The 72,089-nt window shown below is 42.0% G+C and overlaps 1 protein-coding gene across 1 annotated transcript; it reads left to right on the top strand.

Annotated features, from left to right (window-relative positions):
- Positions 1-14,977: 14,977 nt before the first annotated feature.
- BLMH (bleomycin hydrolase) lies at positions 14,978-61,708 on the top strand. The gene is made up of 12 exons (XM_032428743.1): positions 14,978-15,232; positions 15,551-15,748; positions 19,400-19,509; positions 20,202-20,343; positions 20,943-21,031; positions 22,523-22,615; positions 39,327-39,482; positions 40,385-40,543; positions 40,663-40,730; positions 41,992-42,109; positions 44,748-44,817; positions 60,771-61,708. Exons 1-12 carry the CDS (start codon positions 15,220-15,222, stop codon positions 60,920-60,922), a joined length of 1,368 nt encoding a protein of 455 aa, XP_032284634.1. The 5' UTR covers positions 14,978-15,219; the 3' UTR covers positions 60,923-61,708.
- The last annotated feature ends 10,381 nt before the right edge of the window (positions 61,709-72,089 follow it).

Genomic DNA, 72,089 nt, shown 5'->3' with positions numbered 1-72,089 from the left:
CATACCCATTTTATAGGAGAGGAAGACTAGGACTCAGAGAATTTAAGTCATGTGTGTCCTGAGTCACACAGCTTATTAGGGGCTGAACCAGATTTGGACCCAGGGAGTATGGTTTCTGAGTTTTTAACCACCAGGGAAAATTACATTTACATTAACAACTGACTTACAGGGTACTTCCTACACGGCAGGAACAAACATCTATAGACTGATTTAATCCCTATTAGCGACACACTTAACCTTTGAATTCAAGTTGAAGGTAGATGCAGAGAGCTAGGGAGGGAGGGGAGAATGGGCAAAAAAGGGCAGGGGTGAGGAAGAAGGGAGAGAGGATGGGAGAGAGGGAGAGAGAACAAAGTAAAAGTACTGTGAGAGGACGGCCATTCAACTCAAAGAACACGTGCCCTGATGAGAGCAGAAGATGAGGAGGAGAATCAGCTCGTTCCCTTATGGTTCTTAAAGCATGAGCATCTCATGAGCGGAGGATGAGTCTAGTGTTCAAGGATGTGCACTTATCTTACAATGTGGCTCCTAAATACAAGCCAACTACTTAATTTGGTTCTCAACCAAAGAAACAGCAATCTCTTCCCAATTCTGGAATGAAAACCTGCTCTGCTGTGCTTATTAAGAGGAGCTGTTTGGGTCTCTGAGGCAACACTTCCCCAGCAAATTTCCAAGGATGTTGATTATAGTCAATGTCTGCATGACTTTGGAACTTAATCCGTGAGTCTTAAAGCCACAACCCACTTGTATCATCCAACCTGATTGGTGCTAAAGGAGGTAATTGCATTCCTGTAGTTTGTAAGGCAACTCTGCTGTGTATATTCAGCGTTGCTCATGGGAGAGTTTGAGCCACCAGATGTAGATGAAGCTACACCAGATGTATGAACATTTGCTTCAGAAAACAGGCCTCCCTTCTTGGCTCAGCCGCTAATGAGCTGCTCAGCTCCAGGATGTCCCATAATCTTCCAGAGGTTTCAAACTGAGGTTTTAGACCAAAAGATAATCTTTAAGATCCTGTGAGTCCTCATATTAAAATGACCGATAATGAAACACCTCTTTGGAGGCCTTACTATTGTATGGCCTTGTACGACATTTTGTACGGCATTTTGCAAACTGTATGTTTCTTTTGCAACAGATTCTCAGCCCCAAACAGGTCATTTTTCACTCTAGCTATCACTTGTAGGCTTTATAGGCTGCTCAAGGGCATAATTTAAAACATTCCACCAAAGAGGATATAAACTTTACTTCTGCTAAAGCAACATAGCCTTGAATCCTGAATTTTATAGTTATGGGACTCATAAAAGTGTTTAATAACAAACTTGGCTCACTTGGCAATCACCAGTCTAAAAGACTTTGCCCCGATTTGAGTTGTGTATCATATTTGTTTTTAAGAAAATATTTACTGATTTATTAACAAGTTCGGATTTCAGCTAAAGATTTCTGTACAATCTCTTTTGATTACTCTAAACGCAGGTATAATGCATTTTATGATTCCACAATGCTATTAATCATCTAACTAGGGGCGCCTGGGTGGCTCAGTCGTTAAGCGTCTGCCTTCGGCTCAGGTCTCATGATCCCAGGGTCCTGGGATCGAGCCCCACATCGAGCTCCCTGCTCTGCGGGAAGCCTGCTTCTCCCTCTCCCACTCCCCCTGCTTGTATTCCTTCTCTCGCTGTGTCTCTCTCTGTCAAATAAATAAATAAAATCTTTAAAAAAAAATCATCTAACTAAGGCTTCTGTCATTGATCTTTTTTTGTCTTGTGCGGTCATCATGATTTTCTACCTATAGCAGACAAATTAAAATGGGCCAATGTGAAAACGTAACAGCTGCATATGTTAAGTGCCTAAGACAAACTTCCTGATTATATCCCATTTGTCAAAGCCTAGAATAAAAGCACCCATAAACCTAAACCATCCACAAATGGAATATCCACAATGGTTGCTTTGTTACAAATTGAAAAATGACATACCAACACACAACAATTCATAAATCTGCAAATTTATTGTTTAGGCTGAAATGTCTAAGGTACTTGTGTTTCAAAAAGCTTTCACTTACATTATATCTCTTTTTTTTTAAAGATTTATTTATTTATTTATTTGAGAGAGAGAGAGAGAGCACAAGCAGGAGGCAGAGGGAGAGGCAGAGAGAGAAGCAGGGAGCCTGATGCGGGGCTCCATCCCAGGACCCCGAGATCATGACCTGAGCCGAAGGCAGATGCTTAACTGACTGAGCCACCCAGGGGCCCCTTATATCTTTTGAGTTTACATTCTTCGTCTCTGGAATCAGACTACCTGGGTATATATCCTAACTCTACTACTTCACTAGCTATGTGATGATGTGCAAGTTACCTAACCTCTCAGCTCATTTAATCCTTACCATGACCTTGAGTTAGGGGGTAGCTTCTATCACTATCCCCATTTTATAAATGAGGAAATACAGGAACAAAGGCTTATACATTATAAGACTGTAAGATAGTAAGCACTCACTAAATTTTGGCTATTATAACTGGTACCCCACTTTTCAGAACAGGAAATGGACACTCAGTTTAAATGATTGCTTATGCCTGTAAGTAGTAGTTGGGACCAAAACCAGATTTAATGTACTTCAAACCTTGGCCTCTTAACCCCATGCTGCCTTTCTTATTTAACATAAAAAATCAAGTTTTCTATTTGACAGCTTTTAAGAAATATATATATATATATTTTTAAAGATTTTATTTATTTGACAGAGAGCACAAGCAGAGGGAGAGGGAGAAGCAGGCTCCCCACTGAGCAGAGAGCCCAATGTGGGGCTTGATCCCAGGACCCTGAGATCATGACCTGAGCCGAAGGAAGCCACTTAACCGACTGAGCCACCCAGGCATCCCGAAATATATATATTTTTTAATCTTAAAAAGAGAGACCAATTTTTTTCACCCACTTTCAGGGTGAGAGGCATGTTGTCTTTTTTTAGTTTTTCATTTGCCCTGTGAATGTGTTCAGTTTTATTCTTATCTGATGAATTATTCTTCTTGGATTAAGGAAGAAAGAAAATTAAATGAAAAAAAATAAGATGAAGTGCAAAAATGAAAATTGAATGAAAAAATATTATAAAGGATACACATTGGAAAGGGTGCTTTTGGGTCATCAACTCCTACATGTTAACTTTATTTCTGAGATTTTTAATGCTTTTCATTTGATGCTTTTTATGCATCTCAAGAAAGGCCTCTTAAAAGAGGCCAAAAATGCCATAATTGTTACACTTCAGTATTTCCTTTACAGTGAAGAATGCAGTTCACGAACAAAAGAAGAATTACAGAAAGCTCTGGTTTTTTATTCTTCACAGGTTTAAGAGAAACCAGTCTAACAACATTCTTAAATGGAAACAAGGATCTATGGTCTTCAGTGGTATTTATGTATTTATTATTTTTTTAACATCAATTTTGTTTGTTTCAAGTATTTATTTAAATTCTAGTTAGTTAACATACAGTGTAATATTGGTTTCAGGAGTAGAATTTAGCGATTCATCATGTACTTATAACACCCAGTACCCATCACCACAAGTGCCCTCCTTAATCCCCATTAACATATCCCCACCCCGCCTCTGCACACCTCCCTCAAGCAGCCCTCAGTTTGTTCTCTATAGTTAAGAGTCTGTTTTACAGTTTGCCTCTCTCTCTCTTTCTCCCCCCTTTGTTCATCTGTTTTGCTTCTTTCTTTTTTTTTTTTTTTAAGTTGGCTCCACACCCAACACGGGGCTTGAACTCATAACCCTGAGATCAAGAGCCAGACGCTTAACTGACTGAGCCACCCAAGCGCCCCTGTTTTATTTTTTAAATTCCACATGAGTGAAATCATATGGGGGCAACTGGCTGACTCAGTGGAGTGTGAGACTCTTGATCTCAGGGTCATGAGTTCGAGCCCCACATTGGGTGTGGAGGTCACTTAAAAAAAAAGAAATCATATGGTATTTGTCTTTCTCTGACTGACTTATTTTGCTTAACATAAAACACTCTAGCTCCATCCACATTATTGCAAATTATATATATCTATATATCTATATATATAGATATATATAATCTAGAATAATCTTTTTAAGAAGAAATATTTCATATATACAAAAATATAGCTAATGTATAAACTTAAGTATATCGAATAAAGTGAACAGCCACCAGTTAAGAAATAAAATACTGCCTATACCTTTGAAGCACACTGTGTCTGTTTCCAAAAGGTAAACTCTATCCTGAATATGGTGTTTAATTTTCCCTTGGGGTTTTTACACTTTTTTTTAAAGATTTTATTTTAAGTAATCTCTACACCCAACAAACTCACAACCCCAAGATCAAGAGTCCCATGCTAGGGGCGCCTGGGTGGCTCAGTCGTTAAACGTCTGCCTTCGGCTCAGGTCATGATCCCAGGGTCCTGGGATCGAGCCCCGCATCGGGCTCCCTGCTCAGCGGGGAGCCTGCTTCTCCTTCTCCTGCTCCCCCTGCTTGTGTTCCCTCTCTGGCTGTGTCTCTCTCTCTGTCAAATAGATAAATAAATCTTAAAAAAAAAAAAAGAGTCCCATGCTCTACCAACTGAGCCAGCCAGGCGCCCCTTCCTCTGTTTTGTTTTTTTCTTTAATTTTTTTTACCATGTAGGCATCTCTAAACAATACATTATTTAAATTTGCTTGTTTTTGAATCTTTAGATTTACATGCCATTTGCTTTGCAATTTGCTTTTTGCACTCAACATTATGTTTCTGAAATTCATCCATGTTGATTTTCACTTCTGTGCCACAGTGTTCCATTTTATGAATGTGTCACAATTCGTGCAAACTCCTGTTGATGAACAATTGGAATTCTTCCAGGTGCTATGCAATCACCAACAATGTTCAGATAAATGGTCTTGGCTATGACTTCTAGCGCACGTAGGCGAGAATTTCTCCAGGGCAGGGCTGTCCAATACAACTTACTGTGATGATGAAAATGTCCTGTATCTATACTGTCCAATATGATTGCTTGTGTAGTTACTGACCACTCGGAATGTGACTACTACAATTGAGAAAGTAGATTTTAAATTTTATTTAATTGTAATTAACTTAAAATTAAACAGCCACAGGTGGCTAGTGGCTACCATACTGGATGGAGTAGCATTACAATATACACCCGAGAATAAAGTTGCTGGGTTATAGAGTACGTGTGACTTCAACTTTATAAATATCAACAAATGTCTTCCAAAGTGGCAATATTAGTTTATACTTTCACAAACACTATGTAAGAATTATCAACAGTAATTTTTAATGTCTGCCTTTAAAATTTTTACCTGTCTACATATTAAGTGGCATCTTATCACAATTTTATTTTCCATTTCCATCATGACTGTTTATTTGCTAGTCATGCTTCTTTTTTTGTGAAATGCCTGTTTTGTCTTTTTTTTTTTTTTAAGAGAGGGAAAGAGAGAGGGTGGGGGGAGGAGCAGAGGGAGAGGGAGAGAGAGAATCTTAAGCAGGCTCCACACCCAGCACAGAGCCCCACACGGGGCTCCATTCGAGGCTTGACAGGAGGTTCCACGCAGGGCTTGGGGGGCGGGGAGGGGCTCGATTTCACAACCCTGAGATCATGACCTGAACCGAAATCAAGAGTCAGTCACTTTTTTTTTTTTTTTTTTAAGATTTTATTTATTTATTTGACACAGAGAGACACAGCGAGAGAGGGAACACAAGCAGGGGGAGTGGGAGAGGGAGAAGCAGGCTTCCCGCGGAGCAGGGAGCCCGATGTGGGGCTCGATCCCAGGACCCTGGGACCATGACCTGAGCTGAAAGCAGATGCTTAACGACTGAGCCACCCAGGTGCCCCAAGAGTCAGTCACTTAACCAACTGAGCCACCCAGGCGCCCCCAGCCAAACCAATTTTAAAAAGGTAAATAACCCAATAGAGAAATGGGTAAAGGACATGAGCAGGCATTTCACAGAAAAGAAACATGAACAGCCAATACATTTATGAAAGGGTGGACACCCTCATTCTTAATTTAGAAAATGAAAATAAAATTTCACATCAGGCTGGCAAATTCTTAGAGTTTGAGGATACTCAGTGCTCATGAGGGTGTAGGGAAATAGGCACCCTCGTGCATTGTTGTGGGAGCATAAATAGGGCAATGAGGCAACACCAAGCAAATGTGAAAATGCACACACTCTTTAGTCCCAGGTTTCTTTTTTTATGATTTTATTTATTTATTTGAGAGAGAGACAGAGAAAGAGAGCACAAGCTGGGGGAGCGGCAGGCAGAAGGAGAGGGAGAAGCTGACTCCCCCCACCCCATCAGGGAGCCTGATGCGGGGCTCGATTCCAGGATCCGGGATCATGACCTGAGCCGAAGGCAGGCGCTTAACCAACTGAGCCACCCAGGCGCCCCTAGTCCCAGATTTCAAGTACCACTTAATATAGTGCAGACAACACAGACTAGCAGTTTCTTCCCCCTCACTCACAAATGACATTCCGCACCACCGAGACGGACACCGACTGGTCGCTCTGCGGCTTGCAGGTAAAGGTGACTCCGTTGTCATTTTCACTGATGGAAGAGACACAGACAGAGCTGGAGCTGATTTTGCTTCCAGATTTCAAGTCCACTGTCCCCTCTTCTTGGTACCAGAGAAGTTCTTACTCCCTGGTGTGGTTTTGAACTGCACATTTCAGAGATTCTTGGGAGCCAAGCCAAGTCCAGAATATAGTTCTCAGTTCTATCGTCCACAGTTAAAACAGAACCTGGGAGGGCGGGTTACCATTAAATAAAGTGAATGATCTAAATGGTATAAACAGGGAATAGTTTAAACAAATCACATTACACCAGTGCAATGAAATACTCTGCAATGTTTAAATAATTAAAATAGTCATATTCATCTATATGATTTTACTAGGGAAAATCTCCATAATGTAATATTAACTAAAAGAAGGAAAATGTTTAAATGATGGTTACCAGATTTTGCCGTACATTGGAGCCCGACGTGGGGCTCAATCTCACCACCCTGAGATCATGACCTGAGCCGAAATCAAGAATCAGTCACTTAACCGACTGAGCCACCCAGGCGCCCCTGTCCATTTTTCTATTAAGCTGGTTGTCTTTTTCCTATTTATAATTAGGAATTCTTTGTATATATTTTAATATTTTTTTTAAGATTTTATTTATTCATTTGAGAGAGAGAGAGAGCACAAGCGGGGGGAGAGGGAGAAGCAGGCTTCCCGCTGAGCAGGGAGCCCGATGCAGGGCTCGATCCCAGGACCCTGGGATCATGACCTGACCTGAAGGCAGACACTTAACTGACTGAGCCACCCAGGTGCCCCTTAATATTATTTTTTTAAATTAAATGTGTTACATATATCTTCAGTGTATCCTTAAAAACATAAACCAGAACAGGTCCCTTCACTCCTTTCCATTGCCCTTAGAATAAAATCTAAACCTCTTTCTGGTGTAGTTAGCACTGAAGTTGACGCCCCACAGCCATCCCACCCATCTTGCCTCAGGAGAAGCAATGCAGTTTGGGGAATCGACTATTGCACTAGGGATAGGCCGGATGGATGGATGCAAGGGTAATCCCCTTCCCTTAGCCAATGACCAGTTCAGGAAAGGGCACATGACCTCATTGCAGACAGCACAATTCAGGGTGAAATTTGCCAGATGCTTCTGAGAAAGATGGTCTTAACTCTTAGAAGGAGGTAAGAAAATGCCAGACTTTTTCCCGCTAGACTTGAAAAAGGAAGCATGAGGGGAACAAGGCCAAGAATGGTGCTAACACTGTGGATGGCAGATCCTGGTGCCGGAAGGAAGCTGGGTTCTTTCTGACCTTGTTGGTCGCTGCTTGTTTTACACTGAGGCCCTTGCCCTTCTTTCCCCTTTCCTTGCTACTTTTTCCCAGAGATCCTCCTCACATGGCCAGATCTTTATTGCCATTCAGTCTCAGCCCGAATGGTCACTTTCTCAGAGGGACTATTTATGCTCCCACTATCTCTGACCAGTCACTATCACATCATGTTGTTTTATTTTCTTTATATCGCTATTGAAATTATCTGCATTTGTTTATTATGTCTCCCCCACTAGAATGTAAACACCAGGAGGGCAGGAATCTTGTCTGTCTGTCTTTCCTGTGTATTTCTACATCTAACACAGAGCCTGACACACAGTAAGTACTCACAGAATATTTTTTGCATTAATCAAAAAATAACGATTAATATTATTTTTTATTTTCTCTACTAGATTGAAGCTCCTCGAGGTCAGGGACCAATGTGTTATTCATTTTTGTATTTCAAATGCCTAGTGCAGTTGCTGCCAAATAGTAGATAGTTCAATAAGCTGTTGAATAAATGAGAGAAAGGGAGGAAGGAAGGAAGGAAGGAAGGAAGGAAGGAAGGAAGGAAGGAAGGAAGGGAGGGAGAGAAATGAAATATTTGGGAGAAATATAATACTAACCTATTGTCTTTTTGGGCAATATCACTTGAAGAAAATTTTCTCCCATTCTGCTTGCTACCTATGGGGGAATTTTGTGGATATAGTAATATCCCCATGAATGAAAGATGCATGACCTTCAAAGTGCTTCAAATCTGACTATCAACAATCTTTTCAACCTTATTTCTTACCACCTATATGTCTTCTTGCCCCCTATCATTTGCTCTTGCCACACCAAATTCTAGTGCAGTTGAATTTTACATAAGGGATACATTCCTGAAAACTTTACGCAAAGTTCAAAATATCCATAACTCAAGACTATTTAGCAATAGTATTTAGCAAGACTATTTCGTGATAAATGTAAATTTATTGAAGGGAAGGTACTATTTTACTAGCTAAAATGACTCCCCCATCTGGCAACAGCAAAAGTAGTTTTTCTTTCCTTCCTTTCTTTTCCTTCCTTCCTTCCTTCCTTCCTTCCTTCCTTCCTTCCTCTCTCTCTTTCCTTTTCTTTCTTTCTCTCTTTCTTTCTTTTTGCATAAGTACTTTCTGATTGACTGAGCCACCACCAGCTTTGAAAGTATACCATTTCTGACAAATGTTAAACATTGTGAAGGCTTCACATTGCTTCAAATTTTGTGCACGCAGTAAGATGTTATTGATAGTTTACAATGAGCTATTTCAAATTTGTATAAATAAAATACTCACAAAACTTGACCGGACTTCCTTACTTTTCCTGAATCACACTCAAGCCCATTTGTGCCTCTTTGCCTTTGCATATCCTGTGTCCCCTGCCTGGAATGCTCTGAATGGCTAGCATCCAGAACAGCGACTGAGTGACAGAAACGTCATATCCAGAGGAAGGAATAATATTGCTGATATAACAATGTTGTTCTAGAACATGGACAATGTTTCAAAAAAAAAAAAAAAACCACGGACATGATTTACAACTGATGTCAAATATGTCAAACACTTTGAATCTGAAGGAGGGGTAGCAGAATTGGATTAAGCCTACATGGAGTTTAGGAATGGCGGGGAAGGTAGAAGTCCTGAATTGTCAGTTACCTATACTCAGATGGGTACATCTGGAGGAAAAGCGTAGTGAAGGGATATGGGTTCCTGTGGTCCCCAAGAGTCCCAAGATTCAGTATCTGAAAGCCTTATCCGAGTCAGCTCCTGCTGATTTTACTCATTTGGGGAGGCAGGAATTTGGGGGTTAAGGGTAGAAAGGGGTGTAGAAGGATAGAAGTAGTCCTCCCAAACTGCATCTAGGTCACCCGAAATCAGGGGATGAAAAACTAAAATATAAATAAATGTAATAAATGTAAATGAGTGAAGCAAGCTTGATACAAAGAAAATTATATGGGCTCCCTTCACTTTTTTTGTTTTAAAGATTTTATTTATTTATTTGACAGAGAGAGAGAGAGAGAGACAGCGAGAGAGGGAACACAAGCAGGGGGAGTGGGAGAGGGAGAAGCAGGCTTCCCGCAGAGCAGGGAGCCCGATGGGGGGCTCCATCCCAGGACCCTGGGATCATGACCTGAGCCGAAGGCAGGCGCTTAATGACTGAGCCACCCAGGCGCCCCCCCTTCACTTTTTTTTTTCACTTTTGATAGAGAAATGACTATCGTGGGGAAACAATATTTTCTTTTTTTTTTTAATTTTTTTATTGTTATGTTAATCCCCATACATTACATCATTAGTTTTAGATATAGTGTTCCATGATTCATTGTTTGTGCATAACACCCAGTGCTCCATGCAGAACGTGCCCTCCTCAATACCCATCACCAGGCTAACCCATCCTCCCACCCCCCTCCCCTCTAGAACCCTCAGTTTGTTTTTCAGAGTCCATCGTCTCTCATGGTTCTTCGAAACAATATTTTCAAAAGAAGCCAGTAGCCCAGATTTGTATACAAAACCTCCCAATTCTAAATATTGGCTCAAAAATTTCAAAACATCATGCAGGCCAAGCAATACATCTAAGAGCTGAATTTGGCCCAGCAGAGCACCAATATGTGACTTCAGAAGCTTACTGTCAGGTTTGGTGAACTATCAGAAGGCTTCCTGATCAAAGCAAATCTCAGTGTTAACTAGGGCAACATTTATTTATGATTATTTTTATTTATTTTTAAAATTTCAGTTCAATTAATTAGCATATAATGTATTATTGGTTTCACAGGTACAGGCCTGTGATTCATCAGTCTTATATAATACCCAGTGCTCATTACATCACATGCCCTCCTTAATGTCCCTCACCAGTTACCCCATCCCTCCACCCCCGTCCCCTCTAGCAACCCTCAGTTTGTTTCCTATGATTAAGAGTCTCTTATGGTTTGTCTCCCTCTCTGGTTTTGTCTTGTTTTATTTTTTCCTTTCTTCCCCTATGATCCTCTGTTTTGTTTCTTAAATTCCACATATCAGTGAGATCATATGGTAATTGTCTTTCTCTGAATGACTTATCTCGCTTAGCATAATACCCTCTAGTTCCATCCATGTCATTGCAAATGGCAAGGTTTCATTTTTTGATGGCTGCATAATATTCCATTTTGTGTGTGTGTGTGTGTGTGTGTGTGTGTGTGTGTGTGTGTCACACTTTCTTGATCCATTCTTCTGTCGATGGACATCTGGGCTTTTTCCATAGTTTGGCTATTGTGGACATTGCTCCTATAAACATCTGGGAGCAGGTGCCTCTTAAGATCACTACATTTGTATCTTTGGGGTAAATACCCAGTAGTGCAATTGCTGGGTCATACGGTAGCTCTATTTTCAACTTTTTGAGGAACCTCCATACTGTTTTCCAGAGTGGCTGCACCAGCTGGCATTCCCACCAACAGCGTAGGAGGGTTCAACTAGGGCAACATTTAAAAGTAGAATACTTGAGTTACATCCTAATCCAGAATTCCATCCAACACAAAAATCTGGTCTTTTCCATCAACGTAGAAGCAGGTGACCAACACATGTCAAAGACTGGTGGACAGCACAGAATGGGGAGCCAGGATGCAGATTTCCTTGAGACTGGTCCTGTTTGCCTTAACTGGGGGGAACCCATGGAAGCAACAGGCGGTGAGCACATCTGCAATGGCAGGTGGCACCACTTCACAGGATTTATAAAGATTTCCTTTGCTAATATTGGGGACTTCATACTAGAATTGTTTCTGGTTGCTTTGTTCTATGAGGTGTCACTGGGCCCAACAACATCTCTTCTGGATGGAGTTAGAGGGGTAGGTCCTAAGAATTCTATTCTTGGGGAGATGTCTTTCTGGATGGGTCATTTGGGGTGAGCCCACTGGGAAACCAGTTTTCTTCCACACTTTGTCTCTGTACTCACACGGGGGCTGAACACATGGGTGTGAGTTGCTGGGTGGAAAGCTGGTACTAAGGGTGCCACCCTGACAATGAAGGCCAAGTAGGAGACCTGGTAAAGCGATGATAGGAATCTCTGGACATGGGGTGGGGAAATGTAATCACTGGCATGAAAAGGGTGGCACTGGCTGCAAAACTGGCCCCTCCACCTTCCCCAGTGATTCCATCCCTCCTCTTTTCCTGGGCTCTTATTCTAGCCATTATACCCTCTGGCATCTGGCATCTCTACTGGTTCCTGCCTTTCATCCTCAAAGTAAACATAACTTTTCCTTTCTCCCAAAAGAGCTTCCTTGATAGTTCTTCCCTCTCAGCTTCCTGCAATGTGGCTCCTGCCCACTGCACTCTTCCACTAAAGCTGCTCTCTCTCAGCTCACCTCTGATCCAGCTGGCAAACTTTCCTGAAGCTTTCAGTCTGCTTCACCATCTTCTCCTTGCCTTCCTGGATTCCAAGACATAACACTCCATGTCTTCTCCTACCTCTCTGTCTGCTCTTTCTGTCCTTTCCTGCAGTCTCCTCTGTCTTCACCCGTTCCTTAAATATTGCTTTTTCTAGAGTTAATGGTATCTCCATATGGCTTCCTTGTAATAAACAGTAAAAGATGCACCATACTCTGAGCACAGTCCTGGGCCAGGGGGTGTGGCTTGTCAAGCAGAGCTTGGACTAGGCTTCAGGTCCTATTCACCCCAATCAGCCTGGCACCCTTGTGCCTCGAACACCCTATAAAGCTGCATGCTGCCACCCAGGGTATTACCCTCAGTCCTCATTCCTTTTTTGCTTTACTCTCCTTCCCTCTGCAACCTCATTGACTCTCATGGTTCCAAGACTGGCGTGTCTTACTTAATCTCTGGACATCTTTTCATTTATCTCCTGTACTTTTGTTCTTGGGGGTCCTGTGGGTGCCCCAAACTTGCCAAGGCCCGAACTGAATTCATTATCTGCTTGCTTACATACTCCCAAACATCTATTTTTCTGTATTCCCTCTCTGGGGTAATGACACCACCATCCAGCTTCTCATTCAACTGAAAACTTTCCAGATTATCTGTGTCTTTTCCCTTCCCTTTAAGGATCATCTCCCAAAGGCACTACTGGAACAGCCTCCTAACTAGTTTCTCTATCTCCAGAATCTCTTCCCTCTAAGTCACCCTCCTCATTGAGTTTCTTTCTTTACACAGAGTTGAGCATACTGCTTCTTTGTTTAAAAACTGATTCTTCTGATTAATCATAGGATAAACTACAGATGCTGGGGCATGGCATATAAAACCCTTCATATCCTGACCAAACCTATCTTTCCAGTTCTGTACCTTGCTCCTGATCTCAACACCTTCCTTGCTCTTAACCACATCAGACTATGATGCACAGTTTCTTCAACATGGTTTTGCCATGTGCTTTAATGCTCTGTGCCTTTGCTGGTGTCTTCTGCGCCCTTCCTCTGTTTTTGCTTGTTTGTTTGTTCATTTTTGCCTTATAAAATCCCATCTACTCTAAGATTATGCTCACTTGTCATCTCTTTTTTCGGGCACTTCTGGCCCTAATTAGTGCTTCTCTCCTCACTGGCTCTCCAGTACTACTGGTATGCTAGTATAGATTGTCTAAAAGTTATTTTGCATCCTCCCCACTGCATTGTGAGTTTCTTAAGGGCAAGCTTAAGCTTTGTTGGTCTCTCTATTATCAGCAGCTTGCTCTGTACCTGGTACATGGAAGATATTGGATACAATTTTATAAGTTGAATTGGGCAGGATGCTGAGACATCATTTTGTGAAGGACCAATGATTTTTTTCAGCATAATATCAGCCTGTTCCTTTTCTTCAGACATCAGAAGAACCTCAAAATAGAGGGCACCTGGGTGGCTCAGTCGGTTAAGCATCTGCCTTCGACTCAGGTCATGATCCTGGAGTCCCAGGATGGAGTCCTGCATCCGGCTCCCTGCTCAGCCGGAAGTCTGCTTCTCCCTCTGCCCCTCATCCTGCTCATGGTCTCTCTCACTCTCAAATAAATAAATAAAATGTTAAAAAAAAAAAATCTCAAAATAGGACAGTAGATGAGCCCTGTTGGAGATAGTTATGTCATATCCCCAAACTTTGGCTAGGTCTCTGTAGAGACATAGAGATTGTGCTTTCTCAAATAACTAGTTTCTGAGTGTGGAATTTTCCAGATAATAGGGTACCTTAGAACCAGCGATGATTTTCAGTCTAGGACCTAGGTTCTGGGTTCCACAATAGACTCTCATTGTTCTGAGTTGCAGAAAGGATTTTCAATAAGGCAGATATATTTGTATTTGCTTTATCATCTGTGGGCCCCATCCCAACATCTCATTAAAGGTTGAGATTTCAGAGCACGAAAAACAATATAAGAAAAGGGCTTCGAAATGTCAAAACCTTCTAAAACAACTGACTCATCCTAAAAGCCCGTGGACAGGATAGGGGTGCTCATTTGCAGGCAATACAGTGTTGATGCGAAGGACTGACCTCCGTCATTCCCCTTAGTTAAGCCCATAGTACATGCTGGGCTAAGCAGGAAACGCTCGCTGACTCCGTGAAGCCCAGAAGGGCTAGTTTCCTTGAAATGAGCAGATGTGTATTTGTAGAACCGTGGTAGTAGCTTCTGAGTGGGTGCGAAAGAGCTTGGTTCCAATTCTCCCTCAAATACAGGAACTTGGTTCTGACTGGAATCCAAGCAACAAGTTGCCATCGAAAATGCAGTGAATGGTCAGCAGAGGATGCCCATAGGAAGAGCCTTTGGGAAGTGTGTGTGTGTGTGTGTGTGTGTGTGGATCAACCCGTCCTAAGCGTGTGTGTGTGTGTGTGTGTGTGTGAGACAATCAACCCTTCCTAAGCATGTGTGTGTGTGTGTATCAACCCATCCTAAGCGTGTGTGTGTGTGTGTGTGAGACAATCAACCCTTCCTAAGCATGTGTGTGTGTGTGTGTGCCGATCAACCCATCCTAAGCCTACGCTTAATAATGCACCCCTCAGCTCCGCCCACTGCCTCGAGCGCCCTGTAGGCTCCTGGAAAGGCTTGCTGGGTCCAGTCCCCAAGGCCAGAGTATTCGGGCTCTGGGCCCGGCGCGGAAGCGCTCGGCCACCCCGGCGGCTAGGCAGCGGCAGCCCAGCGGGCCAGGCGGCCGGCGTCGCGTGGGCCCAGCGCGGGCGGCGCGGAGGTGGGGAGGGGGCGCGGGCGGGCGGCGGCGCGTGGTGAGCGCGCCGGGTCGGCCCTCCCCCGGGCGGGGCCAGCCCACACGGCGCTGACTCAGCAACGCGAGGGGGAGTTTTGTCCCTCCGCGGACCCCGTTTCTCCGGGCCTCAGCCCTCCGCCGCCACCGAGCCGGTTCCCCCTTTCCGGCGCTCGGGCTGCGAGCGGCAGGTCCGGCGTCCGAGGCAGCGAGCTGCAGCGTAACCCCGGTGCTCCTCCCTGAGAACCCCGAAACTACCGTGCCCCAGCCGGGCGGTGTGGCCACCATGAACAACGCGGGTGAGGCGCCGCTCTTCCCCGCCGAGGCCCTACCGGGGTCCTCTCTCGGGGGTGCTCGGCTGGGCCCCGGAGGCCCGGCGGCGTGGGGGACCGGGCCTGGGACCGGGGGCGATGGCGGGAATGGAGCTTTCTGGGCGGGCTGGAGCGCTCTTGGAGGGAGACGGCCCTTGCGGGAGGTCGCCGGTGAAGGGCTTCGCCGCCGCAAGGGTCACCTCCGGATGCTCGGTCTTCCGAAGTTAGAGCCAAGCAGTGGGAGTCTCGGATCAGCCCTCTTCAGCCTCCTTTCGGTGTTATAAATACCATTTGGTCTTCCAACAGGACTGAATTCGGAGAAGGTAGCTGCTCTGATTCAGAAACTGAATTCCGACCCTCAGTTCGTACTTGCCCAGAATGTCGGGACCACCCACGACCTGCTGGACATCTGCTTGAAGAGGGCCACGGTGCAGGGTGCTCAGCATGTGTTCCAGCACGCTGTGACTCAGGAAGGCAAGCCAGTCACCAACCAGAAGAGCTCAGGTGAGGTCTTACAACTCCTTGCACACTTCTCTTGACCTTCCTGACAGTGCCCCATTTTGATGTCTTAAGAGTGGTCTTGAGTAGAAGTTTGTGTTGAAGGAACTTGAAGTAAATTTCCAGAGAACAGGCACAGGGAAAGGCAGGTCCAAGGACATTACCTTGTGACTTGTTTTGGTCCTCTGTGCCTTGATAGTGTATCTGCTTTGAGCACCTAAGTGTCAAGTCCATGGTCATCTGTTTGAATGTAATTCACTATATTCTGTCCTGAAGTTAGGTGACTGTAGCCCGGTGTCTTGGAGATATGTGTTCTTGGTCCAAAATGAACCATGCAAAAATGCTCATGCTCTAGAAACTCCCCAAAAAGTTCTTGCCCTGAAGGCCATAACACCTGTGGAAAAGACACAATTTAATTGTATCAAAATATCATCAAATGTTCTTTTTAAGTAGGCTTTTTGGTTGCAGTTTGAGCAGATATGCTAATGGGCTCACTTCCTGCTAATAGACCAGTTTGTAATATAGAAAAATACTCAGTTCTCATGCCTTACTGGTCAAGAGCTCTTGTTTTGGTGTCTAGCACCACTGTCAGAAAAACAGCTACAGTGAAAGATTCCTGGATAACCAATCTTTCACTGTAGCTGTTTTTCTGACAGTGGTGCAAACTGGTTATTCTTATATCAAAATTGTACTAAAAGAACTTTTTAAAGTGTATCCATTTAAAAACTACTCCCAGTCTATTTTTTTTTAAATATTTTATTTATTTGAGAGAGAGAGAGAACACAAGCGGGGGGGAGTGGGAGAGGGGGAAGCAGACTCCCCACTCAGCAGGGCGTGCAATGTGGGGCTCAATCCCAGAACCCTTGGATCATGACCTGAGCTGAAGTGAGACACTTAACCGACTGAGCCACCCAGGTGCCCTACTCCCAGTCTATTTTGACAGAAAGCAGATCAGTCCTTGCTGAGAGCCAGTCAGAATTCAAAGTGTACATTTCATACGGATATATTTTATTGTATGTAAATTATACCTCAATAAAATTGATTTTTAAATGTTAAGGAAAAAAAAGCTATGACTTTGCCATAACTACTGTTTTGCCATAGTAGGAAGTGCTTGGGATAGTGTGGACTGTCAGGCTACAAATGATCCAGTTAGTAATGTCACAGTGGTCCTACACAGTTCAGATTGCAGTGACCTCTTAGGGAAAAACCTGGAAATGTGCCTCTGGAATAGATCAGGTCTTATATATTCTGTAGTATCACTTTTATTTACAACAGATACAAATAGCACATGAGCTATGGAGTTTATTTTGGTGTAGTTTTCACATTAACAGTTCATCCAGATTTTCTTTACCGAGAAATAATTTATATGAGAGAGTGGCATCCAGACAAACCCAAGGTAAAGATGAGCTCAGTCATTAGTGACTTTCAAAAACCACTATAGTTACTTATTTTTAATTGTTTTTTCTTGTTACAAAATTGTTATTTTTTTAAAAAAGATTTATTTATTTCTGGGGGCTCACAGGCAGGGGGAGGGGAGAAGGAGAGAGAATCCTCAAGCAGACTCCCCTTTGAGTGTGGAGCCTACCGTGGGCTCGATCCCAGGACCCTGAGATCATGACCTGAGTCAAAATCAAGAGGCAGCCACCTAACTGACTGAGCCACCAGGTGCCCCACAAAATTACTGTTCTTCAATGTAGAATATTTGCAAAATACCAACAGTATATATTTTTTCTGTCAGGTCTTTATTCTGTGTGTGTGTGTGTGTGTGTGTTTAATATAGGTGGATACCTTACATATTGTTAGGTAACCTATCTGCCTTTTTCACTTACCCATATAGCATGAACATAAGTTCATAGCAGTAAAGAAGTTATGCCGAAATAAAAGTCAAGGTTTTTCCCTCTGAATTTTCCTTTAGGAAAGAGAGAGTTACCCTTTGAGGCCTACAAAGATCCTCATAATGAGCACTCTTGGTTAATTCATTTTGAAGTAAAATACAATTTGGCAGGCACTTTACTCTGAAATGACCTCAATCTGTGCTAGTTTGGGATGCTTATAGAGATCATTTGATTGAATCAGTTTTTTAAAAAGGTGAAAAATATGAACATAGTATATTCCTAGGACAGGACCTCATTATATTGTTGGGTATCATTATAAATAGGCTAAAGATCACTTCAATGTTGGGTATCATTATAAATAGGCTAAAGATCACTTAAATCATGGAAATGTTGGGTATCATTATAAATAGGCTAAAGATCACTTAAATCAGTATAGGCAATGGTGACATTGTAGAGTTTGTGATTATCTGCTTACTAGACAAGTGAAGAATATGATTGTAAAATTGACACTGGGATACAGTTTTCAGGGACAGCATCAGCATCATGCATGAATTCAAAACATTGCTGTGACTCAAACATACTAGATGGAAGAAAGATGATGTGTTCTGATTGTAAGAGTGGGTCTGATGATGGCAAAAGCACTGATACCAAGATGCAAGTGAAGAGTGAATCAGTGTGAAAATGACATATGTGAAAGTGGCAAAAACAATGCTATATCAATTTATTAATGTTAACATGATTTTAAATATCTATGTATTTAAATTACTAAATGTTGTAGGTGGACGTTTACTATTTAATCTATATTTTTCAATGTCTGTGTGATCCAGTTAGCTAAAAAATTTTTTCTTTTTTTTTCTAACGATTTTATTTTATTTATTTTTGAGAGAGAGAGAGTGCACCTGTGTGTGGGAGAGGGGGGCCATCGGGGGGCAGAGGGGGAGGGAGAGAACCCCAAGCAGGCTCCACACCCAGTGCAGAGCCCAATGCGGGGCTCTGTCTCACAGTGAGATCATGGCCTGAGCCAAAATCAAGAGTCAGATGCCTAAACAACTAAGCCACCCAGGCGCCCCTAAAGATTTAATTTTTTAAGTAATCTCTACACCCAATGTGGGGCTGGAACTTACAACCTTGAGATCAGGAATCTCATTCTCTACTGATTGAGCCAGCGAGGCATCCCAACAACTTTTTCTTTTTAATTCTCTATGGGAGAATGGGGAATGACTTATATTAGGGTCATCTTATATTGAAGCATACACTATATCTTCCAGATTAAAGGGTAGGGTCTTTTTAAAGCTTTTGTCATATATTGCCAAATTGCTCTCAGATCTTTTGTACCTGTTTAGACCTCTATCCAGACTGTATAATAATGCTGTTTCCCAAATCCATCCCAATATTGGGCATAATCAGTTAAAAAATAATGTATCCCCATCTAATAGGTGTCTTATGAGGAACTTCAAAAAATGTTTCTTTGCCATTTGTAACTTTTTTGGCCATTAAATTATCTATTCATGATCTCTGCGCATGTCTTTCTAGCAATATTTCTTTTTCTAATGTGATTTTCTTAGGTGATTTGTATTGGATTCTTTAAATGATATGTAAAAAGTTTTTTTCATATGTTAAGGATATTAAGCCTTTGCATATATATTTCAAATACTAATTCCTACCTTTCTTGTTTGTTGTTGTTTTAATCTTTCTGTTCTTTCTGATTTAGTTTTAAATTGTTCAAGATCTTGTCATGCGTTCAGTTTTGGGAAACAGGGATAGGACAATGTAATCTATGTGAACACTCAGTCTAATTTCTTGGTTTGCTTTCTTGTTTCAGGGCGATGCTGGATCTTTTCTTGTCTGAATGTTATGAGACTTCCATTCATGAAAAAATTAAATATTGAAGAATTTGAGTTTAGTCAATCTTATCTCTTTTTCTGGGACAAGGTAGGGGACTGATCTTGCAAGATTATCGTTTCAGTATCAACCTTGGTAGGGACGATCTCTTCACTTCTTGCTTTTCCAGTTGTAGTTTGCCTTCCATTATAGGCGGGACACCACTTATTCTGATTTCCAAAGTATCAAAGGTTGACTCTTCAAAGGCAGAACTGCTTTTGGTTGGTAGGTGGCTACTTTTTGCAATGGAATAAGTCTACTTACTGACTCACCTACTGCATCTTTGTTTCTTAACTTATTTAAAATTTTTAATTTTGTTTTTAATAATTTCTCCTTTTACCATCTTTATTTAGGTTATTTGGTCTTTCTAGGACCTAATTTCCCATCTCTGGGTAGTACTTGTTTGAAAAACAGTAAATAATTTTATTTCATTTTTTAATTTTTAAAATGTACATCATATAAGTGTTCATTAAATGTTTACTGATTAAGACTCTAAATATCAGATTTTGTTTCAAAATCAGTGCATTGTTTTGGATAAACTATTGGAATGTATCTACAGAAATATAAGAAGAAACTTTAAATATTCTTATGAAGCCAGATACTGATATTTAATTAGCAACTTTAGTTTAAAAATACCTACTATGGTGGGTCTGTGGTAGGCCCAAGACTCCTGTTGTGTTGCTAATGCCAATAAAAGTCTTAGCTCTCTGTCCCTTTAATTTTATTTAACTTCTCTTATCTAGGTTGAACGTTGTTATTTCTTCTTAAATGCTTTTGTGGACACAGCCCAGAAAAAGGAGCCTGAGGATGGTAGGCTGGTGCAGTATTTGCTTATGAATCCTGCAAATGATGGTGGACAATGGGATATGCTTGTCAATATTGTTGGTAAGAGCCTTTCTGTAATGGAACTGGAACTCAGCATGCTCAAGCAAGGCTTTGTAGTTGGGCATGGGCCATTTCTTTGGTGGTTATGTACCGAGTAGAATTAGTCTCCCAGAAGGGTATACAGTTAGCTCTAAGAACCTTTACCTCACACTCTCACCTTTTAAGTACCTTTCTTAAATGAGAGGTAAGGAGATAGATACTGTGAAGAGTTGGTTGGAGAAGAAGCGGTTGTATTAAATAGAACTAACTTTCTATGAAAAAGCTTATCTCTTTTCCATCAATGTAATCAAGACACATATTGAAACTGCAACTGTTTAAAAATATCCTCGTCCAAAAAAGTGTCTTTTGGGAAAACCTCATCATGCTGAGCACTTTACAAAGTATTATAGATAAAAAGAACGGAATTCATTCTTACATATATTGATAAATATACAGATTAAATGACCTGTTTATTAATATGAAGCATAAGGTTGTTAAGTTTTCTGACTTAGACCAGCAAAACACGGCCTGTTCTTTAAAGCAGTAGCTATTTTTGCTACAGTTTCTAGTGCTGGAGTATGCTTTTTCCTTATTGAACACCAAAATGTGTTTTCTTTTAGAAAAATATGGTGTCGTCCCTAAGAAGTGCTTCCCTGAATCTTATACGACAGAGGCAACCAGAAGGATGAATGATATTCTGAATCACAAGGTGCAACATATGGAGCAGGGTGGGATTGAATTTAGTATACTTACCTTAAAACTCTTAACTAATTTTCCAGGGGGATTCCTGGGCATTTCAGTGTACACAGTTTATGTACAAGGTAGCCACTCAGTGTCTATCAAAGGCAATGTAGCTACGTATTAACTTTAAAAATAATTGAGATTAGAGGTTTTTTTTCTTTTTAAAAACCTTCTGCTTTTATTTCTATTGATTTAAATGTTTTCTTACGGGTACTGAGGAAAGAGAGTCCCATGCTTAAAATGGGCTGTAAGCCCATTGGATTCTAGTGGAAGTTGGCTGGGAGAGCTTTATGTTCTAGTAAAACCAGAGAGAACTATTTGTGAGACTTCCTTAAAGAGTATGCAGAGTTCTGAGGCGTCCCCAGACCACATCAGTGTAGTTTATCCACCCACTAAAGATTTGTTGAGGTCACTGAACTGCTTTTTATTGCTTCAGTTATCTTAGTGAATCATTCTCTTTCTCTACATAACCCATTTTCCCAAGGCAGGATATATATATGTGTGTATGTATATATTTTATTTATTTATTTATTTATTTATTTATTTATTTATTTATTTATTTATTTATTTATTTGAGTAAACTCTACACCCAGTGTGGAGCTTGAACTCACAAACCCAAGATCTAGAGTTGCATCCTCTACTGACTAAGCCAGCCAGGCACCCCCAAGGAGGGTTATAAATCTTATAGGGATGCTGCTCTACCAGCCAGACATCTTTTTTGAGTACTGGGAGTTGCCAGAATCTGCTCTCTTGATCTACAAGGCTGAAATTGGATTTGGGAGAAAGATTACATTTTAAAATCAACTATAGATGTGTTTCCCCAATATTAGAAGTAGGTTATTTTTCACCCAGGAAACTCAGAATTCTTATCCACAAGTTAAAAGATCCTTAATAGTATATCTTTGGATTTCATTTTAGAGGAGAGCAAGATCCTTTTTAGAGCACTTGGTTAGATTTAAGACTCTCCTTTATCTTAGGTACTTTCAAAATTGAAAACAACAAAAATGAAAACTATAGGGTTGGCATAGCCATTGTTATAATTATTTGGTAAAGAAGGAGAAGTGAACAACCAGTAAAATTCTAAATAAAAATCTACTCGAGTGACTTAGTGGCATAGTCATCTTAAGTTTCCTGCTTTTCCTAGGGGTGACAGGCGTGACGGAATCAGACGTTTTCCCCATAGCCAGGCACATACTATCCCAGAGGGTATCATCAGTTGCAGAACAGGAACAGTTCCATCTAGAATTCTTTGGGAGTAAGCCATGTTTTTTCCCTTTATGGAAAATTTTTAGCTATGTGTTTAAGTGGACTGGTTGGGGAAAAACATACATGTTTTTATGAACTTTGCCCTGGGTCTTGGCTTAGTTATACTTCAAAAGAACTAGTAGTGGTCTACCAGGCTCGTTTACAGTTGAAGTTGGGTTAACTATTTGGAGTACTGAATAAGTTTCTGTCGTAGATGAGAGAATTCTGTATCCGACTACGGAACCTGGTACACAGTGGGGCGACCAAAGGAGAAATCTCAGCCACACAAGATGTCATGATGGAGGAGGTAATAACAATTATTTGGATTTTTTGTGATGGTTCTAAAGAGCTCTCAAAATATTTCCATCTGTTAAACTGATTAGGAAGCATAGTCATTGCAGTAAATGTAGAATTGAATTGAAAATTACTTACTTTACAGCTGAAAAAACTGAGGTGTAAGCTTTGTATTTTAGTATGGGACTTGCACTTAACATCTTCTGATTCTCAATTTAATGTTCTATATAATTCATTCTTTTATTCATTTCATAAATATTGAATACCTGCTAGGACTTTGGCACTAGGGATACAAAAAAGAGAAAGACATAGTCTCTACAAAGTATTCGATCTCTTTGAAAAAGAAACACATGAATAGTTATGGTAAATCCTATGTCACAGGTTTGTAAAAAAGGATTTTTTAGTCCTCTAGGACTCCCTCCAGAGGAGGGAGTAACTAATTCAGTGAGCTGAAGGTTTTGTAGGGAAGATATTTGAACCAGCTCTTAAAAAGCAATAGGAATTTATCAGATGGATAATTGGGAAGACCATTCCAGACAAAGGGAATTGCATGTACAGTGGCATGAACAAAGGTAGAATCCTTAGAGAATAGTGTAGCTGAAACATAACATCTTGTGTGTGATTGGTAGCAAATAAAGCTAGAAAGGCAGAGCTTGGGTAGTGGCCAGGACTCTTGGCTTTATTTTGTAGGAATAAAGATGGGAAGCTATTGATGGTTATGTCACTTAAAATAATGTATGTAAAAACATTTTGGAAAACAGAAAAAGCATTAAGCAAATGTTAGGTGGTAATAGCTATTATCAAGGCAGTTAATCTTTATTACTTAAGACTATACATAATATAGATGAATATGTATAAAACTATGAATTACTTTGAGAAAAGAAAAAGCATTTCCCTTTTTCATCCTGTGGGCCCATTACTAGGAACCAGTCAACTAACAGTTTCCTTTCGAAACTGTTTGTATGGAATTAAAATGACCTAACTTTTTCACTGCTATGGACAAACCTAATGCTTCACTCGTGTTTTCCTTTGAATTTCAGAGAGCCAATAAAGTGTAGTTGAGAGCATGGTCCCTGGAGTCAGACTGTCTGAGTTCTAGTCTTCTCATTATTTAACAGGTGTGTGACCTGGGACAGGTTCCTTAAGCTCTCAGGTCTGTTCAATTATAATGTGTCTAGCCCAGTGCTTAACACAGTAGCTGTTTCTTTTCTTTTCTTTTTTTTTTTAAGATTTATTTATTTATTTGAGAGAGAATCTCTCCCAACATGGGGCTCAATCTCACAACCCTGACATGGCCTGAGCTAAAACCAAGAGTAGGACACTTTACTGACTGAGCCACCAGGTGACCCTATTTCTTGAATATTCATTGAGTGGATTGAATGCAGTGGTTTCATTTTCCTAATGCATTTAAATTATCTCATATCTGCATCTTTCTTCTAAGGATTCCTATTTAGGAAAGGTATCTGAATGTAGTAGAAAAAAATAGTCTTTGGAGTTAGACATGGATTTCAGTTTTGGCTTTATTACTTACAGCTCTTTGATTTGGGGTAATATGCTTAACCTGTCTGAGATTCAGTTTGGGATTTAAAATATATTCCTCATTGGATTTTTGTGGAGATCAAATAAGGCATTAAATAGAAGAATGCAAGGTATGGTGCCTGGCACATGGCAGTTGTCCAGTAAGTGTTAGTTCTCTTCCTTCCAGCTTGGAATAACCTCTCTTGTTGAGGCCGTATTTCCTGCATAATTTGCCTTCATTTATGATTATAGTAAAATGGTAGGGTGTAGTAAGAATGAAAGTTCTGTAAAGAGTTATGGAAAAGAGCCTAGATAATATTTCTTGCAAATCATAAGCATCCTGTTGGCTTTTGTTGTTTGTTTTAATGATCTTTCAAATGGATCAAATGGATCTAAGATCCATGTCCTGACCCTGGGATTAGCTGATAGAAATTAGGGCAGATATATTTCATATATTTTTCCTTCCCTGCTCCTACCTCGGAAAAACAGTAAAACACCACCTTACTGAGTCCTGAGTATGGATGTTTTATAAGATTATTTACCTAATGATTCTGCCTAAACTGTTGACTACAGAATTCTGTGTGGTAGGTCTTTAGATTTTTACAGTCCCCTAAACCCCTCTTTATTGATCCTGACTCTTTGGTAATGAAGAGTCTAGCTATAGTTTTAAAGCCACAAATTAGTACCTATGATTTGCCTAGCCTTGTAGGCATATCAAAATAATGACTAAATCAACAGCCATGAAGCTCAGATAGCTTTGAATGAAATGTGTTTGTACTAAAGGCATTATTTAGAGAAGTGCAGGTTGCTTGTTGCGATGACAGACCAGACAGATCCATTTTGGAAACATGTAGTAACCTCTATTGCAATGTTTTCTCGGTGCGTCTACTCTTTTTTAGCCTCCAGATCTCCTTGGGATTATTAATGTATTCTCTCAAAACTCTGTTAAAAACAAAACATAAAACAAAGACTAGAAACAATATTTACCAAGGTCGTGAGAAGAGATAGGAAGCCATTGTGATTTGCTTAAGAAATTCTATAGCAGTGGCTCTCAGGAATATAGGCCTAGGCTTGCTCCAGATGTGCAAGATCAGTTTCCCTGAGACCAGAGCCTAATTATCTGTATTTTTATTTTTTATTTTAAAGACATCTTTGAATAAAAAACATTTTCTAAATATCAAAAATATAAGAAGTATACAGTGAAAAGTCTTCTTCCCATTCTGTTCTCCATCCTTCTAGTTCTCATGTATCCCCCAGTTTTATTAGTTTGTTATTATATTAGTTGTTAGTTATCCTTCCAGAAACCTTTTTTTTTTTTACAATCCAATATGAATTTATATTATTTTTCTCCTTTTTCTATAGAGATGTTAGTATATTACTCATATTGTTCTGCACAGTGTTTTTTTCCTAACTTAATATGTCTTGGTAACCTTTCTATATTGATACATAGTTTCTGCATTTTAAAAAATATTTGCGTAGAATTCTGTGTATGAATGTACCATAACTGATTTATTTGGTCCTTAGTAATGGACATTATGATTATTTTCAAGCTTCTATTAAAAATATAGTAAAAAATCTTGTACATACATCATTTTGCATATATGCTTGTATACTTGTAGGTACGTTTCTAGAAGTAGAATTTTTTTTTTTTTTTAAGTAGGCTCCATGGAGCCCAATGCAGGGCTTGAACTCACAACCCTGAGATCAAGACCTGAGCTGAGATCAAGAGTTGGACACTTAACCAACTGAGCCACCTAGGTGCCCCAAAGTAGAATTTTTTTTTAAAGTAAGCTTTACTACACCCAGTGTGGGCTTGAACTCATGACCCCGAGATCAAGAGTTGCATATTTTACCAACTGAGCCAACCAGGTGCCCCAAAGAAGTAGAATTTGTGAGTCAGAGAAAATACTCATTTGTAATTTCAATATGTAATGCCAAATTATCTTCTTTGGGGATTATACCAGTTTATACTCTGATCAGCAACAATATCTGATAGAATCTTCCCTCCCGCCTCCCCCCCCATTAGTTTTATCAAGGCAATATATTTATCAAACAACTGGATACTTACTAATCTGATAGGTAAACAGTTGAAAGATAAACAATCTGATAGGTAAAGTATCTCATTGTAGTTTTAATTTATATTTTCTTACTTTGAGTGGGGCTGAGCATCATTTCTGTGAACTGTCTATTCATATCTTTAACTTGTTTTTCTTTTCTTTTATAATTTCTAGGTACTCCTTACCCCTTAGCCCTTTTTGATATAAATTGCATTTTTTTCCTTAGTCTATTGTTTATCTATGTATGATATGCTTTTTTTTTTTTTTTGCTATGCAGAATTTTTTACTTATATATAGTCAAATTTGAAATCTTTTATAGTTTTTTAATTAGAAAGGCTTTTCTTTTTTTTTTTTTTTTTTTTTTTTAAAGATTTTATTTATTTGACAGAGGGAGACACAGCGAGAGAAGGAACACAAGCAGAGGGAGTGGGAGAGGGAGAAGCAGGCTTCCCACTGAGCAGGGAGCCGATGCGGGGCTCGATCCCAGGACCCCGGGATCATGACCTGAGCCGAAGGCAGACGCTTAACCGACTGAGCCACCCAGGCACCCCAGAAAGGCTTTTCTCTAATTATGAAAGAATTCTTCCATTTTTCTTCTAATACTTGTTGCGTTTTGATTTTTATATTTGAATCTCTAATCCATTTAAAATTTTTCCTGACATAGAGTATGAGGTTTGGATCTAACTTTTTTCCCCCAAAGGCTACCCAGTTTACCCACATTTTTTCCTTTCCATCCTCTCTCTACCCCTTAATTTGATGTCATTTTTATCATTCTAAATCCTCTGGGCTTTCAATTCTGTTCTGTTAGTTTATTCATTTGCCAATAACTCTATTTTAGTTGCTGGAGCTACTTATAGTATTGTAATATTTGTGAGGCTAGTTCTATCTCATTCTTCTCTTATTGTTTTCCTGGCTAATTTTGTTTTAGCATCTGTCCAATTAAGGCATCTGTACTTTTAAAAGCTTCTCAGATGATTCTGGTTAAGATCCACTGCTGTGAAGAAATAACTTTTTCTAGTATGGTCTTCTCTTTTGGATTCTGGAAGAGAAAAGGGAATTATTCTTTTAATAGCCTTGGAGGACATCTCTGACACTGAATAAGGAACTAACCTCAGGTTAGTTCTTCAAGGTTCTTGAAGGAAAGAGATAATGTTCACCTATTATTTTCCCTTTTTACTAAGGAGATATAATCAGGAAAATCAATAAGTACTTAAACCAAAGGCTCTCTTTAATAGTTAAAATTCTGAAGTAATATGAACTAAATATTTAAATTCAGGCAGTCTTGGGGCGCCTGGGTGGCTCAGTCGTTAAGCGTCTGCCTTCAGCTCAGGTCATGATTCCAGGTCCTGGGATCGAGCCCCGCATCGGGCTCCCTGCTCTGCGGGAAGCCTGCTTCTCCCTCTCCCACTCCCCCTGCTTGTGTTCCCTCTCTCTCTGTGTCTCTCTCTGTCAAATAAATAAATAAAATCTTTAAAAAAATAAATAAAAAATAAATAAATTCAGGCAGTCTCCTTTAAGTATTCTGGAGCTGAAAGTTAGTTGAATTCCTTCAGGAATGAAAATTTCATATCTCCAAACAATATAAAATCCTTAGTTAAAATGGAGATAAATTGTGTATCATGTTTGCTTACAACCCTAAATACATTATACATCATTATCTGTCATGAAAACCAAATGTAATGAAGACCTTTATTCCTTAACTTTGTGAACTATCATTTAAATGTCTTCATTGGATCTGAAGTCACATTTTTCTTTTTAGCCCACTGAGGATCAGAATTGTTTTGAAAATAAACCTGCATTTCTTCTATCGTAGTTAGTGGATATTATAAAAAGAAAAACAAAAGCCTGGGAACATATTTTCTTCTTCTTGAAGTAGATGAAAAACTTTTATCCTCCCAACTCTTGACTTGAAAAAATGTTCAAAATTGCTTGCTGAGTCAGACATGGATCCAACCAGCCCAAGGTTCTATTTTGATGGTAGCACCCAGGGGGCATACTGTGTGAAGCATTCTGGACCTCCACAGCATTCATTCAAATATTTCTCAGTGCCTGTTATATGGGAGGAGTTGCAGAGAATACATTTTAAGTAACTTACATTTAGTAGGGGAATAAAATATGTAATACAAAGTGAAGTAAAGTAAATGTCTTAAGAGATATGCAAGCATATCTAACTCCAAAGATGGAATTGGTACGGGGATCAAGAAAGGCTTCCTGGAGAAGGTTGCATTTGAGATGTGCTTTGGAATGAAGTGAGTTTGGAGTGAAAAGCATTCTAGATATGCCCAAGGCAGATTTGATGAGCAGTGAGCAGGCTAGTTTACCTAGAGTCTTAGGGAGGAGCTAGAATGGTATTTCTCAAAAAGTAATCAGAAGTCTATGTGCATTGGAATCATCAAAAGCTTATCAAAAAATACAAATTTCTGGGTCCCACTGAAAATACACTGAATCTGAATCTCTGGGGATGGGCCCTGTAACCTGCATTAAATTAGTGATCCTGAGGCACATTGAAGTTTGAAGCTAGACTAATGTGGAAAGTTGGACATAACATCGTAAGAGTTTTGAACATTAGGATGAGAGTTTAATTCAGTCGGAGATGAGCAGTTAGGAAAATTTTGGAGGCGTAATGTGAAATAAAGCTGCACTTTAGGAGATTAATTAGGTGAAGCTGGAAGGAGAGTTAGGGAGACCAGTTATGATGTTGTAGTTCAGGTGGCACTGATTAGGCCTGAACAAGGGTGGTGACAATAGAAATGGAGAAGAGGGGAGAAGTTGAGAGAGCTCTTAGAGGAAAAACTGTGTGACTTGGCAGCTTATCTGCCAAGAATTCATCATTAAAAATAATGTTAAGGAAGGGGAAGAATGAAGGGGGGGAAATCGGAGGGGGAGACGAACCATGAGAGACGATGGACTCTGAAAAACAAACTGAGGGTTCTAGAAGGGGGGGTGGTGGGAGGATGGGTTAGCCTGGTGATGGGTATTAAAGAGGGCACGCTCTGCGTGGAGCACTGGGTGTTATACACAAACAATGAATCATGGAACACTACATCAAAAACTAATGATGTAGGGCGCCTGGGTGGCTCAGTTGGTTAAGCGACTGCCTTCGGCTCAGGTCATGATCCTGGAGTCCCAGGATCGAGTCCCGCATCGGGCTCCCTGCTCAGCAGGGAGTCTACTTCTCTCTCTGACCCTACCCTCTCTCATGCTCTCTCTCTATCTCATTCTCTCTCTCAAATAAATAAATAAAATCTTTAAAAAAAACCCAAAAAACTAATGATGTAATGTATGGTGATTAACATAACAATACAAAATTAAAAAAATAATGTTAAGGAAATGAATAAACACAAACAAGAAAGAGAATCAGACCTATAAATATAGACAACAAACTAATGTTCACCAGAGGGAGGGGGTTGGGGGGACGGGCAGAATGGGTGAAGGGGAGTGGGAAGTGCAGGCGTCCAGTCATGGAATGAATAAGACGTGGGAATAAAAAGTACAGCGTAGGGAATAGAGTCATTGGTATGGTAATAATGATATGTGGTGACAGGTGGGAGCTACACTTGGCTGAGCATAATAGCCTAATGTACAGAGGTGTTGAATCACTGTATTGTACACATGAAACTAATGTAACATTGCATGTAAAAATTTTTTTCAAATTAAAAGATTTTTTAAAGAGTAAGGTTAAGGGCGCCTGAGTGGCTCAGTTGGTTAAGCGGCTGCCTTCGGCTCAGGTCATGATCCCAGGGTCCTGGGATCGAGTTCCGCATCGGGCTCCTTGCTCAGCGGGGAGCCTGCTTCTCCCTCTGCCTGTCGCTCCCCCTGCTTGTGCTCTATCTCTCTCTCTGACAAATAAATAAATAAAATCTAAAAAAAAAAAAAAAAAAAGAGTAACGTTAAGGTTTTAAGTCTGGTAGCTGGGGGAATGCTGCTGGGGTTCACGCAAGTCAGAGAAACTATTTTCAGAGACCCCTGTGAAGAGGAGAAACATTGGCTTTAAAGTGTCTAGTCCCAAGGCACTGTCTACTGGAAATGGGTTTCAAGCATATGGAAGCAATTCTGGAGCTCAGGAAAGGGAATGATCTAGAAAATTGATAGTGATGATAGTACAAATGGCTGAAGCCTTGGGGATGATTTAAATCCCTGAGGGAGAATAGAAGGTGTTGTGAGCATGTTATGAAGACACACATATGCGTTGTGTCTTTCCACAGTGTCAACTTTATTCAATCATAAAGCAAGATTAAAATAATTGTAAAGTAGGTTCAGGATTCCAAATTCAGTGACGTTTCACTGCATGTTTAATTTGGCTTCATACACATCACACAAGGCAAAGCACAATACAAAGTCTTACAGCAAGCAAGATACAACAAGAGTAAGGAGTAAATAAATGCGAAGTCAGTCGGTGGGCACGCAGTTGAGATGAGGCCTTGGCCTGGTCAGGGTCACCTCTGGGCGTGCTACTCGTTATGTTCAAGCAGTGGAGAATCTGTTATGTTCAGAGAGAAAACAGGCAGAGCCTCAATGGCAGTTGCCTTTTTGATTTGGTCAGATGTGAAAGGGTCAGCATCTGGAGGGTCTGACAGTTTGCTGCAAAAATCCTCCATTTTTAGAGTTAATCAGCCGTGGGCCTTTTGCAGGCTTCCTCTGATTCTGCTATCAGTTCTGTGTGTCAGCCTGTGCTGGGTTTGGCGATCCAGTTATGGAGTGGTTTGGGCTACAACACCCTTGGCTGCTTATGTCACTGCTTGATGTAAGTCACTGCTTGACATGAATGACTCCATCTTGCTCCCTACAGGGGGATAGAACAGATCTGAGTAAAGAATTCTGGAAAATATCCATTTCCGTAAAAGTGAGTGCCAGAACTATGCTGTGATGTAGGCACTGGTCATCAGTGTCAGATGTTGCAGACTGGTCAGAGAATATAAGCACGGAGAAAAGGCTGCTGATTTCCTGAACAGGGGTGTGTAGAATAGTGTCAATAGAAAGGGGAAGGGAAGGAGCTAGATGGAGAGGAGTCAGACCACGGCAAGAAAAGCAAGGCAGTTTCAAGAAGCTTGGCAGTGAAGAGAAGGAAAAAAGTTGATACTCATTAATTCCACAAGTATTATTGGAGTACCTACTAAATATTAAGCATTTCTAAGTGCTAGGAGTACAGTGATGACCAAGACAAGACATGGTCCCTGCTCTCATGGACTTTACATACTAGTGGAGGGAGACAGACAATACACAAGTAAATGAACAAGAAACTATCTAATATGATATGTACTTTGAAGAACAAATAATACGGTGATTGATGAGGTGGTCAGGAAGGGCCTTTCTGAGATCAAATTTGAGCTGAGACATGAGTGACAAGAAGACCAGCCATGCAGAGATGCGGATACAGAGCATACCAGACAGAGCGGACAGTAGGTGCAAAAGCCATAAGATGGGAGAAAGCTTGGTATTTTTGAAGAACAAAGGAAGGCGATGTTGCTTGAGCTTGGAAAGAAGGTGGGGGAGTGGTTGGATGGGTCTCCTAGAGGAAAGGAGAACTGGCTTACATGTGTCCTGCAAGCCAGGGTAATGAGTTTGCATTTTATTCTAAATGAGGTAACCATGGCAGTTAAAAAAAAAAAAAATCCCTTTGAGTGTTTTGAGAATAGATAGTAAAACAAAGAGAGAAAGTAGGGAGACTAGTTAGGAGGCTCTTCTGGTCACGTAAAGGTTATCGTGATTGGGACCAGGGTGGTGAGGGTGAGGATGGAGAGAAGTAAATACATTTTGGAATATATTTCCAAAGTGAAGCTCTCAGAACCCACTGAGGTGAAGGGGACATCAGGTGATGTCATGGTACCTTGAGGTGGAGGACTTGCAGATATGAGAGAAGGTCTTTTGGCAGTTAGCGCAGTGTGAGGGAACCAGTGTGTGGAAAGGGCTAGCAAACGCAAATGAGAAAAATAATAAATAATAAGGTTTTGGAGGAGGGAAAGAATAGATGTGGTCTGAAGTAGTGCTTTCAAACTTTAATGTGCTCACCAGTTCACTAGAGAGCTTGTGAAAATGCAGATTGATTCAGGTCTGGGTGGAGCTGGAAAGTCTGCATTTCTTTGATTCAAACACCACTCTAGAAGTAGCCTCAAAATCATCTTTTGACGGGGCACCTGGGTGGCTCAGATGGTTAAGCGTCTGCCTTCGGCTCAGGTCATGATCCCAGAGTCCTGGGATCGAGCCCCGCATCGGGCTCCTGGCTCAGCGGGGAGCCTGCTTCTGCCTCTCTCCCTGCTCATGCTCTCTCTCTCTCTCTCTCTCTCTCTCTCTCTCTCTGTATCTCTGTGTCTCAAATGAATAAATAAGATCTTTAAAAAAAAATCATCACTTGACTATTAGTTATCAGCTCTCTATATGAGCTCATTTAACATCACAGAAGGGCATATACTTTTTAAGTATACTTTTTAATGTCTTTCCCTGCCTGAAAATAAATTTAATGCCTCCAGAAAGTGTTTCCTCTGCCTGCTTTTGCAGGCACAGGTGGGTGTTCTTTATTTTTTTTAAATTAATTTATTTATTTTAGAGAAAGAGAGGGGGGCCTGGGAGGGGCAGAGGGGGAGGGGGAGAGAGTCTCAAGCAGGCAGAGCCCGATGCGGGGCTTGATCCCAGGATCCTGAGGTCACGACCTGAGCTGAAACCGAGAATTGGATGCTTAACCAACTGCGCCACCCAGATGCCCCTTTTTGTTTTTAACAGATTGTTGCCTTTCTTCCACTCCCCACTAGAAGGCAGTAGAGAGCTGTCTTCTCTTCTCTGCATATGCGCAGTCACCAAGGTCCCTACTCCTTCCCTCTTGAAACTAGCTTATTTACCCACCACATGGAACTTTCTTCAAAGTTCAGCTGTTTTCTTTTACCACTTTTGTATCCTATGGCCTTTCTACTCTGTGATCAATAGGCCATTTTACCTTTGAGCCTAATTCCTCGATCAGTAAGTTGGAGCAGATGATTTCTTAAGGGCACTGTAGCTGTGCATTTTTGTAACAACAGAAGCAACTAATATTTCTGCAGTGCTTTAGACTTTATTGTACACTGTCTCAACAACCCAGTGGTGTAAATACAAATGAAGATTCCAAGATTCTGTCACTTCTGTAGTGGTTCTAAGCACTGAAGTCTTTTGGCTCTGCCAGTTTTGCTCCATCACAAGTAGTTGGGTGGTTACCTTTGAATCACCTTTCCATTCTAAGCCTTCTCGTTACTATGGTTTCCCCCGTTCCGTGTGTGCCTGTAACAGCTTTAAGCTCTCACCCTTGTATGGATTCATGACTGACTGTCAACCATTGCATCCTCCCTTCCGCCTCCCACTTGATGTCTGTCTCCCCTTGAGCCAGGGATATGGGAATTGACTCAGTCCCACATCATTTGTCTTTAAAATTGAGATTCACACATTCCATGCCTCATGTTTTCTGTGTCCTTTTTCCTTTTTCCATTCCCTTTATTGATTATTCACCATGTTAGACTTCAGCAAATCATTGAAAATGAACAGATCTCCCTGGGTACAGTATTTTTAGAGACCAATTATAATGGACCTTTTTTCATAAAATTAGACTTGAGAGGTGGAACCCTTCTTGATAATTTACATTCTGCCTACTTACAGGCCATATAATAGGTAGTAATATAGGCAATAAATACAAAATGGATATAAACTGCAAATAGGACTTGGGCCTTTCTGACCCCAGCTGCAGTTTTTCTGATACATTGCAGGTTGGTCCACAAATCCACATTTTGAGGTTAGTTTAAATGTAATTTTCATTAGCCAAGGATATGATAGTATAGAAGCCAGCTGGCCACAAGAGGCAGGTATAGATCGGACATATGGCAACAGAGCTTCCCTTTACTCCCCAGAGTGTACAAGGGAAGGATCTCAGTGAGTCCTTCACCAAGATCAATTTTTGGCATACCACTGCCCTCTTATATTTGGCTCATGTCACAGTTTTAAGACAACATTCTCTAACAATCTGTATTTAAGGGAATAATTACAAACATTGGATTCTCCTGGATATTTTGTTGTTATCGTTGTTTTTTTAAACGGTATTCAGAATCAGCGGGGTCACATCATTATTGGGTTGGGAGGTTAGAGAAAAGCAGAACAGTTCCCAGGTGTCACTGACAGTAGATCTCTCTCCTTCAGCTTTCTAGCATTTTGGAAAGCCCATATTCCCTGAATCCACTCCCTTGGCTCTGTTTTAACACTTTTTGTCAGGTTGGTTCCGATACTAAGTTTAATATAAAATCACAATTATGAGTCATCTCATTCAGTAAATATTTCTTTAATGCATATACCTGGTACTGTCTAGCTAGGCATTGGGGATTTAGCAGTGAACAATATAGACAGCAATCCTTGCCTTCATATAGTTTACTTTCTAATAGAGAGATGAATAAAATATATAAAAAGTATAATATGTCAGAAGGTAAGTGCTATGGAGAAAAATAAAGGAGAGAAAGATAGAAGTGCTGGGATGGGGAGTGGATAATTTCAATTGAAGTCACAAATATATTTCCCCACGTGGACTAATTGTGGTTTTTCATATGTACTTATATTCTGAGTAATATGGTTATAGCCTTACTTTATTCAGTTGTGTGTAATGACTTGTGTTCAATGTCTGGTATCTTTCTTTTGTCCTGAATGCCAAGTGCATCTTGCGAGAAGCAGGTGACACTCCCAGGTTGACCACCAGAGAGCAGACTTGGCTGTCCAAAGCTCTCTTGTCAATTTTGTACTTTCCAGAATAGAGAATGTTATTTTAGAACAGCAGAGCCTCTTATCAAGAAGATATAGTATCAGGGCTTCTGGAGATTATACTTTGGAAGTTTTTTTTTTGAAGTTGGAGTTCATTTAACTATTGTTAGTTGGCTTGGAACCAAATATTCTTTCCAGAGTGTTACACACTGACCTAAATGTGAATGACTTTGGATAATTTATAATCCCAGTAAACAAGTAATATAAAACAAAGCAACATGTTTCAAATTATAGTTTTACTAAAATTCAAGAGAAAGAGATGTCACTCTTATCCTCATTCATGCCTTATAGGCATCTTTAATAAAAATACAGATTTATAAAACATATGCATTAGGGCATAAGCATTTGTCTTGCAAAAGGATTCACCATAGAATCCATTTAGATAGTAAAAATGAATTTCCACTAATGCATTTTTGGAGAGAAAGGAAGAAATTATTTAACATTTTTTCTTTAGATAGAGCCAAATGGACAATAAGGTACTATGTAAATTATAGTGTAAAACATTTATATTTATATTTATATTTATATTTAAAATGTGTTTAAAAGTAAACAAATTCACCTTGTTGTCATAATCTTCACTGGGCCTGGCCCTAGCCTTTCCCTTTTATTGGCCACTGCCTGGCAGAGCTGGATAAACCACCCTTGGTTGACTGAGAATTGATCAAAATGGTCTCACTGATCAATATGGCCATACACATGTGACAAATACTAGTTGGTAGTACACATCATTTAACAATGTGATGGTTACCAGAAAGGAGGGGGATGGGTGAAATAGGTGATGGGGATTAAGGAGTGCACTTGTCATGATGAGCACAGGATAATGTATGGAAGTGTTGGATCACTATATTGTACACCTGAAACTAATATAACACTGTATATTAACTGGGATTAAAATAAAAATTTAAGGGGCGCATGGGTGGCTCAGCCGTTAAGCGTCTGCCTTCGGCTCAGGTCATGATCCCAGGGTCTTGGGATCGAGCCCCACATCGAGCCCCACATTGAGCCCCACATCGGGCTCCTGGCTCAGCGGGGAGCCTGCTTCTCCCTCTCCCTCTGCCTCTGCCTCTCTCCCTGCTCATGCTCTCTCTCTCTCTATCTCTGTGTTCCAAATGAATAAATAAAATCTAAAAAAATTAAAAAATAAAAAAAAATAAAAACTTAAAAAAAATGCCCATCATTTAAGTTTATAAAACCTTCCTTGTCTAAGCGTGTTCTAAATGTAGACTTTCATTGACATTGTCTTGAGCATAGTTACCAGTGACAGTGTCCTCCTCATGATGACAGATTCCTAAGGTTGCCATTTGTGACCTTGGTGCTGAACAAATACAAATGATTCTCTAATCCATGTGAATCCCAAACAGCTCATTAATCCATGGTTAGAGTAGCTCAGTTACAGTTGCTAATAGGATGCCCTGCCTCTTTGGTGTTAGAAACCAACCTAAGAATGATACAGCATTAAGAGAGTGGTGGTTTAGGGACCAGCTGTTCAGGCCCTTGTAGTAAATACAAGTAAAGGAACATTCTCTCTTGGAAAACAGAACATAACAAAAGGAAAGGCAAGCATTACCTCTTCTGTTGATTAATCTGCTTCTGTTAAGATAGTAGAATCATGCTCTGTTTTCTATAATAACCCATGAATTAAGCTCTTTATCCTGAATTATTGGTGTAATGTCATAGTCAGGTCCTGTTCTTTGCTTTCTAACTTTGGTTCAGAGCATAAGGTTGAACCGTGGTATCAGGTCCCAGTCTGTCCAGGGCTTTTTGAGGCCTGGAATGCAGTGGGGATGATGAAGAGAAGTAAATACATAGCAATTTCAGTTTTTGCTGATGAAATACAAATGCAGACTTAGAATTAGGAGATCTCGCATGTGTGTTCCCTGATGAGTGAGGAAGTCAGATAGGGACTGGGGTAGCTAATAAATTTCCCTCAAGGTTAATCTGGAGAAAGTTCTGGCTTCTGAAATCAACCACTCAGGTACAGCCCAGGAGTACCCAAAACTAAGCTTTTTAAGTGGTCTTTCAGGGTGAAAGTGGTAGATGGGGATGAGAGAAGCATAGATTATCTGGTGATTTCTCTAAAACAAAGGCAGGAGCAGATATTTCTGAAGGGAAAGGACCATAATGTGAGGGAAGAATGTGGGTTCTCTTAGTTTAAGGACAACAGAGTTCTCCAGAGTAGGTGGTCCAAGAAGAGGAGGGGAAAGAGTGGTGTTTCTTATAGGTTGTAGCTTTGTTTTGTCCTCTGAGCTTTCCCTTTTGCCTGCTTTTAGGATTAGTAGGACATTATTTTAAAAATAAAATAGCTTCACTGCTTCCAAGAATGACTGCAGAATTAATGAACAGGCAGAATTAATCAATGGTTATATAAGTCAAAATGGTAATTACTTTGGGGGAGGTGTGGGTTATTGATTGCAGAGGATCCAGGGAACCTCTGGAGCCCTGGAAATATTCTGTATATTAATCTAAATGGTAGTTACATGGGTATGTATGTATGCAAAAAGTTGAGCTGTGTATTTCAGATTAATGCACTTTACATACTTATTGAATATATGTTATGTTTTAGTAAAAAAGTGAGAATAATCAGGTTCTGGAGTTTAGATTTGTTGTGGGAGGTAATAGGGAAGCATTATAGAATCTTGAATAAGGAAGTGACTGAAGAAACGTGCTTCTACAATGATTCATCCTCTAATGATGTGGAGAATGGAACAGTGTTCAGATCAGCTATTATATCTAGATCAGATACAGTGCTGCGTGCTATAGGAGAGACAGAATATCCATGACCCGGTCCTTAGCCTTAAGAAGTTTATGGTCTTAGGTGCCTGAGAGGCTCAGTCGGTTAAGCGTCTGCCTTCAGCTCAGGTCATGATTCCAGGGTCCTGGGATCGAGTCCCACATCGGACTCCCTGCTCAGCAGGGAGTTGGCTTCTCCCTCTGCCCCTCCCCCCTGCTCATTCTCTCTCTCTTTCACAAAAATAAATAAATAAACTGTTAAAAAAAAAAAGGAAGTTTATGGTCTTTTGGAGGAGATAAGTTATATGAAACCCAGAAAGTTACAGTGATAAATGCTTGATTCATGGTGGTATGGAAACAGCCCTGAAATCAGATCTGAGTTCAACTCCTAATTCTGTCATTTATTAATTTTCTGACTTCAGTCAAGTTACTTATTTCCTTAAATGTTGGTTTCCTTATCTATAAAATAGGAATAACATCTACTTTTGCTGAGAAGATTCAGAGACGTGGTATTCAAAGATTATAGTACAACACAGTAGACATTCAGTAAATGTTCCCTTTTCTTAAACCCTGTACCCACCCATAGAGCGGTACTTGTTTTGTTTTTTAAACAATGTATGACCTTACTTCAGATCATGGTTCTGGCACTTATTGGCTATGTGACCTTAGGTAGCTTACTTAATTTCTTTGTCTCACTCTCTTGGGGGGGAGAAAAGGGAAGGGAAATTATACCTTGAGTGAGTGTTACGAGAATGAAGAGAACCTAGCAGACACGTAGTATCCAGCATGAAAGAGGCACACTAAGTAAATGCAAGATCCATTTCTCTTGAATGTGATGGAGTATACAAATGTGTAATACAAATAATGCAGGCAGTAAGTGATGAAATTGGATCAGAGTGGGTACTATGGGGTGGAGAAAGAATAGGCTCATCATGTCATATTTTTAAAAGATATAGCAAATTTGATATAGCAGAGGAAGCTTTTCCATACTGTGACCTTATACAAGGTGTTTCTCTATGCTTCTATTTTTGTCTTTTTATAAGATGAAAACAATACAAAATATATCTTTGGATTGTAATGATGCTAACCTGAAGGTGTGACATTATTAGAAACTGTGGTAGGGTCTCATAACCCAAAAAATGATACCTTCCACTAGAAGTTATTTTTGTTCTAATAATACTTCTAATAGGCATTGTCACCCAAGCTCCAACTGAAAAGTTAATGTCTTTTCTATGAGTGGAGACCCCTGTCACAATCAAAGGAAAACCTAGGTGCCTAAAGGGAAGGAAATCCATTTATAATGCGCGCCATTATTTATCACTTGAAATATAATCAGCAGAGCAGCAGCCCAGGTCTTGTTGGGTATCAGTGGTGAGTGGTTTCTTGGCTAAAGAAGTTTAATTTGCAGGGCAAATACTAAGTACTAAATATTGACATTTCAGAATTGTATTGTTCAGAATGGTCATGAACTCACAAGTCAACTGATCAAATCCTGGACATCAGCCTTCAAATTTTTGGAGCAATGTTAGATTTCCTGTGAAACTTCTGGCCTGAATTAGCTGCTGATTCCTAGTGTTTCCCAAGCTTGAGGAAAACAAAGAGGTAAAAAATAACACTTTTCCCTAGCCATTGCTCATTTGTCCCCCTTCTTTCTTCCAGATATTCCGAGTGGTGTGCATTTGTTTGGGTAATCCACCAGAGACATTCACCTGGGAGTATCGAGACAAAGATAAAAATTATCAGAAGATTGGCCCCATAACACCGTTGGCGTTTTACAGGGAACATGTCAAGCCGCTCTTCAATATGGAGAATAAGGTTGGAGACTGGCACGGGCAGCCACTGGCTATTTACTTTCACATACCTGTTGTCTACAAGGAAGGGGCTAAGATTCTTGAGCTAACATGCATGGTCATCAAACTGGACACTAAACAAACTATTTTCTCCTTTCCTCTTGAAGTATTTTATGTACCTAATGATAGAGTCGGTCATCTGAGGATCGGTCACCTTTCCCCAGTGCTCCTCTTCGGAAACTTCTGACTATAGGCCAGCAGTCAGTTTAATTCCCACACACTCCCCTGATTTGGGCCCAGAATCAGTCTCAGGTGCAAGACAAGAAAAGGAGATTAGGTGTTTCTCACCGTGAGTTCAGAGCATCTCTGTACCATGGGCCTCATTGGGGACTTTCACATGGAAAGGAGCACTGTCCCATCCTAGTTTTTCCTGCTCTCTTCAGGTCTTCTCCACCAATCTAGCAAGATGACCAGAACCACTTACTTCCTTGGCATTTTGACCCTCTTATAAGCAAGTGGCTTTGTTTAAGGAGTGGAATCTCAGCTTGGTTGCTGTGTTGCCAGGAATTGAGCCTGTCTTAGAACTTGAGAACAGGAGTCTTGGAGTGATGGGATCTCCATCTTGCCTTATTCAGTGCATGCAACTAATTCAGAATTAGTTTTGGGGCAGTTCTTGCCAGTAGGAAAAACGAGTAGATGCAGCTCCCAAAGTGTGTTCCTTGCACTAACTAGATTATGCAAGAATCTCTCTTCACATGACTTTGCCACCTTTTGTTTCTTTGTTATTTAGCAAGGTATTTGTAATGTTTTTTTCTTGCAGGCAGAAGTGATGAGTTTAATGCCCACATATGAATTTAGAGGAGAGGTGAAGCCTTGTTTGAGGTTCCTGGTTTTATGTTCTAATCAACATGTTATTAATCTCAATAGATTTGTTTAGTGAATGACCCTCGGCCACAGCACAAGTACAACAGAGTTTACACAGTGGACTACTTAAGCAATATGGTTGGCGGAAGAAAAACTCTATATAACAACCAGCCCATTGACTTCTTGAAAAAGATGGTCGCCGCCTCCATCAAAGATGGAGAGGTTGGTATCATTTCTGTGTCTTCCCCATTGGGGTTAAAAACCTCTTCTCCACTTGTTTGGTGTAAGAGGAAGACAGGATTTATGTTGACTTTCTTTTTTCCTCTTTCCTCTATTTCTAGGCTGTGTGGTTTGGCTGTGATGTTGGAAAACACTTCAGTGGCAAGCTAGGCCTCAGTGACATGAATGTGTGAGTACGAGAAATTTAAAGTAGAAAATCATCTGTGGGCTGTTGTTGTTAGAGTGCACTCTTGGTACGAAATGACTTAGCTGAGGTTCACCCGAAGATTAAGGTTGGCCTGAGGGTGGGTCTCTCTCTTTCCATCTTGTAGAGTTTGAGGACTCATAGCATAAACTCCACATAACGTATATGCTGTAACCTGGGAAGTTAAGATCATACTTCATATTTAAGTTGAAGCTGTTGCATGTTCCTAAAAAGCCATCTTATATGAGAAAAACACTTTAAAAAAAAATTGATTACTGTATAAATCTGCTCAGTACATTTGAGATGTAATGAAAGGTTTTCCAGACTTCTTGTTTGCTATTTCATCCTTCTTAACTACTACTCTTACTTTGATGCCTTATGTATTTTGTCTTTATGACTACTAGGACTAATTTGCATGCATACTTTAAAGCATGCCTCCTGGTTGTTTATGGCAGTGAAGGTTCATTTGCTAACTAAATCATACAAAATTCCTTGACTATTAAAATAAACCCCTTTACGGTTTCTTACCGTTACCTACAAAAAGTTGAGTAAATAATTAATTAAGAACAGAGAAGAGAAATCTGCTGAAAGAGAGAATTCATGAATTTTTTTAACTTTGACAATATTCTCCAATATTTTTGACATTATTTATTTAAATTTCACTATCAGTAGTGGTCTAAATGAGTTCAGAAACTGGGTGTTTCTGAACTGGGTGGTTCAGCTCAGGAGAGACTTTTTTTTTGAGAGGGAGGGATAGGGATGGGCAGAAGGAGAGAAAGAATCTTACGCAGTCTCCATACCGAGCACCAGCCTGATGCAGGGCTCGGGGTTCCATCTCACGACCCTGAGATCATGACCTGAGCCAAAATCAAGGGTTGACGCTTAACCAGCTGAGCCACCCAAGCGCCCCAGAAGAGATCATTTTTTGAAGAACTTACTTCAAAAGATTTTTTTTTAAGGTTTTCTTGCCAAAATAACCAATACAAACTCATCTTGTCAGCCTTTGAGATGGGGAATTTGTTTAATTACTTCATATTTTCCTCAGTACGCTTGTAGCACATAGAGAATGAAATCCCATTGAGAGACCAAATTCTGCATGTGTACCATATTCTCTGAAGAGCTACAGCCCATATTTATTTGGAACTGTGGAGCTCCTTCAGTTTCTTTTATGTTCCTTTTACAACCAGAAGCCAGTTTTCCCCCTTGATTGTACTGTCTTTATTCTTTACTACCATTCTTTTTACAGCTATGATCATGAGTTAGTGTTTGGTGTCTCCTTGAAGAACATGAATAAAGCTGAGAGGTTGACTTTTGGTGAGTCACTTATGACCCACGCCATGACCTTCACTGCTGTCTCAGAGAAGGTATGACCCTCAGCATGCTTACTGCAGTGTTTGCACAGATGGACCTACATTCTCCTGTAGACTGTTATCTAACAGAGCTTCATTCATGTGATTTCTGTTAAAAGTTAGCTTCCAAGCAAGACACTGTACTTGCGTCACTTGGGGTTTGGCTGCATGCTCAGAGGTAATAAAAATAGGAATTTTCCATGAGGAACAGAATTTGGGTTGAAAGGGAGTAAGGAAGTAACAGCTCTGCTGTGACTTTGGAAGTTCTTGATGTGAAGAGAGGTCAGCAAGAGAACCTGGGGGAGAAGATAACTTCTATGTATAAGGAATTAAAATATGCTGTGAAAGTGTTCATATCTTGATGACTTATATTTTCAGACTTACCTTCTTTTCATTTATCATTCAGATTCTTCTGCAGTAAAATGTCAATAACAGTAATCTATGGACTCCTTGCCCATTGCTGGATTTATACAGAGCTATTCAGGAAATTGGATATAAAGTATTTAGAATTTCCTATGAAATACTCTGAATAGTAATATCACTGTTTCTAGAACCTATTGTTGGAAACAATAACTGAAATTTTATCTTTCACAAATAAGCTTCCCCATTTCTAGGCTGTAGAGTATATATTTCACTCCTGTGCTCACGGATCAAAGGAAAAAAAAATTTAAAACTATTCTTTACCACTACCAAAAAAAAAAAATGTTCGTTTTCTAGTCTAATTACTGGAAAGTCACAGAATAACTACCTTGACAAGCAAAGTGTTAGAAGGCATTTTTCATGAAATACTATTAAAAAAAGGAACAAAATACTAAAGTAAATAAAATACTAAAATACTTAGAATAAAATACTAAGTGGTTTATATTTTATATTTTTATATTTATATTTATATGTTTGCACCTGCTGTATTGGATTTTAACAAAAGCTCCTTAAATTAAAGTTAAACTTTTAAATTATTTGGAGAATTATTAAAAAACAAAAATAAATGAAAAACCTGTAATTGCCAGGAGATGTTCAGTTTTTTTTTTATCATTTTCCATCTCTGTTATATTCCTAATTTTCAGAAATAAAAATCATACACACTGTGTCATTTTCTCTGGAACTTCCATTCTTTGACTGGTATGGCTTATAAACATGCCATTTTTTTCCTCAGGGAAATGGAGCTACTTTATATGTTAATAGTATAAAGCAGAATTTATATTATCATAACTGGAATTCTATATTGAAATCTCTCTCTTCCCTCCAGTTTGGGTTTTTGACTACCATACTAATTTTTACTACGTTTGAATGATTATGCAAAGATAAATGCTAGTAGCTCTATTCTGGGATATCCTTTCTTGGTTGCTGATTTCTTGGAATCCCTATGATGGAGGTCCAGGTATTATTCCATATTATAGATGACACAGAGAACAGCTCTGTCTAGGTCATGCAGAAATTCATTGGCCAAGGAGAGGAAACATTTGCAGACTCATTATAGTAAATGACCTTAGGTGGTATAGATTCTAACAGTATATTTAAAAGGAAAGTAAAAATGTACTACAATGGGGGGAGTAGAAAACCAAAACAGACATCTGATAGGCTAACTCCAGAATGTATAGTTTAATTATGTGGTTTTGAAGGTACCTGGGGCCCAAATTAAGAGGTAGTACGGATAAGGGTGTTTGAAACTTGTTGATTTGATTGTTGGCTATTTCTGAGACTGAAAATTACTGAGATCTAAGAAAACTGCCAAGAGAAAAATCAGATCCCATGTAGATGAGACTCATGCAGTTATATGCAAGTAGGAGTTGACAGATGAAATCATTAGGAGCCAGCTCTCTTCTCAAAGATTTGAGTTGTTTTGACATCAGCAAATGCCCTGGGTAAATGTAAAAGATAAAAGTCTTCCCAAATGGAGCCTTCCTCTTGTCCTTCTCTGTGTTACTGTAGTAAAGGTTATGAATGAAGGTTATCATTAAGTGTCATTGTCCCTTTAAGAAGATTATAATTGAGTTCATTTTATTAATGAAGATAAAAGAGGGAGAACAGTAGAACTGTCTGGCTTTTGTTTTACGAAAGTAGTCTTTTTACTTTGGCTTTGCCATTCAGTCTCTATTGTATTAAATTCAGTATTTGTGTAACTGAATCAGTAAAAGCGCACATTTGGAGAGTATCATTACTTGGTTCCACTAAGTAGAAAATTAGGCAGTATGATGAGAATGTGTTTGTTTTCTTTTTAAAACTCTGACTAGGTCTTAGAGTCATTTCTAAAATGAATACAGTGGGAAGCCTTTACAGAGAATGCTGATTGATTAAAAGCAAGGGTCCCTGGTTTCAGATGGTGTTCACCACTTTTAGTAATTTAATATTTCATATTGTCAGCCAAGTAGCAATTTAATACGCTTATTTTTGGTGTAGAATATAATGTAAAGGAGAAAATAGTATTTGTTGTTTTGTTACATGTATTGCATTTTTACTCCCAAGAGAGTTAAACCTCACTTCTACTAGAGTATCCCTTTAGTTATAGTAGAGAATATATGGCCCTGATCATGTATATCATGGCTGTATAGAGAAGACTGTTTCTTCTGAGTGGCTGAAGAAGAGCTAAAATTATATGACACCTCAGCAGGAGGGATCTGTTTCAGACTATACATTGTTATCCACTCTTTTGCAGGATAATCAGGATGGTACATTTGTGAAATGGAGAGTGGAGAATTCATGGGGTGAAGATCACGGCCACAAAGGTGAGCTTAGTCTGGTAATGCTAACTCAGGGTGACTGGAGTCTGCGCTACTCTCTGCCTCCTAAGAGATACGGGTAAAAAGCTGCCCTAGTGTATAGCATTTTTCAGTAATTAGTCCATTAGCTAGACTATTCTACAGAAAATCTGAGAATCTCGTTTGCCTCCATGATCCCTATGGCCAGCATGTTGTGCCTGAACCCACAGTTGATTCTGAGACCAGTATTGAATGCTGGCATTCATTCCAAACCATGTTGACCCTACTAGACCTCTTTGTACCAGAACCACTTGACCAATAAGAAAGTTGAGTTTCCTTTGCCAGGACGCTTGCTCTATAGCATTTGGTGGATTTTCATGTACTGCACTAACTCTCTAGAAAGTCAGAACCTTCCGAGTGGGAGAATGAGATTGGCAAGAAACTTTAGCCATTTATTAGAGTCTCCTTAGAAGTTGTGAAGTCCAAAGAGCAGAGGAATGCTCTGGTTACCGTTTAGAACTGTTCTCTTTTGACATATCAAAACCCAGGCAGAAGTCATAAGGAAATTATAGTAATTGGGCTAAAAGCTAACAGGTAATATATGAGTTATAGAAAAGTAAAAAATATATATATAAGCAAAATGAAGAAAATAAAAATTTAAAGTAATCCTATCACCCAGAGATCACCATCGATTAACAGTTTAGGGTATATTCTTGCAAATTTTTTTAAAAGATTTTATTTATTTGAGGTGGAGAGAGAGAGCACACACGTGCACGCACAGGAGCAGGGGGGAGGAGGCGGAGGAAGCGGGAGAAGCAGGCTCCCCACTGAGCAGGGAACCCAACACGGAGCTCCATCCAAGGACCCTGGGATCATGACCTGAGCTGAAGGCAAATGCTTAACCAACTGAGCCACCCAGGTGCCCCATATTCTTGCAAATTTTTGAGACCATACTTTTTAAAGACAACTTTTCATAGTAGATGAAACCCTTTTAAGGTGTTTTTTAAGATTTTATTTATTTGAGAGAGAGAGAGAAGGAGTTGGGGGGGGAAGAGGGAGAAGCAGGTTCCCCACTGAGCAGGGAACTTGATGTGGGGCTGGATCCCAGGACTCTAGGATAATGACCTGAGCCGAAGATAGACGCTTAACCAACTGAGCCATCCAGGTGCCGCTGAGGTGTTTTAATGCCTTAATTTTTAGGGTTTCTTTTTTTTTTAATATTTTATTTATTTATTTGACAGAGAGAGACACAGCGAGAGAGGGAACACAAGCAGGGGGAGTGGGAGAGGGAGAAGCAGGCTTCCCGTGGAGCCGGGAGCCCGATGCGGGGCTCGATCCCAGGACCCTGGGATCATGACCTGAGCCGAAGGCAGATGCTTAACGACTGAGCCACCCAGGCGCCCCAATTTTTAGGATTTCAAACCCAAAGAGGCAACCACCATAGAGTATTGGGCGAGAGAGCATGTACATGCATGTGTGTTTGTGGTATTTTGTAGTAGCTCCTTACCAGAGTCCATATTCTTAACATTTAGCCAGTGGATTTTGGCTAGGAAAAATGCAATAACCACAGCTTACTAGACTAGCTAGAAGACTGAGAAGAAGTAGGGAGGGAATCCTGTGAGAGATACCCAAACATTTGGAATCAAACTTCAGCACACATCCCACCAACCAAGGATCAGCCAGAAATGTCCTTACTAAATAAGGAAAAGAAAATAGAGATCTTAGCAACTCTTTGCCTGTTGCCCGTTTAGATAGTGATTTCCCAGCTGTGTTTGTCAGCCCTAGGATTTCCAAGGGTAAGAGGTTGTGGGGGGGGGGGTGCAGGTTTGGAGGTGAGCTGATGTCATTTATATTTGAAAACTACTGTCTTAGAAGAGTCTATTAACCTCTGTTTTGAACTTGACTTGAGTATGCTGTGATTCAGCAGCACAGGCCAAAACCTGGAAGCCATTTAATTTGTTGTTCTAAGTCTTTCCATCTCCCCATAATGTGATCCTTGGTGGATTTTGGCTGACCATCCCTGGGATCTGCCATGAAACTCGGCAGCTCATTGTTTCTATGTAAACAAATACAAGCACTGTTAGTGCATTTCTTTCATCATCAGTTGGGTGTGCCCCTTCTGTGATTTCTGCAATTGTTCTGTGGTTATGGGCTGCTTGTTAAATTAACTATTATGAATTAAAGTGCAGTATATCTTGAAATTGGTGATTCCTTATATGATGAATTTTATTTTAAGACAAATATACATTGGGATTAGGTGGAGAAGGGTAGAAACCTTAACAAACTTAGCAGAAAAATCAAGATAACTCATGATTTAGTTACATCTGCAAATTGGTAGTAGTTAAGAAATGGGTGCAAAGGAATAACTTGTCTTGAATTGGAAGGATTTGATATTTGTAACATTTTAAAACCTAAGAGATTGCTTCAGGTGAACCTCTGTACCTTCTGTTTCATTTTTGGTCTAATTTGGTCCCTGTAATTGGGTTTGTTATCATAAAGGTTAGTGTTTAGGAAAAGGACTACAGTTACGGTTTAGATGAGCCTGGATCTGTTGGCTTGCTTCCGTGATATTTTTCCATCTGTAACAGTCACTCGGTTTGTAGATTAGTAGTGTGTTTTTTGTTGTTTTTGTTGGCCTGTCAATAACCAGTGTTGTGGCTTGACCAGCCCTTGTGGTTTTTATTCTGATTGCAAAATGCCCTTCAGCAATAACCAGGAAACTTTGAAAAAATAAAGATTTATTGCTTACAGAATCTGGAAATTACACAGTTCACCTGGGGCCACACATCGAGGTTGCGGGTAGACAGCATGCACGTGCCTGGAGTTCTGCTTTAAAGCGGGTTGAGGGTGGAAGACTAGAGTTTCACAGGCTCACTGTTTATTGGTGAATTTAAAACATAAGAGCAGGAGCTTAAAGTGTGGGAAGAGAAGAAGCAAGTGGCCTAAATGGTCAGTTATCAGAATCAACTAGGATCTCTAAAACAAAGGAGCCTCAGTGGGGGGCTCTTTATCTAGTCCTGGGGCTCTTTATCTAGTCCTGTGGCTGGCGATGTATTTATTTGAGTTAGCCATCTTTGCCCCATGCCTTGGCAATCAAAGCTTAAGTCGGGCACTTGCATTACAAAAAAGAAAGAAAAACAACTATCAGGGTTTACACTATGTGGTGATATCCACTTAACGCATGTTAAGTCTGGCAAATGCTCTGTTTTGTGTAGTGTGAGTTATTGTCTTTATTACTTTGAACCTAAATACCTACTCTTTTTTTTTTTAGATTTATTTATTTGAGAGAGAGAGAGAATGAGAGACCTCGAGAGAGCAGGGAGGAAGGGCAGAGGGAGAGGGAGAGAGAATCCCAAGCAGACTCCATGCCACGCACAGAGCTGACGTGGGGCTCAGTCCCACAACCCCAGCTGAGACCAAGAGTTGGAAGCTTAACCAGCTGCGCCACCAAGGCGCACCCCTAAATACCTACTCTTAAAGAGGATTCTGGGTCACTTTGTTATTTTTTTTCCCATTCAACTGTACCTCTTTAAAAGTTTTGTTTTTGCTGACTTACTAATTCCATTATGCTGAGAGAGCTGAGGTCTTGATTCCTGTGATCTGCCTGTAATCCTTGGTGAAATCTTCAGCTATCTAGTTAAGGTTAAACTAACTTTTTTGTTGTTCTTGAATGACTGAGCAAAGCATTTCAGTAGAGAACTAAAAGATATGAGCTGAGTGGGGGTGGGGAATAGTTCATTTAAAGCCAAAATAAATTATTTTCGTGTATTTCTTAGTAATATTGGGGGGGGGCAAAGGGAGAGGGAGAAAGAATCTTAAGCGGGCTCCACGTCCAGCACGGAGCCCGACGTGGGGCTTGGGGCTCTATCTCACGACCCTGAGATCATGACCTGAGCCAAAATCAAGAGATGTGCGCTTAACTGACTGAGCCACCCAGGCGCCCCTTAGCAATGTTCCTTTTTACTTAACGGGAAAGAAGGAAAGATCTAACTTAATTAGCACACTTGGCCCGACCTGAGTATGTGTAGTATGTTATTATGCTGACGATAGGTCTTCACCCCAGCGAGGCCCTCCTGTCAGCCTGGTGGGCACTGGCCAGCGTGTGTGAGGCCGAACGTGTTTGTGCTCTCTCGGGGGACAAAACAGTCTTAAACAGCAGTGCTAGGGTTTTGTTTCTGTAGATAACATTGTTAACAGTTTGTTACTGTTCTCTTTGGGATTTCTGCCTGTTAAGATTGATGGTTTCTGAAAAAGCGGTGTTGATGATACAAGCTAGATATAAACACAGCAGATACAAACACGCATGCTGCCCTTGCCCTCTGCCCAGGCCTGCCTTTGGTCTTCCCCATTGGTCATGTTCATGGCCTTTCTTACACAGAGATGACTAAGTAAATCGAATAACCTGTTTACCAAAATGGACAAAAGTACCTTCTGAGACATAAAAGGAGGAATTAATTCTTGTCTTACTGGGCCCAGTGGGTTACTTCCTGTTGGTGAATTCCAGTATTCTTAGCTGGACTGAAAAGTGGATACATATCTAACATGCTGTATTAGCAACATGGCTTTCTTTTTTCACCTGCTTCTTAAAATACTTGGCTGTGCATTTTTTTTTTTTTTAAGATTTTATTTATTTATTTGACAGAGAGAGACATAGCCAGAGAGGGAACACAAGCAGGGGGAGTGGGAGAGGGAGAAGCAGGCTTCCTGCGGATCAGGGAGCCCGATGCGGGACTCGATCCCAGGACCCTGGGATCATGACCTGAGCCGAAGGCAGACACTCAACGACTGAGCCACCCAGGCGCCCCTTGGCTGTGCATTTTGTACGTTTATGGATCATATCAGAAATGGAGGGGTGCCTGGCTGGCTCAGTCAATAGAGCTCTGACTCTTGATCTCGGGGTTGTGAGTTCAAGCCCCACATTAGATGTAGAGATTACTTAAAAAAAATAAAAATCTTAAAAAAAAAAAAAAAAAAGGTGGATAGGGCACCTGGGTGGCTCATTCGGTTAAGTGGCTGCCTTCGGCTCAGGTCATGATCCCGGGGTCCTGGGATTGAGCCCTGCTTCGGGCTCCCTGCTCAGCAGAGAGCCTGCTCCCCCCCCCCCCCCCCCCTGCCGCTCTGCCTACTTGTGCTCTCTCTCTCTCTCTCTGTCAAATAAATAAAATCTTCAAAAAAAAAAAGTGGATTTCACAACTGGAGGAGGGAACAGACCTTGGGACTTGTTCCATTGTCTTTCATTTTGAAAAGTTGGTAGGCTTATTAGAGTAAAATAGTTTGTAAAACATTTAAGAATTTAAAATAGAGGAAATTACCTTTAGTGCTTCTCTCTCTTAGAAATTCACCTGAAAAGAGCATACTCTTTAAGCCAAGATAACCTGTAGGTCATCTAGCTAGTAAGTGATTGAGCCAGAATTATAATTCAGACAGTGACACTAGAGCCTATTTTCTTAACCACGAAACTCTGCTTCCTCTCAGCTTCTCTGTCTAGTAGCATCTACTCCACTCATGGAATAACAAATCAGTTCATGATCTTTGGTGATCAGAAACTAGTGGTGGAGGGAACATATAAAACTATAAAGGGTCTAGAAACCTCATACATGTCCCATGCCAGGAGAAGGGGCTCATGGAGCACCATTTATGGCTGGGAATCTGAAGAAGGAGGGAGGGATGGGGTACCTGGTGAAAGTTTATGTTCAAATATAGCACATTGTGAGTTGGGCAAGTAAAAAACCCTAGCCACCTATTATTTCCCACAATTATTGTGTCCATGCTGCTTTATAATATGTTGGGGTTTTTTTTCCTTAACTTTTTATCATGGATAATTTCAAGCATCTGTGAAGTAAACAGAATAGTATTAAGGAACTCCCATGTGCCCATCACCCAACTTCAATAATTATCAAATTCTGGCATGCATATAACAAAGTGTTTCTGAGAGTCAATAAATTGAATTCTTGGATGGTCTTCCTTATGAACCATTTTTATTATGGAACTTGACTTCTTTATGCTTGGTTCACTTAATCATGAGATATATTCTAGTTTTAAAGTCTGATATAGCACAGCTCTGAACATGGAATTATCGTGACAGAGTTCTTCATGTCCATTAAGTCTAGTTTCTTAATATGCTAAATAATACAACCTTAAAGTGAAGGTAGGGAGGATATTATTTTCTAAATCTGCAGTGGTCACTGAAAGAAAATATTTCTTTTTTTTTTTTTTTAAGATTTTATTTTTTTAAGTAATCTCTACACCCAAGGTGGGGCTTGAACTCACAACCCCAAGATCAAGAGTTGCATGCTGTACCAACTGAGCCAGCCAGGTGCCCCAGAAAACATTTCTTTGAAAATTTTTGTCTCTCCTAGTTTTTATTTTGAACCAAGATTTTTCATTTTTCAAATTGCTTTTGTGCCTTTCAGATACATCAACATTTAAAATTGTTTTTAACCCACATTCTTCATCTTTTCTTACAAATAGCCTCTCTGTTCCTGATTTAATTTTAGTGAAATTCCTAGACTTCCTCCTAAAAGAGAGTCTTGATTTCCATCAAAGAGACTTTGACATATTAGAGATTATTCTGGAAAGAAATTTATGTGGCTGATTCAGATTATATCTGGACTTCTGTTGCTTCCTGAAAACTAACCTTACCAGCCAAACTATTCCATATGATTTTGGATATCTAGGCAAAAAAGTCATCATATCCTTCATCTAATGTTATATTGTGGAACCAGGAGAGACAGTTACTACTTTTTTGATTATAGATCCTGGACAGTAATTTAACTCTGTATAGTTTCAATTACTCTATCAGTAACATGGATAATTTCTGTTTCCTTATGAGGTCCTACAGTTTGTATATAGCCATCAAATGAAATAATGTATAAAAGCATGTTTCAAACTGTATGCTGCCACAGAACTCTGAAGAGTTTAGGAGTGCCTGGGTGGCTCAGTCGTTAAGCGTCTGCCTTCGGCTCAGGTCATGATCCCAGGGTCCTGGGATCGAGTCCCGCATCAGGCTCCCTTCTCAGCGGGGAGTCTGTTTCTCCCTCTCCCACTCCCCCCTGCTTGTGTTCCCTCTCTTGCTGTCTCTCTCTCTGTCAAATAAATAAATAAATAATCTTTAATAAGAGCTCTGAAGAGTTTAATGAGTATTCCATATTTCTATCAACTCAGTATATATAGTTCATAGCATCTTTATAAGAATTCAAAATTTGCTGATGCATTTGTATTTTTCCTCATGGCATCAAGGTAGAGTAACTCAGGATATGAGCATGGGTGATTATACATACCCATGTGGTATGTGAAAAACTGAAACTTACTGAGAGGTTTTCACTTACTTGGATTGCACTGTGTCAGAGATAGAATTGGGATTCAGATTTCTTTTTTTTTCTTTTTTTTAAAGATTATTTGAGAGAGAGAGTGCACACGTGCAAGTTGGGGGAAGGGCAAAGGGAGAGACTCTCAGGCACACTCCCCAAGCCTATCACGGGGCTCGATCCCAGGACACGAGATCATGACCAAGAGTGGGACACTTAAGCAACTGAGCCACCCAGGCTCTTTGACAGAGACAGCTTCCCTAAAAATGTTTATTACCTATAAAAGATAATTATTTGCAGATCTGTTTGAGATTCAGTTTTGTGTATCAAGCACAAATAATGTAAATTATAGGCAATATTGAGCTGAATGTACTGAAATAAGAGAAAATTATATGAGCTAGAAGCAGAGGTTTCTGACTTTCTGGAAAGGGGCAAGATACAAATTTATGTCACCTCGGGGTTTTCATGGAAAAGTGCTGCTGTTATCACCTGGGTGTCAGAGTTCCTTCAGAGGGACCTCTCGTCCTCCATCTTTATTAACCAAAAAGCCTGTGTGACTGGGGCTGAAAAAGAGTGCGCATGAGTGGAACAGAGTAAGCACGCGCTCTCAGGTTGACTGTTGCTTCCCTCTCAAAGTGTGTGACTAGGAAAGGGCTGCCGTTTGTGAGAGGGGACAAACTATGGCACCGTAGCTCCTTTTGACCTGTGACCAGGCCTCAGTCTCAGGGACAAATCTCCTCACATTCACATGGAGTTTTGTGCGTGTACTTGCTTTCTCCTGTGGGGAGGATCTACTGTTTTCACCTGATTGTCTCCAAGGTGTACTTGCATTGGTTTGAGAAGGATAAAGGGGAAACACTGGTGCCAGACCGCCTGGGTCCTGGCAGTCCCACCTGTTGGCTGTATGACCTTGGTCGTGGTATTTAACCTTCCAAAGCTGTACGTTTCTGATCTATAAAATAGGGGTAATAATTGTACCTCCCTCCTAGGGTTGTTGTGAGAACCGTGCCAGGCATATAAGGAGTGCGCAAAAGTATTAGCTGTCGTCGTTCCGTCGTTACTGTTACCTGTGGACCAATGAAGGCAGAACAAGAAGGCCCCTTAAACTAAGTTCCCTTCTAGAGGAGGGCTGTTTAACTTGCCCACACCTCCAGTTTCAGACCTTGAAGAATTCAGGATCGTAGTGTGAGCACTGCGCTACCTCACCAGCTTACCGGATGGATGGCTCGTCAGGCGGGCTTAGTTTCATGAGAGAAAGCAGCGGAGGTGAATAAACCTAGTGCTGAGGGAAAACCATTAGCAATAGCTTCACCTCACATTTATCGATGGGATGCAGGGAACCGTGCAGACCATGGTGGAATGAATGTTGGACCCTCCAAGGAATTTACACGCATTCACCAGGGACACAGGAAGGGGACTTGAAGAGGGCTGTGACGGGGCAGAAGTGGCATTCGTGGTGTGCTCCTCAGACTGTAAGATACAGGGTAAGTAGCCCCAGAAAGGCAAGAGAAGAGACGATTTCTCCAAGAAGGCAGGTGACCGAGAAAGAGGAAGAACTGGAGAGGCCCCCTCAGTGGGGAGGCAATAGGAGGACACTGAGGCTTTGGTGGGGGAGGGGTTAGCGAGAAGTCAGGGGACTACATGGCGTCAGGGAGAACTTGGGGGTGAATAGTGCTGCCGCGGAGCCGCCAGAAAATGGGACAAGGGAAAAGGGCTTGGGCGGGTTTTAGAAAAGAATGGCAGCCCAGCTGTCCTGTTCTACCACCTCAGCAGCAGTACCAGGCCCTTCCGTGCTAGGTGCAGTGAGGAGACGGGACGACGGAAGCTGGGACAGTTGAGCTTGTAAATCTCGCTCCATATATGGTGTTTGTAATCTATTATAAGAATAAGTAAAACATAAACACAAGAATAAGTGCAAAATAATGTAGGGGATAAATTGCAAGGTAGATGGTGAGTGATTGGAACTGTGAAGGCTCCTTAGTGAGTTTTCAAGAGGGAATGGAGTTTTAGGAAAGGTCATGACTCTTTTGGAAAGGAAGTGGGAGGCCAGCCAGAGAAAGGGTAGCTGAAAAGAGGGTAGCGCTTGGCATGTGGAGCATGCTTCCGGTAGGTCTGAGGAAGGAGGCCAAGAAAGAGTGTGAGCTTTTGAGGAGATCAAAAAGCAAGCTTTGCCTGAAACAGGAGCAGTGACAGAGAGGTGTCAGGGAGGTCATTGAGTTTCAGTGGGAAAATAGACCCTTGGGTGACATCTAAATCTTTCGTCTCCTGTCCATTGTTAGAGACCTGGCAGAATTGTGTGTGTTCTCAGGCTCGTCTGGATCGTTCCTACTGGTCCAGGGACTTCTCCAGAGAAGTCTGACTGGTCAGTACGTTGCCTTCTCTCCTCAGCCCAGAGGCAGACAGGCTTCTTCTGGACTCCTTAGCAGAGGACACTTCCTCAGAAGCATATGCTTCTGCTCTTTGAACTTGGTTGTGATTTGATGGTTTAAAAAAATACATCCCATAAACCAAAACAACCCTCTTTCCCTACCATATTTTTCACTCTGTAAGTTCTCTAGCTTTTGTTTCTGAGAAAAAGCCACAGGTAATATCAAGCTGTAAGAATATCTCGTATCAGCAAAAGGTTCAGGAACGTGAATGTGTCCCCACCATACAGGCAGACTTTTCTGTTTACTCTGGAGGAAAAAGAAGCCTCTTCTCAGATCACTATCCAATGTCTGTCTCATAAATGGTGCTTTTGGTTCCCTTTCTCTCTCTACTAATACCCAGCCCATCCTGTTCTGTCTTCTAAATTCATGCACCCGGAACACATGACGTCTCTTTGATTTAAAGATACAGAATACCTCATAAGCAGCCCCTGGGCACATGACGTGACCTTTAATGAGGAATGTGTGAGCAGGTGGAGTCGGTGCCAGGCAGGTGCTGGAACTAGATGATGTGCTGTCACCTGTTGCCTTGGCCCCAACTGCCAAGTCTCTGAATGCTCTAGAGGAGGGGGCAAAGACTGAATTCGAAGACCTAGGTTCGAACACGGGCTACATGACTTTAGACAATTCATACCAACCCTTTCTGCCTTGTAGTGTTGTTGCAGGATTAAAATCAAAACAAAGACAGTGGGGGGCGCCTGGGTGGCTCAGTTGGTTAAGCGACTGCCTTCGGCTCAGGTCATGATCCTGGAGTCCCTGGATCGAGTCCCGCATCAGGCTCCCTGCTCGGCGAGGAGCCTGCTTCTCCCTCTAACCCTCCCCCCTCTCATGTACTCTCTCTCTCATTCTCGCTCTCTCAAATAAATAAATAAATCTTTAAAAAAAAAAAAAAAAGTTTAAAAAAAAAACAAAACACAAAGACAGTGGGTGTGAAATTGCATTGTGAAATGAAGCTCCCTGCAGATTTATGTGTGTGCTTTTGTTTTGCTTTGCTTTCTAAAGTGTAATTCTTGTAATAAATCATAAAATCACATTGTTCCAAAATCAAATTACAAGAAAGCATATAAAGAGAAATCTTGTCTCTGTCCCTCTCCACTCCCTTCCCCTCTTTCAGGTTACCATTTCTGTTAGTTTCTCTTCAGTTCTCAGTGTGGTTTAGTGCATCAAAGTTAACACACCGTGTTACCCTGCTCTGCCTCTTGCTCTCACTTCACTAAACAGCATGTCTTGGAAGCTTTTCATATCAGTATGTTTCCATATCGGGACAGCTTCATTATTTCCCATTGTCTGCATGTACCATAGTTTATTCAGCCAGTTCCCTTACTAATGGAACTTGGGATATTTCCAGTCTTTTGCTATTACAAACAATATTGCAGTGAGTTAATATATGCACAATGCTTAGAGCAGTGCCCAGCATATGGTAAGTGCTAAATGAGTATTAGTTATTATGCATAAATACATACTATGTTCATGCAAGTACTGTATGTCTGTGGGACAGGGTTTCAGAAATGGCATTAGTGAAGGGGGTAAACGCATTTGAAATTTTTGTAGATATTGCCAAATTCCATTTCATTTTGGGGGGGGGGGGTGTGTCATTTTGCACATTTGCAACATACCCTATAGAAATGGAAGGTGTTGGGGCGCCTGGGTGGCTCAGTCGGTGAAGCATTTGCCTTCAGCTCAGGTCATGATCCCGGGGTCCTGGGATCGAGCCCTGCGTTGGGCTCCCTGCTCAGTGGGGAGTCTGTTTCTCCCTCTCCCTCTGCCTGTCACTCCCGTGGCTTGTGCGTGCGCGCTCTCTTGCTCTCTCTCTGTCAAATAAATAAAAATAAAATCTTTAAAAAATTTTTTAAATAGATAATTAAGCTTGTACAAAGATTTAGTTGCAAAAATATTTATAGCAGTGTTGCTTCTAAGCATGAAAAAACAAGCCAGACTTCATCAGTAGGGGATTGATTAAATTCATTTTAGCTTACTCGTCCAAACTCAGCATTTAAAAATTATGATGTAGATAGTTGTATTCTTTAATATGGAAAGAGATGAAGTGGAAAATACAGCCTGTGTGGTACTTTGTTATAAAAGAGCATGTGTGATGTCTCGTTTTTGTTAAATGTATAGAGTCTACACGCAGAAACTTTATCAAAGGCTGCATGTAAAACCTAAACAGGGCTTATCTCTAGATGGTGGGATTGTAGGAATTCTTAAATTTATATTTCTCATCTCCTGCTCCTCATCCACTTCTTCCTCCTCCCCCTCATTTTCTTCCTTTTCATCTCCCTCCTCTTCCCATGTTTCCAAAATCGGTTATAATAAGTGTTAATTATTTGGGTAATCTTTAGGATTGGGAGTCAAAAAACCAATATAAGAATTCAGAAGTTTTGAGGAGAAAATCACCTACCCCGTTGAATAAAATTATCATTTTGTTATTTTTTGTAAGGTTTTTTTCACCTGCATATCTAGATTTGTAACATAGTTGTAATTATGTAGATATATTGTTTTTATATACTTTACTTTCATCGCTTAAATGTTTTCCATGTTGCTACATGGTCTTTGCAACTTCATTTTAAATGACTGGCTAATGTTCCGTGAAGTAGTTTCTCAGTATTTATTAGGAAGTTGGAAATATGAGACAAACGCCAGTGAGATTTTTGCTGTCCTTTCTTGGAGGCTTTCTTCAGCCTTGAGGTTATCACCATCAGGTGAGAGATCGGCAGTGACTTAATGAGGCCCCGGGAGTCTGGCCTCCTTAGGTCCGTATGCTGCCAGATGCATCCATCAGAGCGGAACAGAAACTTGATTTTGTCGCACCTTTTTCAAAAATAGCCCCCAAAAAACACCCCACATTAACCACAAATCATTTGTCAGTGAGGTAAAATATCTCATAGAAGACAGCAAAAAATAGAAAATGTATCTAATTCATAAATGATAATATATCACCTTAATCAAGTCTGAAAGATTAAAATGTTAGATCTCTGGTAGAATTTCAGAAAATTTTTTTTTTCAGGTAAAGATCTTCTTCCCCTTAAACTAACCTGTTCAATACTATTCTGTTTCTGTGTGAATTTGGCCTAATCAGTCTAGAGTTTTATCAGCAGACACCGCTTTTCCCTTTATAGACCAACACTACCCTTTCTGTTAACAAATACAGAAACATTGGCAATTTTTTTGAGGGACTGTTCACTTATTTTATTTCTTTCTCATTGCATGTAAACAACACTTTAAAGCTTAAGCAAAATGTGATTACACCTTAGTTCCTAAAGCTGACTTTCTGTTTCCTTAAATATAATATTGGGCTCCTTATTGCAGACTTTTCTTTTCCTTCTTCCCTGGGGAGCGCCTGTTCCTGGTGGCCAAGGTGCTTGTGGGCTAGAAGCCGCAACTTTCTTCAAATCAAAATGGCCACTTTAAACCTACCTGAAAAAATAAACCTGCCTGAATGGGTACTTTGCTGCTGCCTTACACGGCACTCACTCGGGTTGCAGACATACTGATCCTAATCTCAAACTCCCAAGACACGCAGGATACAACAGTTAGAGCAGCCCCAAGTTCATTATCTGCTCAGGGTGCAATTACCTGGCAGCCACCTAGACTGTGAGGTTTTTGTGGGCCCCCAAAGAACTCATATCCTGAAGAGAGAGACTAATCAAGGCAGGTCCTCTAGGTAGGGACACTGAGAGGCTGGATTGCAATTGATAGGAGTTTTAATTTGTGAGGACTTAATCTGATCTGCTTTTGGAACAAGATAGTGTACATGTACTTATTGTCCATTTTCTCTGTGCATTCTTTGAAGGCTCATTTGATGGTGTGACGATAGTATTGTCATAAGGACACAGAACTTTATTACATGAATCTGCCTCTGTCCTTCCCCTGCCTCACTGTCTGGAGCTACTCTAGGGATTTATTTAGCCTGCATTATGGGAAGGGGAAGAATGACTAATGTCTCAGATGGTGGGGTGTTTAGTAGTCTGGTTTCCTGCCCACTGAAGGCCCCTCTTGGGGAAGGCAGATAATGAATTTCTCAGGAAGCAGTGACTTAGGATGCAGCAAGAAATGGTACTGGTTGGCACTTCTGCTGCCCGAATTGATAGTTGGTATCAGTTGATAGGACTATCTGTCCGTTGAGAGAACTTGGTGGCAGTCGTGTAGGTGGTAGTGCGGGCCGGGTCCTCGACTGACGGACACACGCAAAGCCAGGGACTCCGGGGTGTTGAATCCAGGCAGGCACCAGGCTGCAGCATTGGCTGGTCTGTGTTCCCCTTGCCTGTACCTTCGGTGGAGAAGAGGAGCTGGGTCAGGAGGCGGGCATCGGTGGCCAGAGATGCATTCCCTCAGCCGACTTGGAGCCCTTGAGCACTTCTCCAGGGCGTTTTCTTGTGGCAGTAGACATCCTGTGTCTTGGCTTCTGTCAGAGGTGAAGAGGAGAATTGGACACAGGTGACCTCACCAAAACAGTTGTGTTTTCATGTTAAATAATGTCCTCCGTGACACCATTTAGCTTACACAATTAGACTTGCCATCATGTTGCATTTTACTTACTTAAATCGGTCTGGCCTTCAGGGCAGCAGTCGTCAGTGCGCTCAGGACTCCTGTGGGTCCCTGGGGCCCTCTGAGGGGGGTTGCAAGGTCTTCCCTTCAACAACAGATCTGTATGAGGCCAGCTTTTACTTCCTCTCCTTCAGCCAGAACAACAGATTGCAACAGATCGAGGACAGAGCAGATACAAGAATTCTTCTCTCTTCTGTGAAGCCAGACATTAAATTGTAAAACAAAGCCATTTTTCCAACTTAAGTTTATTTTGTCTTGGAGAATATAATGGCTTTTTCCTAAAAATATATTATTTCTATTCATGGTTTTTTTTTTTAGTTCTTATGAATTTGTATTTTTAACTTTGTTTTTATTTCTAACATGGTAAATATCGGTAGGTGTGACCCACATAAACAACTTTTTGGCATCCTCAGTCATTTTAAGAATATACTGGGGCCTGGAAGTTTGAGAACTGCTGCACTAGAGGACTCCCTTGGAAGAAATACCTACATCTTCTTCCTTTCTCTTGGTCCCATGTAGTGAGAAATGATACAGCACAGAAATCGATTTGCACAAACACTTTGAGAGAAGAATGGCTCAAGCGTCTAGTATAGAACAGGTGCCGAGTGCGGGGAGATGTTGTGACAGTGCTGCTGGGGATGCTCGCCGTCCCCGTGAGTCCCGGGAGGGGCAGGTGCACACCGTACCCAGTGTAGATGCACGTTTTTGTGCTCCGTGCTCTTTCCTTGACCAATTCTTGTTTTAAATATACACACTTTAGTCTCTCACTTTAATTTTGCTCTTTATATTATCAGTGGCTCAAGTGAAACATTTTTCCCCCTGTTTAGGTTTGTTGGAAGTATGTTCCTGAAGGGGAATTTGTTTTGTCCTAGTGGAGCCTGAGATACAGTTTAATCTTCCTAATGGGAAAAGGCAGGCTTCTAAGATGGGTGGATGATTCCTGACACCACGTTTTCCCTCAGCTGAGCTCTCAACCTGGGGCGTTTGTACAGTCCTACCCACTGGAGAGATCCATAAACCCTAGAGCCTTACTGAGGAGAAGAGGTCAAGATGCTGTCTCAGTGTTCAGTTCTGCCTGATCTTCACCACAGATGTTCCACTAGGAAAGCAAAGCCTGTGTTATCCTTTGACTTACACAGGATCACCTGCAAACAAGCGGCTACCTGGGAGTGATGACACGGCCCCATTGGGTTTCCCCTGACAGCTCAGTGGCTTGCAGGAATTTACAGTAGAGGGGAAGGTGGAAGAGCCAGTGATGCTGAGAAGGTGGGTAGGGTAAGAATGGAACTAGTGTGCTTGCCCAGTCCCCTTGGTGTTGGCTCTGTGAACAAGAAGCCTTTCCACCTGTCTTCTAGGGTCACGCACTCATCTTCAGCCCACACAGCCCGGGCAGTGCAACAGCACGGGATCTGCTAACAGTCTGAGGTCCGAGGCCCAGGTCTGAACCTCACCTGTGCGACCGGGGCATGTCACTTAGGTACTCTGAGCCCCCATGTTCTGATTGATGAAATTATAGCCATGCCTGTCCTGTCTGCTTCACAGAATTGTTAGTAAGAATTAGGTTAAGTGAGGTTCTAGATGGGAAAGCTGAAAACCGTGTGCAAATACAAGTTTTGTGAAAAGCTTCTTTATAGTGCCAGTAGGGCTTCTGCTCTTTGCCCCTTGCCCTCTGCATTCATGAGGCTTCTGTGCTTTTCTCCAGGTTACCTGTGCATGACAGATGAGTGGTTCTCTGAGTATGTCTACGAAGTGGTGGTGGACAGGAAGCATGTCCCTGAAGAGGTGCTAGCTGTGTTAGAGCAGGAACCCATTGTCCTGCCGGCCTGGGACCCCATGGGGGCCTTGGCCGACTGACGCTGCCTCCAGCTCTTTCCTCCGGGACCTGAAGTAGCTGCAAAGGACAGATCCAAGGACTGAAGCCAAAGTTACCGGGTTCCCAAGGACACAGTCAGACTCTTGGATTTCTCCTCCAGGAACCTCTTTGGAGAAGTGCTTTATGATGAAACAAAATATTCTTAAAGGGAAAGATCAGGTCACACTATGTACTCTCCTCATCTCCAACAGCTCAGGATCTCTTAGCATTTTAATCAGATGTCACTGTTTGTCCTAACTCTGTCAAAAAGGTCTGGCTTAGTGTCTTTGAATAAGACAGGAGAGGATGAGCAACTGAAGAATATGGAGAGAAAATGGACCTGATGCTCCTTGTTTCTAGCGTAGAGTTGGGGGAGGGTTATCCTAAGATTTGAGCTTTCAAACTGCATGCTGCCTGACAGTATCACTGTCCTTCCTAGATGGCAGTCACTGAATTCAGTTTTTTTCAAGGTAATTGTACGTGCCTCTAATAGCCCAGGAATGGGAGGTTGATCAAGTCTGACATGATTCCTTCCTGTTGTTTGGAACTGTGGGAGAGCACAGCTCTACTTGAGTCAGGGGTAAGTAGAGGCTTGGAGAAAGATGAGTGTGAGAACAACCAAAACCTTATCATGATCTGAATTATAATCCTTAGGGGGAGCTCTAGCCAAATGGTTTAACTTCTGTCTCTGGAATTGGGAGTTGGGTGGGCAGGAAAAGGTGATACCATTCTTTCTGACAACTAGATGGTGCTGAGAAGCTTTTGAATAAAACACTTTGCTAAATGAAAGTAATTTATTTGGCTTATTTGATCTATTGAAGAGTTTCTTTATTTAGCCACAAAGGAAAGTAACCAGGTGACTCATACTCCTCAAAATAGAGAAGCAGTAGGATCGCTCAGGGCTTCCCTGCTTCACCTTCTCTGTGGTATAGATGATCCTTCCCAGCCGGTGCTGATCCTCACTGGCTTCCGCAGAGGATGTCCAAGCACCACATCTAAGAGAGCTTGTGTCCCTGCCACTTAACCATTTTTTCATCCAGATCCAGGGTCGCTACAAGAGTAAGACATGAAGCTTTGCTGGTCCAGCCTTGGAATTGGCTGGAGAATATGTGTTTTACTGAGACTGGGTCTCCCTTTCACTGAAAGCAAATAAATATAGCCTCCTAATCAACATTTCCATCCGTGCCTGAGCCCCCTACCTTTCTGGCTTCCCTAGAATCTTCTCAGTCCTAGTAGGGGATACTGTCTGTCGTAGCACTTTCCAAGATAACATTAGATAAAGGCTCAAGCTTTCATTGAAGTGTTTACAATATTGTTGTAAACCCTTGCTGTTCCAAGCAAGATAGATAAACCCATTTCTAGACACATCATGGCAAAACCCTAGAACAGATCTTAAAAGCATCCAGGAACACAGATTATTCCCTCCAAAGAAAAGACAATTAGATTGACGGCTAACTTCTCATCAGCAACGATGTAAGCAAGAAGACAGTGAAACATATCTTCAAGGTGCTATGAGAAGTTAACTGTGAACCTAGAATTCTATACTCAATGAAATTGTCTTTCAAGGGTGAAATAAAATACACTTTCAGTCAAACAGAAGGGAAGTGATCCCGTATGGAAGATCTGAAATGTGAGAAGTACGTGCATCATCTAAACAAAAAGTGCCTGTAGGTAAGTCTAATAGGGTTTAAAGAAGGATGAAACTAAAATACATGGAAGAAGATAATGATAATTAGGGAGGTGATTGGACTAAACATATTCTTTGTCATTCAGGAAAAAGATAAGTATATCAATTAACTTTAGACCTTGGTATGTTAATAATATATCCTAAAATTTTCTAGATGAACTACTAAAAAATAAGCAGGGTATGGTTTCCAAGCAAGAATGTAATCAATCCATGAGAAGAAAAGATGGTGAGAGAAAAATTATGCAAGACAAGTAGAGTGTCCAAAATAAGACGGAGATAAATCTAAATGTGTCAATAATTACAATATATAAATGTTCCTGAAAAAAGACAAATTGTCAAACTGGAGGTTTTTGGGTTTTTTTAAAGATTTTATTTATTTGAGAGAGCATGAGCAGGGGGAGGGGCAGAGGGAGAGGGAGAAGCAGACTCCCCACTGAGCGGGGAGCCCAAAGCAGGGCTCGATCCCAGGACCTGAGCGGAAGGCAGACGCTTAACGGACTGAACCACGAGGAGACCCTCAAACTGGAGTTTTAAAAGAAACTCAGCCATAAGCTAATTACAAGAGACATCAGCAACCTGGGATATAAAAAGGAAAGATACATCAGGCAGATACTAACCCAAATAAATCTGGTCTGGCTATACTAATAAACTAGCAACGTTAGGGCTGCTCTGAATAACCAAACAGACTGATGCCAGGGTATGTTACTCGCAGCCTCCCTGGAGTCCTGCAACGTAGGGACCCTGGAGATAGGCTTTAAAACAAAAAGCATTACTAGAAATAGTATCACTTCATAATTACATGTTTACTTGATTCTCCAGAAAAAATACAAAGATTCTAAATTATAAATTAGTATGTACCTAATAACCTCAAAGTACATCAAATAAAAACATAACTATATGGCAAAATAATCCAATATCATGATGGAAGATTTTAATACACTTCTCAATTGTTGATCGATCAAGCAACCGAAAACTCGAGTATATAAAAGATTTAAGCATTTAGTAAGTTTGGTATAATGGATATCTATAGGACACTGCATCTAATAACTGCACATTCTTCTTGAGCACACATGGAACTTTTTCAAAAATTGGCCATATATTGGGGAGTAGAGTCAACCTCAACAAATTTCCAAGCGATTAAGTTAGAAACTAAAATTAAGAGCTAACTAGAAGGTTCCTATATGTTTAGAAATTAACTCATAGGCCCAAGAAGAAATCATAAAGGAAATTTAACCTGAATAATGATAAAAAAAAATACTGCATATTCAAAATGACAGGTATAGTTAAAACAGTACATAAATTTTAAAAGCCTTAAAATTTTATTAAAATCGAAGAAAGACTGAAAATTGAGCTAAGCATCAATGTCAAGAAATTAGAACTACAAAATAAACCTGAAGAAAGTAGAAGGAAATAGAATGTATGTGCAGAAATTAAAGATAGGATCAACAAAGCCGTAAGTTGCTTCTTTAGAAAAAAATGAAGTAAATTAGCAGATCTTGACAAGACTGATTAAAACACAACAAGAAATTAAAAGGAGGATGCTATTCTAGATACTGCAGATATTTGAAAACTGGAAGATACACTTAACTTTGTTTAGAAGACCTAAATCCACAACCTCCAGAGCAACAGAAGAACAATAAGCTGGAAAGCAGACAGAGGCGTTGAAAGATTTAGCAGAGCTGAAAAAATTGAATCCTCAGCCAATGGTGGGGACAGCCGGTGCTAAGCAAACTAATTTAGGTTGCATAATCCCCCGAAAAAGGCAGCTCCAGGTAGCCATTAAGGGAATTGGGAGCAAAAGGAAGGTTACTGGAGGGTTGAATGTCTGTTAGATCCCCTCCCTAATTTGGGCAGCTGGGTGACTGTCCCTGCCCTGCTCCCTCAGCCAATTCAAGATTTATTCTCGAGAGAGAGAAACAGTTTGTGGTCTGGAGGTCATTAACATAGCTGAGGATGAAAGTACCGTAAGAGGGCTGAGTATTGCTTTCTGAATGTTCTCTGTCATCTTGTGCTCCTAGAACTCTAGTGCCCAGCAGGGGCGCCCGGGTGGCCCAGTCAGTTAAGCGTCGTCCATCAAGAGATGGTTTCAACTCAGGTCATGACCTCAGGGTCCTGAGATGGAGCCCCATGTCAGGCCCTGCGCTCAGTGTAGAGTCTGCTTGTCCCTCTCTGTCTGCTCCTCCTGCCTCCCCTGCTCTCTCTCTCATAAATAAACTTAAAAAAAAAAAAAAAGAACTCTAGTGCCCAGGAGATCGGAAATCTCTGGGGAATCTTGATTAGTCCAAAAGGAAAGCTATAAAGAACTATTATGGCATAAAACATTATTTTATGAGACTGGCGTGACTCTGTCAAGGATAGTAAGAGAAAAAAATTACACGTAAATCACACCCATACACAGAGATGCAAAAGTCCCCAAATTATAAACCAAATCCACCGTATGTAAAAAAATAATCCTCATAACCAAATATTTAATAAAAGCTATTTCTCAAATAAAATTAGGTTCACGTGGGGAGAAACACACAACATTGCCTATGTCTTCTCTGCTGAAGAGGAAGGGAAACGGGTCAAAGGACTAGCCAGAGACCTGAATTGGAGGACCTTGCTCATACTTGGGGGACTGCTGAGCGCAGAAATAGGGAGCTGTGGCTGGGCACTCTCTGACTGCTACTCTGACCCCTAGAAAAGTCCTGGCCGGCCAGGACGACTCTGGAGACATGTAGAGTCATACTGACCCCACACACCCCAGAAGCCAGGCCCTGATAATGAGCCGTGCCTTCAGGATGTGGTCATGGACCCATGTGCCTGTTCCAGCTCGTCCTTAAGGAGCAGCTTGATTCTAATTTGCTGTCGGCAGCTCCAGGGCCCTTGAGCTCCGACGAATTCCTTCAGCTGCGCGGTGTGGGCCAGCGCTGCTGCTGACCACGGCCACAGCCCCTGGTTAAGCTGGACTTCTTTAAGTAATTCCAGATGAGCATTCCCATATTTAGGACAACTTGTTCGAACCGTTGTTGCCCTTCATGACGCTGACTCTTCCTTCCTCCCTGGGGTCTATGATAACAATTTGATTGAAAACTAGGAATAAACCAGCCAGAGTTGTTTTGTTTCCCTTTTTTTTTTAAGAGAGGTGGGGGGGACGTGGGTACAGGGGGAAGGAGCGGCGGGGCGGGGGGGCAGGCAGAGGGAGAAGGAGAGAGAGAATCTTAAGCAGGCTTCACACCCAGAGTGGATCCGCTCCATCTCACGACCCTGAGATCATGATCTGAGGCAAAATTGAGTCGGATGCTTAACCAACTGAGCCACCCAAGTGCCCCTTGTTTCCCCTTTCAAATTCAGCCTTTTCCGCATTACCACAAAGGGAAAGGAACAAAGGGAGGGAGGGAATGTTCAATTCGCACCGGCTGCAGTTCTTTGGGAACAGAACTGTGAAGACGGGAAGCCCCTGTACTCCTCTCTCTTGGTACAGTTTGAATACCAGTTGCTCTCTTTTATGCTTTGCTTACTCCTCTAGAAAAACTCTAGTTCCATAACTCCTCTTGAAATGGATGGAGTGCTCTTGGGAACCATCTCTCAGCCTGCCCCATGACAGTTTTTGGTTTTATTATTTATTTTTTTTTAAGATTTTATTTATTTATTTGAGAGAGATGAGTGAGAGAGAGCACGCACAAGCGGGCAGAGTGGCATGCAGAGGAAGAGGGAGAAGCAGGCTTCCTGCTGAGCAGAGAGCCCAATCTGGACCCTGGATCTGGACCCAGGACCCCGGGATCATGACCTGAGCTGAAAGCAGACGCTTAACCGACTGAGCCACCCAGGTACCCCTGGTTTTATTTTTTAAAATCAGCTGCAGTTCAGGGTAGGGCAGCTGAGACAAGGTGGGCTTATGGTAGAAAGTACCAGAGTGTGTTTGACTTAGAGTTGTGGCCTCCCTGCATCTCCCCTGGCCAGGGACCTTAGAGGTTACCTTGTCCAAACTTGTCCAAAACAGTCAAGAAATCCTTGGAGTTTTACTTGGAACATTCATCGACAGGAACACAGAGCCTCCTCCCTTGTGGCCTCTGCCCACCTCTGCAGACTCAACTTGCTCACTTCCCTTCTTGTTCACTCCACTCCTGCCAACTCCTTTCTCCCTATTTTGTCCCTCAGACACACCGAGCTCACTCCCACCTCCTTGCTGTTCCTCTTCCTAAAGCCCTTCCCTCAGGTCTTTGCATGGCTGGCTTCTCCTGAGTCTAGTCATGGCGCCCTGCCAGGACCATCCTGAGCACTTACCTGCATAGCGACCCTCCCCTCCCCGCTGCCTCTACCACTTCCACACCGGTCCCTCACTGCTGTGATCGGGGCCTGCTTTCTTCACAGCACTCATCACTTTCTGAAATGATCCTATTTCTTTATATGTTTGTCTGTTTCCCCCAAAGTCGATACTCCCTGTCAGCTCCCCAGGGGCAGGGGCTTTGACTTGCTCACTGTTGTGTTCCCAGGCCGGGCTCATGGTAAATACTGATTGGCTGGCTGACTGAAAATGCCCTATATTCTGACAGCTATACTCAATTAAAAGTTTATACATAGATCCGAAGTCTGCTTTCCTATACAACTTGCTCAACAGGAACAAGTAGCAGGAGAACAAAGTCTCTGTGATCTTCATTCCAGTGCTTCACAGAAAGCTCTAGATTTCATGAAGGTGACTTACTTGAGGGGAGTAGAAAAAAAGAGGGAAAACCCACAAAGTTTTATGTCACTTTTCTCACTGCCTGTACCTTTCTCCTTTCAAATCAGCCCAGCACAGTGGGAGGTGTGGGGCGTTTGGACCAGATAGGCTGGTTTTGCCACTTGGGGTCTGCGTAACCATGGACAAGTTCCTGAACCTCTTTCAGGCTCAGTCTCCATACCACTTTTATTGAAAAATCGTTTTTAAGTGTATTAAATATGAAAACTCACAGCTTGAGAAGGAGAAAAGCTGTCATTTATTTTTAAAAACATTTACAGCAAAATGCAGCCGAAGAGTCTATACTGCATATTACCCATAAAATAGCAAAAGGACTAAAGACAATGTGCAGAATGAGTCTGGTAGATGCTCCATAAACGGTAGGTTTTATTATTTTTTTAAGATTTTATTTATTTATTTGAGAGAGAGAGAACACAAGTGGAGGAGGGGCAGAGGGAGAAGCAGACTCCCCGCGGAGCAGGGAGCCCGATGCGGGACTCGATCCCAGGACGCTGGGATCATGACCTGAGCCGAAGGCAGACGCTTAATGGACTGAGCCACACCCCAAATGGTAGCTTTTATTAATGACCAGTGCTCACAGAGCTTCTCCAATGCATGCAGTATTGTGCTGAGCCCTCTGCGGTCCAAACATCACCGTCCTCTCTAGGAGTTTATCATTCTGCTGGGAAAGTAAGATGTCTTTACACAAGCCAGTGGAGAAAGAAGGTGGCTTTATATGAGTGAGGTCTTCTAGTAAGTGCCCTATGTTGCAAAAGGGCTTGAACTCGGAGAAGGGAAGAAATGCTGACTGGTCTTAAACTAACTTCTAACCACAGTGACCACAGACCCCAGTGAGGGTGGTGGATGACGGTGACGAGCTTACCAAGAAGAGACAAAGGGGGAACCTCCCTATACGCAGAGGCACAAGTTATCGTGAAGTTCCTAGAAGGGAAGAAAAGCCAAAGAGAGGGTGAGTGAGGGCCTGTTCTAAGAATAATTCTGGCCCTCTTGATCCCATCCCGAGCGAAGCCCTAAATGTCACCTCTCGGTTCACAGCAATCTCGCTAGTAAATGAGCGCAAATATTTGGCCCCTTCCTATGGGAACAGACAAAATTACAATGGTGCCGAGTAACTTGGCCCCGTTTGGGAAGGAAACACATCTGAATCCTGTGAAGTAGAGCTGCGCCCCTGGGAACACCTCCAGGTTCTGCTCTGTGGTAAGTTTGGGGCTCTCAGGATGTCTTCCTGCCTTCTGTCTTTCCTCGGCTTTTTTCTTCCTTCTTTCTTTTCCCCTCCTCCTCCTTGTTCTTCTTCTTCCTCACTTGTCTATACTTAGATTTCAACACACATTATCAGCCTCCCCGCCCAGCAAACTCAGTAACACCTGTTCTGTGCTTTGCTTTTCCCCCTCATTTAACAATAAATCTTGTGAACCTCCCCAGATGAGCCCAGATAAACTGCCTCACTCTTCCCAACAGCTGTGGGGTACCCTGTCGTTGGCTGCGCCAGGATTTACCCAGGGCCCTGGTTTTAATGGCACCCGGAGTCTGTCAAGAGTAAAAAGCATTTCCGAGTAGTTCCCTGGCCACGCACACGTCTGCCGGGCCTGCTGTGTGTTGAGCCGTGGGGAGAGGTGGGGAGCCCCTTCCCTTGGGAACTGGGAGCCTAGCAGAGGAGGTGCACACGTAGGAGCGGGGCACGGGCTCTATGTACCAGGGGGCGCACACACAGGGCCGCGGGGGCCCTTCCTGGGGCTCCGTGCTGCTCCGGCTTCCGCTTCTCTGCCAAGGTCGGAGGTAAAAAACCAGCTGCCCTCCAGAATGTGGCCCCAGCTCTGGGTGTTTATAGTCAGGGGAGGGAATTCTGTAGGAAGGAAGGAAAAATCAGAAACCCCGGTTCCAAGATATCACAGATAGAGCACGGGGCAATCACAATAGCTGTCAAGCCTGGAGGAAGAGGGGTTGTTTATCCAAGGCAGGAGGCTCCTCAGGAACCGGACAGAAGGGGCAGGAAAGGTGGCCAAAGCATCTTGCTCAACCCCATCCCTGCCGCAGCCTAGCACGTTCCCCTCCCGGCACTCCGGATGGGGCTGCCCCTCCCATGCCCCTCCCTTGTCTCTTCTGGATCCAGCGGGGGCTGCCGCAGGGGGAAGGGCGGCAGAATGACCCCCCAGCCCTCCGAGGGGGTGAGCACAGGCCTCACAGCGCAGCAGAGCCTGCCTTCGAGGCACCGGACTCTGCACGTGGCTGAACATGAACAGAGTCACCCAAACTGTGTCACCTCCCTGGCAAATCCCCTTTGGAAGGGATGGCGCAGGCAGACGCCGCCAGGGCTGGGAATGCTGAGGAAAGGCCCAGAAGCAGGGGTGGGCCTCGTCTTCCATTATTGCCTTAAACAGAACGGAGGCAGGACAGACGGATGGCCCCAGGACTTCTGGAGGGAGAGGTTTGGCCTTAGAGGGTTCTTCCTGCTCTGGCTCCACAGGGGGACGGTCTGCTGGGCCTCGAGACACCCGAAGCGTGGGTGTTCGGGGTGGCAGTGTTTAGGTGTGGTGAGGGAGAGAGGGCTCTGCTCATTCTGCAGAGGCCAGAGCTGCTGGAACTGGGAGCAATTATTGCTGAACCGGGGTCGCCTGGCAGGGCTCTTCGCCCGGTCCTGGTCACGCAGGGTCAGCCAGGTTCGGAGCATCTTCCACAGCCCCATGGCTTTCCCGACACCAGCCAGTCGCTGAGCCTCACAAGTTCCCCTGGTTTCTGCCTTCCGCCTCCTCCCTGTCTGTACCTTCCGTTCTGAGGCCCCGTGTGCCTCCAGCGCCCCCACTCCCCTGCTGCACCTCAGGCCCGGGTGGAGCAGCCACGGGATCCTTCCAGAAACGCTGCTTTCCTCGGGCCTCTCCGGCTCCGGGCTCCCTGCTGCTGCCCGCGTTCAGCACAGCCCCTCGGCCTGGCCCTGGAGGGCAGAGCCTGTGTCTTCCTCCGCCTGGCACGGAGCAGGTGCCCAGGTCATGAAGGAGCTGTGATGGAGATGGACGACCGGCCAGGGCACCAGTAGACGGTGACATCTGTCCGCTTCCCGCCATGCGGACGGAGGACGGGCAGTCAGACCGGGGATCTTCACGAGGGAGAGAGTCAGCTCTGGAGATGACTGGGCAGCTGTGGCAATGGCGGCGAGAGGCACGATGGGGAAGGGTTGGCTGTAGGGAGGAGAGGGGGGCTGGATTCGTGGAGGTGAAGCAGGGGCGGCTGAGGCTAAGGGGTGTTTATAGGGTGGCACCCACGGGGACAAGAGGAAGAGAAAGCACATGTTCCAAGAGAAGATGGACCATCTGGGACAATTTTGTGTGGACTCCACCAGGGAGGCAGTAAGGAGCGAGGGATCCATCTGCATAAGTCCAATGTCTTTTTCTGGTAGCGCCCCCTTAGCGAGGGAGCAAGAGGAGAGAAGCCTGGCCTGGGTGGTCCAAGGCCGAAGAGAGAGGATACGGGAAGTCTCCCTCGGGAGGAGAGGTGCACAGGGGGCGGGCCATGCACCTGTCAGCCTCTTCACACCCCTGAGCTGGGTGGTGCTCACCATTCATAGGATCCCTGTTTTACACACAAGGGCCCCGAAGGCCAGACAGGTTGAGGTAAGGGAACTTACCCTGTGTGGGAACAAACCCACATAGACAGTACAGGGTCAGGGCTGAGATTTAACCGAGGCCCGTGGGATCCCCACTCTCTAGGCCAGCACCACACCAAAGAAGGCAGTACCCACCCTGGAGTGGCTGGGCAGAAATGGGTATTCGGATCTAGAAAGAAGGCCAGGAGTGGTGGGGTCAACAGGTTCGTGAGACTGTGGAGCGGTGTTAAAAAGCCACGTTGGAATCAAGGTGGAGGACAGACTCCGGAGAGCCTTAGCCAAGGGCTAAAGTCACCCCCACTGCTCCCACAGCCTGTGGCCCCCCTCCCAGTCTCCTCCTCCCTTGGTTCTGCCCTGCCCCCTCCTTGGAACCACACCCTACATTTGTGTAGCCCCTTGTTCATACTGCGTATACACATGAGTTTAAGAAAGCCAAGTAGAAGCCTGGGGCGCAGCAACTTGTTTATCTCAAAGGGGGAAGCGCCCACGTGGGCCCCTGCCGCCTGGGGATTTGGCCCGGAGATGAAATTCCCAAGTTCGCCCAGGAATCCCCAGCCTGGCTTTGCAGCCCTAACTGCCAGCCAGCTCACCACTCCCGTGCAATCGCTAGCCTGACGTCTAGGTGGCACCAAAGCCTCACACTGATTCCTCCCAGGCTGGGAGCCCGCGGGTGCCCCGCAGACACCTGCTCAACCCAGCGAGTTCGTGCTCAGCTTTGTGTGTTCAGTTCCTCCAAGTACACAGCAGCTGCAAGCTTGTAATTCCTTTCTTCCTTCTACTTTGCTCCATCCCTGGCCTCCTTTTGGAGGTCCTCGCCCTCTCCCCTCTGCCTCAGGGACATCCCAAAGCAAGGACTCCATCTGTTCTTATCAAATGTAAAAAAAAAAAAAAAGAAAAAAATCTACTGAAAAGAGAATACAACAAATAACATGAAATTCACACTTAAACTTAAGTTTTTAAAAAAATTATCACAGCAATATTTTCACATGGTTCAAAACAATAAGCTCCTGTTGAACCTCTTCAGATAATTAAAATACTGTAGTAACTTCTCGACTCTAGGAACACCACAGGCGTATCTGCTCCGGCAGATCACCAGCCGGACACTCTGTTCTGATAGGGCTTTGAAGTGTGGCTAGTTAACAAAACGAGAAAGAATTCTTCATT

Source organism: Phoca vitulina, unplaced genomic scaffold (genome assembly GCF_004348235.1).
Source record: "Phoca vitulina isolate PV1807 unplaced genomic scaffold, GSC_HSeal_1.0 scaffold40, whole genome shotgun sequence".
Taxonomy (NCBI): Eukaryota; Metazoa; Chordata; class Mammalia; order Carnivora; family Phocidae; genus Phoca; species Phoca vitulina.
Note: the sequence above shows the minus strand (reverse complement) of the source record. Positions and strands in the feature narration are given on the sequence as shown.

Coding starts and splice junctions, on each gene's coding strand:
- BLMH (XM_032428743.1), top strand. Junction 15,749..19,399: donor CACCAACCAGAAGAGCTCAG/GTGAGGTCTTAC, acceptor TTCTTGTTTCAG/GGCGATGCTGGATCTTTTCT. Junction 19,510..20,201: donor ATCTCTTTTTCTGGGACAAG/GTAGGGGACTGA, acceptor TCTCTTATCTAG/GTTGAACGTTGTTATTTCTT.